The sequence below is a fragment of the Microcebus murinus genome, chromosome 24 (genome assembly GCF_040939455.1).
Source record: "Microcebus murinus isolate Inina chromosome 24, M.murinus_Inina_mat1.0, whole genome shotgun sequence".
Lineage (NCBI taxonomy): Eukaryota > Metazoa > Chordata > Mammalia > Primates > Cheirogaleidae > Microcebus > Microcebus murinus.
This window is the reverse complement of record NC_134127.1, coordinates 21198389-21270477: the sequence shown is the minus strand read 5'-3', so window position 1 is coordinate 21270477 and position 72089 is coordinate 21198389. Positions and strand designations below refer to the sequence as shown.

The following is a 72089-nucleotide window of genomic DNA, read 5'->3' as shown; positions in this document are numbered from 1 at the left end:
AAGTCTTTTTGTAACTGGATATCTGTTAGAAATCTCATGGAACAAACGCGGACTGTCTCCAGTTTCTTACATGACATATGATGATTTCATCTCTTTAAAGATTGAAGGGAGGTCGGGTTCCAGTTGGAATGAAGAAGGATGTGAACAATCTGTGCTCCTAACGCACTGGAAAGAATGGAAAGAAAAGAAAGGAAAGGAGAGGAGAGGAGAGGAGAGGAGAGGAGAGGAGAGGAGAGGAGAGGAGAGGAAAGGAAAGGAAAAGAAAAGAAAAGAAAGAAGGAAGGAAAGCAAGCGAGCGAAATAATAGAAGAAAAATCACAGTTTCCTATCAATCGAATTAAGATTTTCGGATGCAAAGAAGCCTTGATGAGCTGATGTCCAGAGAAAATGGACCCTTCATCAGTAAGTAGAGAGGTGTAGGAGTTTCCATCCTTGGGGTGGGTGCCTTGTCTGGCGGAGATTAGAACAAACAAATGTGCCAGGGATGGAGAGTCTTTGCCTGGATAAGGAGAAATACACCCAAGCCTTAAATGGTAGCAAGGGCTTGCTGGATGGGTTGGACTTTGGCAGAGCCTCAAATGCAAAATCAAATCACTTGGTCCAACAATCCCTCCCACCCGCAATGTGCGTGCGCGTGCACACACACACACACACACACACACTCTTCCACCTTGAGTTTTGCAGAGAAAGCTACAGTGGTAGAGGGGATAAAATGCAAAACAATGGTATTTTCAGAATTTTGTTTAGATTCCGAGGTGCTCCCCAAACTGTATTTTCTTTTCTTTATTTTTTTTTTGAGACAGAGTCTCACTCTTTTGCCCAGGCTAGAGTGCTGTGGTGTCAGCCTAGCTCACAGCAACCTCAAACTCTTGGGCTCAAGTGATCCTCCTGCCTCAGCCTCCCAAGTAGCTGGGATTACAGGCACGTGCCACCACGTCTGGCTAATTTTGTTGTTGTTTCTATTTTTAGTTGCTTAGCGAATTTTTTCTATTTTTATTAGAGATGGGGTCTCACTTTTGCTCAGGCTGGTCTTGAACTCTTGAGCTTAAGCAATCCTCCCACCTTGGCCTCTCAGAGTGCTAGGATTACATGCGTGAGCCACCACGCCTAGCCTGAAACTGAATTTTCTAAACCAAAATTATCTGCAACTGAAGCTCATCCCACTCCCAGGTTAAATATTAAGACCCCCAAATGATCAGCCCCTGGGCAGTGGGTGTGGCACTGGGTGTTGGGTCGGTCAGAGATTAACTTAGTTTAGTTAACTCCATGGTCTGCCTGCAGCTCAAGCGGCTGTGGGAGGAATCTGAGTGATCTGGACTCTTTTCCCAGCCTCACCAGCACACAGAGAAAAGGGCTTTCACTGGCTGCGAAATCAACAAAATGAAATATAATATTCCAGTCTCTACTCTTTTCTTTTTCTTTTTACATACAATAAAAAGTGTTGAGCCAGGCATGGTGGCCAGGCCTGAAATCTCAGCTACTGGAGAGGTGGAGGCATGGGGATCGCTTGAGCCCAGGAGTTGAAAGTTCGAATCCAGCCTGGGTAACATAGCGAGACTCCATCTCAAAAAAAAAAAAAAAAGTGCTGAGATGTGAAGAAGCAGAAAAATGTTGTTTCATAAGAGCAAAGCAGCCACTACAAGCAAATCCAGTGGTTGTAATTAGCAGACAATGACTTTAAACACTAAAATAACTTAAAAATATGTCAAGCAATTTATAGAAAGAGATAGACATACGGAGTAGAGATGGGGCACTTCAGGAGGGAAACCAAACCTTAAAAAACAGAACAAAATGGAAATTCCAGAATTGAAAAATAAAATATTGAATTTAAAAAAAATCACTACATGGGCTTAATAGCTGATTGTACCCCCTGCTGCAGGACAGATCAGGGAGCTTGGGGGAAAGTGAATGGAAATGACTCAAACTGAAGGAGAAAAAGGAAAAAAAAAAAACCACATTGAAAAGAATGAGCAGAATGTCAGTGTCTCATGGAACACTATCATGTGGGCCAACCTCCACACACCTCTCTCGAGGCCTCTGTTTTCTCACTGGCAAAATGAGTAAACTGGGGCCTGGCTCCCAAGATTGCCTGCCACCGCCCCATCACTCAGCAGCCAGAAAATGCCTGGTTTATGTTAGTTCCTTCTGGAATAAATTACCCTAAGAAGGAGACCATTTCCATAATTAGGGAGGTGGCCCACTCCTGCAGAGCTAATGGGCTGCTTGATGACCCGTGTAGCTCGAAACCAGCTACAAGCCCGGCCTGGTGCTTACTGCTTCCAAGCACTGCAGCAGTGAGAACCGCAGAAACGCCTGAGTCATGCTGGCGCCTGAGTCAGAGCTTAGGTAGGACTCCACAAAAAGAGGCTGGGATGAGACCAGGCAGCTTTCAGACCCTGACAGCAGAGAGTGCCGCCAACTCCCTCGTGGTTCTGATCCCAGAATAAATCAGATCTTCTTTCTCCTATTCATAGAAAGCCAGTCGGGGAACAGGTTTCTCTCCCATTTATGCTGCAAAACCACTAGCAGCATAAATGGGAGAGGAAGTTTGGCACCTACAGCATCCCAGAATGCTGGGATTGCAAGAGATTTTCAACCAGCTTCCTCCCGGAGAGCTGCCCAACCTCCTCAGCGCGTCCCCCTTTGGAATCATCAGCAAGGAGCATTTACTACCTCTGGCTCCTCCTTCGCCCACTGCCCAGCCTCACCAGCCTCCACTGCTCCCCACCCCACCAGCCCACCAAAGAAAAGTTACCTGTAGCAAAGAGGTGGGAGTGGGAAGAGAAAAATTGGAGATAAGCAAGTTTTGGGAAAATTTTTTTTTTTTTTTGCTTATAAAGTTTTGACGGTTCTTCTCTATAGAAAAATATAGAATCTTTATGATCAATGAAAAGAAAAATAGAACACAGCCATGTTGCACTCGCTTTATAATCTAAAGGGGGGGGGAATCTTTGGCCTCTTGTTTAAATTCTCCTTTAATCGATTTGCAAAATGCTGGCACCCTGAGGCCTTCTCTGCCCAAGCACTGTTACTCTCCTCCCTATTTCAGAAACAAGATGCTATTAGTCGTCCAAAGAGAGGGGCTGCTTTAATGTAATTGCTTTCAGAGTATGTGCTCTGTAACTATTACTGTACACTTGTGCCCTTCTCAGAAACCTGATTAGACTTTTCATCTCGAATTTTCACCCACGTTCTGGTAAATGCATATTAGATGTTAAGATTCTTGGGAACAGGACCCTCCTCTCCATCATAAAACACTGATATAAATGCACAGTCATTGCCCAAAGGAGCAGTGGAAGAATTTGATGCCCTGTTTTCTCTCTCATTATGTGGTTTTGAATAAAAAGGCAAGGTGGCAGGGAATAACCCCTTGGTGCCTGTTATACAATAGCTCAGTCATTACAAGGAAAATGAAATGGAAATCAACTGCGAAAAACAATCCTGTGTTATATGGTAAGCAGGCTCCTTGCATCCACTGCATGAAGAGCAATTTAATTAGAAACAATCTGTGAGTGATTGAAAGGTAACCAGGAAGCTGTTTACCTTTGTATGTTCTGTGCTTCCTATTCTTCCTTACGGAGCACATATTCACACACCTTTCTGCCTCATGCCTTTGGTTCATGGGCTGGGGTGCAAAGCCGGCCTCTGTGCCTGGGCTACTACTGACCTTGATTCCAGTCTAGGGTCCAGCATTTCCTTTCGGTCAAGTTCTTGGTGGTGTCATCCCAGTGGCAATTCCTGGGGTTTGGTTTATCCCACTAGCGCATTGCTTAGGGTCCATACTTCCGGGAGAACGTTAGACTTTCACTAAGTGGAGGGTGCAGGACTTTAGGACGTGCCACCGCCAAAGAGGCTGCTTTGACATATTGATTATTTCGAGCCGAAGGAACTTTGAGAAACAGCAGATGCAGGAAGGGCTCTCTGACCTCCTCTTGTCTACCTAAAAACCGACCATTAAATTTCCTGTGAAAAAGGTGCCCCCTCTCTCCCAGGAAGACAGGAAGATCAACACCACCAAAAGCTGGGAGTCAAGACTGAAATGGATCTGCCCAAACTTACCTAAATGACTGTTCTCTTCCACTAGTTCCCCGGCCCCCAAACATCTCCTAGTCACTTCCCCACTATTTACTGCCCCTGGTCCAAACCACCTCTGTCTCACCATTTCTTCACATGTTCGTCTTTCTTTGTATAAAAGTTTGTTAGATTAAATTTGGCCTGAGCCTTTCTCTGTCCCCTGAGTTCCTTCTCTCTGCTGATAGATGCCACCTAGACACTGGCAGGAAAGTTTCCAGATGGGAACAAGATTTGGGCAACAGTGGAGCCAATGAGGTTTCACGATGGAGAGGAGAAAACTGGATGGAGGACAAAAGCTGAAGTTCAGGTTCAGGCACATTCCCATGTAGGCAGATTGTCCATTCTTTTCTCCCTTGGTGCTATTTTCCCCTTGGTCACAAACTTTAATTATAGCAGACTCATAACTCAGCAATTAAGAATAATTTATGTCCCTTTCCCAAGGGAGAATTAATCACATATGCTGGGTGAGAACCCTTTATCATTTTGTTAGCTACATTAAGAAGCAGAGAGCTCCTTTTATCCAAGCTGCCCTAAATATCCCAGTGCCTGCTACACCGCCCTAGGCAGGAGATAGCTTCCACTCTGCACCAAATACATTCTGAGTTCTCACTCTCTCATTTCAAGACAAGAGAAAAACAGAAACTTAAAAGTAGCAGGAACAGACTGTGCTGCCCTTGCCTGTAATCAAATTATTCCTTTTGTCCTGGCATTAGGCAGTAGCTGGCAATAAAGAAAACCCCAGGAGCATAATATTCCTAAGATTGCATCACTGTGGAAGATTAAATTCCTAAAACATTCAAGATGTCTCAGCTTTGCCCCTTAACCAAGAGGCTCTTATTGTCATCCCCACTATTTCAAGGTGAAGTATGTTTCTGCAGTGTTAGGGAAAAATTTATGAGTAGCTCAGACTTCCTGTCTGAAGATACTTTCTTTCAGGAAGAAGCAAAGGAGAGGGAGAAAAAAAAAAAAGAATCCAACCCTGAAAATCAAAATAGACCTGTCTTGCTTTATTTTATTTAAGAAAATTTCATACCTGTGCAAAGCCCACACTGCCTGTGGAGGTTTCTAAACTAGAACAAACAGAACCCTTCTATAGAATTCCTAGTGAAGCAAAAACTTTCATAGAATCACAATTCAGTCTTTCTCTCGGAAGTGATGAGTCACTGTAACTTGAGCATCCTGATTCATTCCTGAGTGTAACCAGAACAAGGGAACAAACGACATTCATGACTCCAGCCCCATTCCTCCCCTACCCCCTTTCCAATCAATCAGTTCCCAGCTCAAAAAAACATGTCAAGTTTAGTCAAGAAACCCACAAATTCGTTTCTCTCTGCTTTGATCTAAATGTTTTTTAAAAAGGCTTAAGGTTTCACATGATAGATGATATTCTTGAAAGCTGGAATGCAGACGCAGTATCACACAGTGCTCTCAGGAACCGAAGAAATTTGGAATTGGAAAGGAAGATGGAGTTGCAGTGGGCAGAGGGAGGGAGGGGTAATGTATTAAATAAGACTTTTAGAAGGACCAGTGGCTGTGGACCACCGCAGCTCTCCTGGAGGTACCCAGAAAAGGAGTGCAAGGTGAAACCTTTTTATTTCCACACAAAGGTAAAATACTATTCATATAAACACACCAGGACACTGACGTTTCCAAAACCAGGGAACATGGTTTCCTATGGGAGATCCAGGTGCTCTCTGATTCCAGGATTTACAAGACAGTTGGGTCCAAAGAGGCAGCCACCTACCCAGTGCACTAGCAGTGCCAAAAGCCCTTCGGTCCACCCTGAGTCCCCCTCTGCTGACCTTGACACACTCCCCATGGTGTTGAAACTATCTGCATTTGAATTACTTACAGGTAATCAGGAAAAAAGAACCCAAGGCGGATGGTGTCTTGCTGTAAGACCCAGGATAAAGCTGTTGATGACTTTCTAGCCCCCACAGCCCTGGTTCTGACTTCTCAGGTTGTTAAAGACCCCCTTGTGAACTTTATGCACTCTATGGTCCTTCTTGCCAGAAAAAAATGCACAAATGTGTAGAAGTGTGTGTGTTAAGTTCAGACAGTTCATATATTTCCTGAAGTCCACCTATGAAAACTACCCATCTCCCTGCCTCTCAACTCTGAATGTCTTCTTCACCTCTCATTCTCGACTCATGTGCAAGTCTCACCTCCTCTATGGAGTCTTCCAAGGTTTCCCTCATCTGAACACCTCTAGCTTACCTGATACCATCTGCACTGCTGTTTTGTGCTAACGCAGAAAGTGGGTTTTCTTTTCACTCACATGTGTTTTGCCTTCCAGGATAATCACATGTTCATGGACAGCAGGTGTGTTGTGGCCTTCCATTTTGTATCTCCATAGCGCTGGGTAGGAAAGAGGGATTCTGCCACGCCTTATACCCCCACTAATGTTCACTTCTGCTACATGGAACATTTTCCGTTAACTTTGGAAAGCAGCCACTGATATATGTTTTCCCCCACCTCTGGACAGAGACTTCCAAAACAAGGAGAACTTGGAGAGTTGCTGGAGGATCCTCAACAGAATGGAGGTCTAACCCTTCTCGATGAAACAATCAGTAAAAGGTGAATCCCTGGAAAGTCTGCATTGCGAACTATAGTCCCATTCCGGAGGGCTCAATTCATGATGCAAACGGGGGATGTTAAAAATAATCAGAGGTTTATCCAAGGCAATTTTCCCAATTTAAGCCCCTGTAGAGATTCTCCTAATGGGGGTCATTTTGGTGTGATTCCTCTTCTTCCTCTCTTCACGCAGGCCCCAGGAGATTTAACCTACATTTCTTTCAAATTTGGAGCTGCTACCATGTTTATCTCCCTCAAAACTTCCCAAGATTATATCTAAAGTCAGATGATGCCCTCAGTTACTCGCCTCCTCATCATCCATAAGCAGTAGGCTTTGACTAGTAATATTGAAAGATAGTGTGGGCTGGGAATAAATAGCAAATAATAATACAAATAATTTTCAGGCATCTAAAAAGATTTCTTTTTTTTTTTCTGATCATAGGATGATTTTACAAGTTAGTGGTTATGAACTTTCGTATCAGACTGATACGAATTTTAATATTACCAGTTGTGTGACCAGGGGAATGCTACTTCACCTCTCAAAACCTCAGTTTCCTCATGTGTAAAATGGGAATAATTGTACCAACTTCATAGCTTTGAATTATTATAGAATGCAACCATGTATACAAAGTTCACGTTAAAATAAAATCATGTATCCTACAATATCTAGCATGTAGTAAGTGCTCAATGAATTAATAGTACATCACCAGTTTTAAAGCCTTTGCTAGGTGATATCTAGATGATTCTAGAAGCTTCTGGATGATTCTAGAAGTAGATATGAAGCTGACTTGGATTGGGACCAAAGGACTCAGCAATATCCTGCCAAGACCTGCTTCCAATTTTCTCAACTATGGACTACATCTGTAAGGCATAGTAATTTCTACCACAGTGTTAATGTATAAATTAATTTAGCTTTTAGATAGAATGTGTCTAGCCTGCTACCCAGTACATAGGAAGAACTCAATAAAAGCCAGTGCCCCTTCTGCAGCATGTTATCAGCCAGGTCCTAGGGACAACAATTAGCTCCAGGGAGGCTTCTATAGGAATGTCTAGACCTGGTTTGTCATGTGTATTCATCTATTTAGTTTCTATTTCCAGGTTTTTCACTCCTTCCTGTAGATCTTCTATCTGGTACCATTTTCCCTTAGCCCTTGTGTCTCTATTATTTCTTATAGTGGTGATCTGCTGGCAATGAATTCAAATTTCATTTGTCAGAACATGTCTTTATTTTACTTCTTTTTTTTTTTCCCAAGGAACTTTCCATGGGATACAGAATTATTACTTCACTTTATTTTTTCTTTCAGCATTGAAAAGATGTCTTTCCATAGTCTTCTGGTCACCATTTCTTATATGAAATCAGTGATTATCATTATCCTTCTTTCGATGTATGTAATATGTCTTCTTTGGCCGCTTCAAGAGTTTCTCTTCATCTTTGATTTTCAGTAATTTGGCTCTATTATGCCTACATGACTACATGGAATTGTTAAAAAATACTTAGCCTGTTTGGGTTTGCCAATCTTCTTGGATCTATAATATTTTAAATCAGTTTTGAGAACTTTATTCCATAATTTTTTACAAATTTTTTCTTACTCTCTTCTCCTTCTGAAGCTCTAATTACATATATGTGAAACTATTTGGTATCATCTCATAGTTCCTTGAGTTTATGTTTAGTTTTTTTTTTTTTTTTTTTTTGAGACAGAGTCTCACTTTTGTTGCCCTGGCTAGAGAGTGAGTGCCATGGCGTCAGCCTAGCTCACAGTAACCTCAAACTCCTGGGCTCAAGCAATCCTCCTGCCTCAGCCTCCCAAGTAGCTGGGACTACAGGCATGCGCCACCATGCCCGGCTAATTTTTTGTATATATATTTTTAGTTGGTCAATTAATTTCTTTCTCTTTTTAGTAGAGACGGGGTCTCACCCAGGATGGTTTCGAACCCCCAACCTTGAGCAATCCGCCCTCCTCGGCCTCCCAGAGTGCTAGGATTACAGGCATGAGCCACCGCGCCCGGCCTTATGTTTAGTTTTTCTAATCTTTTTTCTCTAATTTCTTCAGGTTGAATAATTTCAACTAATCTGTCTTCAAGTTCACTGATTTTTTTTTTCTTGTCATCTCCAATAAGTTGTTAAGCCTATCCATGACTTTTCCATTTCAGTTATTGTGCTTTCAGTTCTAGAGTTTTTTTTTTTTTTTTGAGACAGAGTCTCACTTTGTTGCCAGGCTAGAGTGAGTGCCGTGGCGTCAGCCTAGCTCACAGCAACCTCAAACTCCTGAGCTCAAGCAATCCTGCTGCCTCAGCCTCCCGAGTAGCTGGGACTACAGGCATGCGCCACCATGCCCGGCTAATTTTTTCTATATATATATATTAGTTGGCCAATTAATTTCTTTCTATTTACGGTAGAGACGGGGTCTCGCTCTTGCTCAGGCTGGTTTCGAACTCCTGACCTCGAGCAATCCACCCGCCTCGGCCTCCCAGAGTGCTAGGATTACAGGCGTGAGCCACCGCGCCCGGCCTCAGTTCTAGAATTTTGATTTAGTTCTTTTAATTTTCATTTCTCTGCTGAGATTTCCTATTTCTTTGTTTATTAGATAATGGTTTTCCGTTCATTTTTTGAACATATTTTCATTCAATTCTTTGAACATAGTTATCACTACAGACTTAAAAAGGTTTTCTACTCAGTCCAATATCTGAGCCACCTCGGGTTGGTTATATTGACTGCTATTTTTCTTGGCTACAGATCATATTTTCCTGCTTCCTTGTTTGTCTACCAATTTTTGATTGAATACTGGACATTTTGAATGCTGTGTTGTAGAGATTCTGAATTCTGTTATCTTCCTCTGGAGAATGTTAATTCTTATTTAGCAGGCAGTTCAATTATGGGCTGATCACCTTGAACTTGGGTAAGCTTAGTTTTGTATTGTGTTATAGGATCTGTGGAAATCCCAAAGTATTGCCCAAGACCCTCTACCTTGATCAATCTCCACATTCTGCCTCCCCTGTGACTTGTCAGGGTTTAGTTTTAGGCTTTGTTACTGCAGGTTGGAATGGGTCTTACTCTGGAGCATGTGTTGACTGTCAGGCCAATCCTGCCTACCCCCTTAATTGAAAAGAAAGTTTTATTGAAACATGGACAGGCTACTCATTTATGTATTGCCTATGGCTAGCTTTGTGCTACAATGGCTGGGCTGAGTAGTTGCAATACAGACCACATGGTCTGCACATCCAACAATATTTACTATGTTGCTCTTTATTTAAAAAAAAAGTTTGTTGATGCCTGCTATAGAGGGTAGTTCTTACTCCTAAAGCAAAGCCTTTCTGATGTCTTAGCTGAATTCTAAGAGTGTTAATAAAATGTTATTGAGACTTCCTAATTCTTTTGGGGTCAGAACTCCAAAGTCTCTGGGCATGGCTCTTTCCCCAGCCTTGCTAGTATCTGTTTCCCCATAAGCAGCTACTATCTGGTGGGCTCCAGGTGGTCTCCTCCTGCTCATTTATAGCCTAGTCCTCAGCCATGGTCTTTTGAGGGACCCCCATCTGGGGTTTTGGGTAGCCCTCTCTGCATAGCTCCTTCCTGTTGATGCCCTGCCCTGCAGATTTCAGCTGTTTCAGCTTCGCTAAACTCTGTTCTTTTGTCTCTCCAGCTCAACTACTAAGCTCTGCTTGGACCTCAGCTCTCTGTGCTATAGTTGGAAAAATCAATGTTAGATCTTCTAAATATTGGCACAGAGCTGGTTGATTTGGGGGGTTTGTAAGTTTTTCTCTCTCAGGAATAACAATCTTGAGCTGTCTGTTGTCCATTGCCTGCAAACAGTTGCTTCAAATATTTTCACCCAGTTTCATAGTTGTTTACAGCCAAAAGACTAGTCTGGTATCAGTTACTGCATCATGACTAGATGTATAAATCCCTAAGGTTCTTTTTAAAGCCTCATCACTCTTTTGGCAGATGATATCTTTCAGATGGCTCCATTTCTCATTTCTTCTGCAACTCCCAGCTCAATGTGTCTTCTCTCTCTCTTTTTTTTTTTTTAAAGAGGCCAGGTTCTCTTAGGACTGTGCTAGTAATTTTCTATTTTCTCTCCCAGGGACATCTGCAGTTCACAGTCCATTTGCAAAATGAACCAACTAACAGCCCCTGAATGCAATGACTGATGCAGCCCTTTCTGATTCTGGTATAGCTGTCTACCCACTGCCTTTTGTTCCCAGGAATGACTCAGGAAAATGTCCACACACCCTTCATGGCTATGAGGTTTTAGAATTATACTTTACAGCAGAAAAGCTTATTGACATTAATATGAGTTTACATTTCCATCTACAGAAGAGGAATATGCACATCACAGGCTCGTGCACCAAATAATCAGTCGGTTACCTGGTCAGTGCTCATCATGACAAAGGAAAAGAGGGAAAGTAAACTTTCACTTATTCAGGGACAATGTATCAGGGATATGTTAGGCATCATGCAAAGCACTTTAACATATATAATATGGTTTAATTCTTAACCTTGAAAAGACGGCATTATTAACCTTCATTTTGAATACATAAAAAATCTGAGGCTTACACTTTTAAGTCTGTCCTTGGTTTAAGCTGATTTTACTTGCATAAAAAATACGGAGGATGAGGCCGGGCGCTGTGGCTCACGCCTGTAATCCTAGCTCTTGGGAGGCCGAGGCGGGCGGATTGCTCAAGGTCAGGAGTTCAAAACCAGCCTGAGCAAGAGCGAGACCCCGTCTCTACTATAAATAGAAAGAAATTAATTGGCCAACTGATATATATATAAAAAATTAGCTGGGCATGGTGGCGCATGCCTGTAGTCCCAGCTACTCGGGAGGCTGAGGCAGAAGGATCACTCAAGCCCAGGAGTTTGAGGTTGCTGTGAGCTAGGCTGACGCCATGGCACTCACTCTAGCCTGGACAACAAAGTGAGACTCTGTCTCAAAAAAAAAAAAAAAAAAATACTGAGGATGGGGAAATAGTACATGGTGTGATCTTCCCTAGACTGAGATCATCAACCTGGCTGCATACAAGAGGAGAAGCCAGGAATGGAAATAGTAGTGTTAGTTTAAGAAGCCAATTTTTCACTCACCCTTCTTTAATCTTAATATTTATAAGAACTAACATTGATTAAGCACCTCTGTCCGCCCCTATGCTAAGCATTGCAAATTCGTCTACCTTAATCCCTCCAGCTAGCTTGTGAGGAGGGTGTTACTGCTATGCCCCATTTTCAGACCAAAACAATAACCTTTGGAGAAGGTAAGTAATTTCTAGCAGATGGTAAGCTGCAAAGTCCAAGTCTGACCCATACCATAAGATTTCAGTCTATACTTTCAACCTCTATGCTATTGTCATTTCCAATCGTGTCTAACCTAAAAAAATTTTTGATTTCATAATCTTGGAATTCTAAACAATTCCAAACAATCTTGACTTCTTTAGCCTTCATGCCTATAATTCTATTCCAAGACTGGGGTTAAAGAGACTTTGAAGTAGGCCTGGGTTCAAACCCAGGTCTTAATAGTATAAAAGTGAGGAAAATTATTCTTATTTTGCGAGAGTTGTGAGGGTTAAAGGGCAGCTCGTGCTCCCTCTTTCCCTTCCCGCACTGTTCTCGCTTTTGTCTCAAAAAAAGAAAGAAAAAAAAAAAAGAGTCTCACTCTGTTGCCAGGGCTAGAGTGCCATGGCCATGGCATCAGCCTAGCTCACAGCAACCTCAAACTCCTGGGCTCAAGCGATCCTCCTGCCTCAGCCTCCCTAGTAGCTGGGAGTACAGGCATGTGCCACCATGCCCGGCTAATTCTTTCTATATACTCTTAGTTGGCCAATTAATTCCTTTCTATTTTTAGTAGAGACACGGTCTTGCTCTTGCTTAGGCTAGTTTTGAACTCCTGACCTTGAGCCATCCACCTGCCTCCTTTAAGCATCGGGCTAACCTGGAAGGGACCATCGCATAGGATACAATGAGAACAGCACCCATCGCCCCTGGACCCCCAAAGACAGCCTGTCCTTGTACCCCGCTCTGAAAGGGCAGAGTCATCATGGTCTTCAAGGCTGGTGCACCGGCCAGTGACAGCGCCCTTAGAGACGCGACACCCAACACCCAACACCCGCCACACGCGGTCCTTCAGAGCTGGCTTCTTCCTCCCACCCCCAGCGGTCAGCCCCTGTTCTGGCTTGGTGAGCCGCCCTGAAAGAGCAGAAAGGCCACAACGTCCCTTAAAAACCAACCCACGAATGGGACCCGAGCGTGCGTGTGTGCGTGTTTAGGTGGCGGCGAACTTGGTGCGGGCCCGCAGCATTCCAGGCTGGTTACTGCAGCATTTTGCACAAAACAGCATTATTTTGCAGGAGTCGCCGGTGCCCAGCGCGCAGTGAAAGGGTGGGAGGGGAGACAAGAGGGTTGTCTGAGAAAGAGAAAAGGGAAAAAGAAAAAGGGCAGAGGTGGTGAAATCGCAGGCATAATTTTAAAACCAGAGCCCGGGAAGATGCTTCTGCCGGCAGGGGAGTACAGTCATGGGGGGGGGATGGGCAGAAGCCCTGGGAGTGTCTCAGTGTTAAGATACAAAGAGAGCCGCAAGGTCAGTACCAAGTGCACCGGACACCTGGGCCTGGCGGGGGGCCTTCCCCCTTCGGCATCACTTTTTCCCCAAGTGCCATATAAAGGGATTGCTCCCCAGTAGCGTGTCTGAGCTCCCTTTAAGTCCAGGCCGCCTTTAGAATGCAATGAAAGCTATGCACTTCCCCCCCCAAACGCACCCGTGCACGAACGCACGAGTGGGGCGCATTTTCAGGGGCTCCGGCTGCGGGAAGACCTGGGGGCGCCTGCGCTGGGCAGCTGGGCAGGGGGTGCTCGATCCGGCTCACCGGCCAATAGCATCGGGCTGGGGGGGGGTGGCAGCGGCTGGGGGAGGGGCAGGAATGACTCAGCAGCGTCCTGCGGTGGGGACGGGGGAGGGGAGATGGCACCACCCGCATCCCGAGCGTCCCCCCCCCCCAGCCCGGGTGTCTCCTAGGAACATCCCGTCCTCTCCGTGGCCTGGCATGCCTCGGGCCCTGGCTCCGGTGCGGCTTTCCGGGTCACCTGGGGCCACGCCCCTGGGCGGTGCAGGGCCAGGGTACCCCAGCTGACGCGCCCCACCCAGCAGCCGCAGTCTGCACCTCGGGAGGACCGAGAGGCAGACAGTAGAGTTGCTCCCCCTGTCCTCGGGATTGCCCCTCACCCCTCTGCAGTGCCCCCGCCCCTCGTCTCAGCTGCTTTTCCTGGAAAAGTTGCAGCAACATTGAACTTTTGCAGGAGACAATGAGCGCTGCAGCGGCAGCGGCCTCGGAGCCCGCTCAGGGAAAGAGGCTCAGCTGCCCACGGGAAAGTGTAAAACAAAGATTTTCCCACATTTAACGTCGAACAGAGCAATTACGATGACCCCCAACTCTCAGAGAATAAACTGAGCGCGACGCCCTAGCACGCCGGCCTCACCAGTAGGGGCGCTGCCGGAGCCGCCCGTTCCGGACCCGGGAGGGGACTTGGCCGCCATCACCGTCTGCTCTGCGGAAGAATGGGGCTGCCGGCCCCGCCCAGAACTTTCTCTGCACACCTGCCCCAGCTCAGGGAAGAGGGCACCGGAAAAGCTTTTCCCAAAGAAAGGCCGTGGAGACTTTGTCTCTCTTTGTCTCCCATTTAGTTGTGAGGCTGCAAGTCTTATCAATTAGCCAGATATTTTTTAAATGTTATATGTTAATAAAGGTCACTTGCTTCCTTCTAAATTACGCCACTTTCTAACCCTGCTTGCTTAAATATTTATTGCCAGGGCCCTCTGAGAATTTGTGGAAAATGTCTATTAACTCCCTTCCTATGCAGATCCACATTACCACTAATTCTGCTTTGTTCTTCATTTGTCGTAGGGTGGGGTCCCAGGTCTCATGGCTCCCCCGGGCTTGTCTTCTACTGCTTCATATGGCCTCCTTCATCCTATGCCCGCCGGGAAGGGGTCATTCATTCATTCTTTCTTTCTTACCTGCACCAGGCATTCCCTTTGTGACTCATACCTTTAGGGACCCTTTTAGAATAGAAATTTGGATATCTTTTCTGTCACTAAGTTGGGTACTCTCTGGTCCTATTATTCTTTTCATTCCCTTCGGCCTTGAATTGGTTAATGGCAGCCTCTTCTTTCCTGTGTCCCCACGAAAAGGTTGCCTAATGACACAGCAGAACTATAAACTAAATGGGTGTCAGTGATAATGCAGAATCTCAGTGCTTGGGAGACTCTTTATGAGACAAAACTTCAGCCCCTGGCGAGCCCTGCTGATGAGATAATGTCTCTGGCGGGGAAGAGGAGCTTGAGCTGTACCCTGTTAATGGCCAGACCAACCCCAGGTCTCCTTGTGGAGTCTTCCTGGGGCAACTGTGAGGCAGGTTGGCGTCTGCCTTCTCTTGCTGCAGTTCTGATCAACAGATGTGCTATTTGAGGACGGCAAGCTCAAGTTGCAAATCTGACCCCACCAGAATATATACAGTGCGGGTGTCACAGGCAGGCATGTATGTCACTTGCCAATGCCAAATGGCCATGACAGAGGCACTGCAGAAAGGACTCAGTGCTTCTGTTGTGTCTCCCATTAGCCTGAAATATGCCTGAAGTCCCCACCCTTGGAGGACTGCTTCAATTGCCTCATTTCCCAAACAGGAAACTGAGACTCAGAGAAGTTAAGGGGCTTGTTCTACTGTAGGACCCAAGACTCCTGGTTCTCTGTGATATATCTTTGCTACTAATCTTTCCCAATTATGGCCCAGGATGCTTTTTTATTTCACACACACACACACACAGACACACACACACCTTTGGGAATATCAATGCACTGATATGCATTCATATCTCAATGTGCATTCTCTTAGTATTACAGGTTAGTAAGTTCATCAACCAGAAATGCCTTGAGGGAAGGGAACACTTGCATGGAGAGAAGTGGGTGGTGAAAAGATTGCTGCAGGGGAGTCTCTTGTGATCCAGCTGGCCCGTGGGGGCAGTGGGGGTTAGCAGGCAGGCGGAAAGGCAGGAAGGCAAGAGGACATGGGAGACAGCATCCCACCTGACGTGCAGTCTGGCAGGAAGACAGACACAAGGCAGGCTTCATGGCAGGTCTGTGTGCCCCTGGATGATGCTGCACACACGCTGAGATGTATTGTTTATGAGGCTTCAACCACTTCATCTTCCCTCTCGCCACTGCTGCTGCTGCTGCTTCGTGGAGTGGGGGAGTGGGAAATCATTAAGCAGCAGGAAGCTTCGCACTCAGGAAAACACCGCTAGCTCTCAATTCAAACTGTCCTGGTGCCTGACATTTTAATCCATCTAAAAGCTCTCTTCATAAACGAGCCGGCTGCAGACAGTCACTGGTCAGCATTAAGGAGGTGAGCTGAGCTAAGAGGCCTTGCCAGAACAAACGTCCCTGTGTCGTGGAGATTTGGAAAGGGGGAAGAAGGGGTGTGTGCAGGGCAGCTGCAGTGGGCTGGCCAGGAAAATGGCATTTGGGTTTTGAGTTCTGAATTTTAATGCTGACTTTTTCCGCAGCCATTTGCCTAGTCCTCAGTGTGCTCCTATATATTGTTTCAAGGAGTCGGAGTTTTATAGGCAACAATACTAAGCTTCTGCCAGCTACCCAGCTTCATGGAATCCAAAAGGGACTAGGAGAGGCTTGTGCATAATTTAAGAAATATAGGCATCCTGCTTAGTCTTCCTTTCTTTTTAGATAATAGCATAAAGACACCATGCCAATAATTCACAGGTACTTAGCCCATAGTCATTGTTCCTCCAGTCCTCTTGGGTCTTTTAATGCCACCTCTTTGGCTAAAAGAATACATTTATCCCTGAAAGATGTCTTAAATTTTATCATAATTATGTGCTTCATAATGCATAGTTTATATGATGGTATGGGGGAAACCATAGAAACCAAGTTCAATGTATAATACAGCCATTAAGGTTGTTCAGATTTGGTTTTGGCTGTTGCTGTGGTTAAACAGAAAGGCCATTTGATGATTTTGTGTTTTTAAACATGGAATGAGAGTCTCAATATACTCAATCATGAACGTTTCCAGAAAGAATCTTATGGAATACAATTGTGTCACACCAGGAATGGCACAAAGAGGAAGAAGAGGGAATATTCAAATAACAAAATCCTTTTTCTATATACTTTCATCTTAATAAAAATGCCCATTTCAAAAAAACAAAAGATTTTAATGAAGGAATGTAATTAAGGAGTTTGGCTATCCTAACCATTAATTAAGAGGAAAAATAAAGGGCACTCAATTAAGGTTGAAATAGGTTTTCTCTTCCCTGTTAATTTTTATACAGCAAATTGCCAATTTGGTTCTAATGCATTAGGAAAAATGACACCTTCTAGTCAGAGCAGTTCAAAGCAATCTTGTGCAGTCCTCAAACTTTTTTATTTTTGAGATTCCCTGGCCCCTCCAATCTGCCCTCCTCCTGGCCCTATTCCCTCATAATCTCTTGCTGTCACCCAGCCAAATCTTTCCTTAGGAGAAAATCTGATATTCATCACGTATGCTTTATCGAGAACATGCCTTGAAATATACACTCCACCAGGAGCAGTGACATTTTGGGATGTATCTGAGTTTGAAATGAAAAAGTTTGGATTCTAGAACATAAAGTATTCTGAATTATAAGAGGAAAGGGAGAAGGTATTTGGGAAGTAGATTGTGAATTTCTTCTGGAACACCTTGGACATAATCCTTCTGAGGATCAGTTTGTGGAATGCCAGGCAAGTTAGAGAGGGCTGTTCTCATCTGATGACAGGTTATTAAATGGCTCGTGCACTCCTGCAGCCTGTACAGCTGCATTTGTGTGGCTAAGAGCATGAGAACTAGACTCGGAACACCACCACTTACTAGTTGTTTGATGTGAGCAAGACTCACCCCCTCATCTGTGATGGTATTCCTAGCAGCACCTCCTCGCACAGGCTGGTGGGAGGATGAAAAGAGCTCCTGTGTGCTCAGCACAAGGTCTGGTGCAGGGTTAGCCTCCAATAAATTCTTAGTCCCTATTCCTTTTCCATGGCAAGTGAATGCAAACTTAGGAAGAAGGAGACCAGGCTTCGTATTTATATTCTGTTTTTTTTTTTTTTTTTCTCCCTGGACTTTATTTCTGTAAGAATTTTTTCTTCAAAAGTGTTAAAATCATTTGGCAAGTATATATCACTCCAGTCTCCCCAGTTCTTGTGCCAGTTACTGGCAATCAATTAGTCTCTAGGGAAGGACCTTAAAATGTGCTAAAGAAACAAAGAGCCTTAATGTCTCCAGGCTGGAATTTGAAGCTTTGTAGTTGTCATTACTTCTATTCACCCTCCATTAAATTCAAATCCAACACACATTTATTAAGCACCTACTTATTAAGGCTCTGCAGTAGGAATATTATCTCATTTAACAATCCCGGGCCGGGCGAGGTGGCTCACGCCTGTAATCCTAGCACTTTGGGAAGCCGAGGCGGGAGGATTGCTCGAGGTCAGGAGTTCAAAACCAGCCTGAGCAAGAGTGAGACCCCGTCTCTACTATAAATAGAAAAAAATTAATTAGCCAACTAAAAATATATACAAAAAAATTAATTAGCCGGGCATGGTGGCGCATGCCTGTAGTCCCAGCTACTCGGGAGGCTGAGGCAGGAGGATCGCTTGAGCCCAGGAGTTTGAGGTTGCTGTGAGGTAGGTTGACACCATGGCACTCACTCTACCTGGGCAACAAAGCAAGACTCTGTCTGAAAAAAAAAAACACAAACAATCCCGGAAGTAACGTAAAGTAGGGATTATTGTTGGGGCTTTATGAATGAGGAAACAAAAATTTAAAGAGGTGACACTTGTCAAGATCACACAGTAGTGTGCTAGTAAAAACACTATTTAAACGTCTACACATACTTGAAAGTTCAATCTGGATATTTGGGGAGGGATTTCCTTGGAAAACTGGTTCTAAGTTTGGAATAATTGAGATTTCCTTAATTTCTTAGTTTAAAAAAAAAATAAAAATGATTTCTCCTTCTATCAGATCTTCAACCAAGCACACAAAGGAAGAGGTGGCTGAATCCTGCATCTTATTAAATTGTCCCCAGATGGTTTGATGCAATTTACATATCTGCTGACTGTCGGAAGTTACCAGTAAGGAGGAATCTAGGCGTGTGCACATGCGCACACACGCAGGGCTGGTGTGAGAATGAGTCCACTGAGCTGCAGACATCAGGGAGAGGGAGACGAAACGGAGTCATAGCTCATTTGAAACCAACTTGTGGATGTTAAAGAACAAAGCACAATACAAAAGAACACACTGGATTCAGGCTGTGTGTGCATGCGTGCATGTGTGTGAGAGACAGAGCATGCACATGCATGGAAAAAAAATAAAATTGCGAAAGGAAAATACTTGCCCATTTAAAAGTTCTCTGTCTTAAATATGATGATGAAACATTTGACTGGAAGTTGATAAGACATAAACCAAAAATCCAAAAGAGAAGAAGAGAAATGACATATAAGCCCAATTTCCAAGAAAAAAGTACAATGGCCGAGAAATCTAAGAAAAGAAGCAATTGTTTAACTCACTGATAATCAGACAACTACAAGTTAAAGCAGTGACAGCAGGTACTTTGCCTATCATATCATAAATATTTAAATAATGATTATGCTCAACCTTAGTGAGGATTTGGAGAATTGGGAGTTTTGTATTCTGCTGGAGTGAATGTGAGTTTAAAATTTGTTCACAGACACTGAACAAAATAAGGTCTAGGGATATATCCTAAGGAAGTAGCACAATGTGGGACAAAGATTTATGTACAGAGATATTTATTGCCATACTGTTTATATTAGTAAGAGACCTGAAATCTATTTGCATGTCCAACACGATGAGATAAATGAAATACATTATGATTCAAGCATATGGGAGGATATTAAGCAGCCTTTCAAATGAGTGGTGGGATATGTAATGACTTAAAAATATGCTTTTAAAATATACAACATTAAATTAAAAAGCAGGATACACTAGTGCATCACGCAGGGGTGGGGAACCTGCAGGCTTCTGCTTTCAAGAATGTTCTCTTGTTTAAGCACCAAAGGAGGCAAGAAAAGCTTCATCTTTCTCTGCCGCACCCCTTTTAATAAAAGGATTTGATCTGTAAAATTTGGATTCGGTCAAAAGGCCGCACTAAAGGACCTAGGAGGTCACATGTGGCCTGCAAGGGGCAGGTTCCCCACCCCCGAAGCACCCAGCCCCCACTGATTATAAATTTAAAAGAATGCAGAGAAATTCATCATGATCACTCACTTGGTTTTTATTAGGCATTTGTATTCGTGTGACACCGACTCCAGGGCCTTAGTTCTGTGTCAGAGGGAGCTGGCTGCCTGGTCTTTTGTTGGTTTTGTGCCTCAGTGTGGCATTCTGCATTCCAGACTTTTTTTAATATTGGATTTTCTAGATGAGATGCCTAATGAAGTCTTCATTTAGCAGGCTTGTCTATTTCCTGCATCCTGAGTCTCTTCTGATAGGAAGTGAATGGCAATTTCAGCTACAGCACACATCCCTGTTTGCCTGCAGCCAGGAAGTCTTAACTATGAAGAAACTGTGGTTTCTTGCTTTCAGGTCCCTGTGCTCTGTGTATACAGTGCCCCGTTGACTGTGGATTTAAAGAAAGGCTTGTGATCTCATAGAATGTCAGAAAATGCGACAAAGAACAGGCGACGGAACATCATCTACACAAAGCATACCCATGTAAAAGATAAAAGCTTGGGTTACATCCTTTGCTGACAACCACCCTGTGTATTTTCAGCCTAGAAAAATTCTATCTTTGATGGAAAAATGTGAATGTCATATCTGGTCCCCTCCTTCTTCTCTCACTCTCAGTTTTGATACCATTTGGATGGATGGAAACAGCAGGGGCTCAAATATAATTACTTTATAAATAATTAATAAGGTACTATTATTATTACTTTAAAAAAAATTCCCATTTTGGAATGAGTCCCTTGATAGTAGCTGAAGCTTAATTTAGCCAAATAACTGTTCTGCCTTAGCTAATGGGGCCCATTATTTTTAGGCTCCGAAGATTATTTCCAGATGTACCAAGACAATGGTAATCTATCACTTTTTCTGGGGGCCACTTTCTTGGCATGCCAGTGACCTATTTAGGTTTATTGGCACTTTCCATGGGAGGAGTGGTACAATTAGTTTAGGGTTAGCCAAGAATCCATAGGAGAGCCTGTGTAATTCAGTTCAATGCTATCTGTTCTTTGTAGTGTTCAAGTGCTAAATGAACCCCTTTTAAATACTTTTGATGAAGTGAAGTAAAAACATCACACATAGATAGATAGAATAGACTCAGCTATGTAAATGTCTCCAGTTGATTATAATGTGCATTTATTTAAAGAAAACCTACCAAAATGAACTATGATTATTTCTGAATGGAGAATAAAAACTGTAATATTTATTTTCTTCCATATTCATTTTCATATTTTCTACAATAGGCATGTATAAATGTTATAATCTAAAAAGTTATTTTTTAAAACATGTCTTTTTGAGGCTTTTGTTCTGATCTTGCAAAATGCATTATGAGAAATTTTCACGGTGTCCAGAGGGATTTCGATTTGAGGACCTGGCCCCTAGCAGATCATCAAAAGTAATTGACTGAAAATGCAATCCTTGGAGCTTTATTACCTTCATCCTGGCATCTGTGGCTCACAGCCGGGAAACTGACACTTGGGTAATTAGGGAGCACCTAATATTTTGATCCCGGGCACTCTACAAGACTAGTTCCAATGTGAGCAAGAAGCCTGCATTACATAAGTCCAGCCAGAAGATGCAAAGTTTACTTGAGTCCCAACAAATGACTTAGATGTTCGACATGGATTTATCCATCAGATAAATTGCCCAAAGTCTCAGGCTACTGAGTGGTAGAATCCGCATTTAAACCCAGGTGTTATGTTCTTAACCCCCATGCCAGACCGGGCAGGTCACCGGATTCTGGCAGATGAGATATGAAGAGAAGTCTTTTGGGGAACAGGTGGGATAATTTGTCATCCCCCTGAAAGAGAGCTGTAGGGGGAGGGAGCCCTACTACTATTTTCTTAGGATGCTACTGCTTCTACTTTCGTGCTTCCAACAGAAGGATGACGCCAGCACCAAGGATGGCAGAGCAGAGAGATGGGATGATCTTGGTATCTTTAAGACATGGTTGAGCTGCTAAAATCAATAACAGAAAGAAGAAAGATTCCACATAAACCACTTCCAGAGATCGTACCATCTGTGTGATTCCTGTTGTGGGAAATAATTCCTTTATTGTTTGTCAGGTTTGGTTTGAAGATTGAAAACATAAACAAACAAAAGCATCGGCACAGCCCCAAACAGGACCAATCATATTTATTCTCTTACAAATAGGGGAGGTCAAAGTCCACACGATCCATATAAATAAATATTGAAAGACCTTGCCCTCTGTGCGTTTTTAGTTCCCACATGATCCCGGGAGCCTCTTGTTCTCCTACCTCTTCCTCTTGGTCTTTAAATCCTCCCTTCTCCCCCCATGCACAGCCCTGAGAAGTGTCATTTGTCATGCTCGGTTCTGGTTTTGTCTTTTCATCCTCCAGATCAAAGTGAGGAAGAAAGCTAAGCAGGCAGTGCCTGAGTATCATGCTTTGGTAGGTGGTGCAGAAACTCTGTGAATCCTCAAACATTCATACTTTTGGTCTCACTGTGCATCAAACGTTTCTTGAGCATCTACTAGATGCCAGGGACTATGCCTGGATGTCTGCATCTGTGGTTAACATGTAATCATGATCCCTGTCCTCATGAAGCACACAGTCACTGGGAGACATTGACAATAAAAAAAGGAAATGGACCAAGTTTATAACTACAGATTTCACTACCTTTATGCAGAAAAGAGGATAAGACGAGAGCTAGTAAAAGGCATGAAGGGGAGTTTGCCATTGATGGAGTGGCCATAGAAATCTCTGAGCAAGCGGAATTTAAACCAAGAACTGCTCAGGTGGGCAAAGTGGTACCAAATGCGTGGAAATGGAGCTGTCTCCCAGGTCTTTGGCGTGAGTAAGAATGGGTGGTACGCCAGGCACTGAGATGGGGAGACCAGGAGGGGGAAGAGGTCTAGGGTGAGAGATGGAGACTGAAACGATTAAATTGTAGATGTTCTCACCCCCTGCCACACACACACACAAATGGCAACCGTGTGGTGACGAATGTGTTAATGAGTTTGACTGATGTCGTCATTTCACAATGTGTATGTATAGCAAATCATCATATTGTACTCTTTGAATATATATGACTTTTATTTGTCAATTATACCTCAGTAAAGTTGGTGGGGGGGTAGAAACCACAGACCAATATCTCTTATGAATATAGATTCAAAGAATCTATTGCATTAGATGCATCTATGCATGAGATGCACAGATTAGATGCATCTAATCTATTGCATCTAAGAAGACCCCCAAAGCAATCACAGGCATCAATAAAAATAAATAAATGGGACCTGATCAAATTTAAAAGCTTCTGCACGGCCAAAGAAACTGTCACTAGAGTGAACAGACAACCTACAGAATTGGAGAAAATATTTGCATGCTATACATCTGATAATGGGCTGATAACTAGAATTTATATAGAACTCAGGAAAAACCGGAAGAAAAAAAATCAAACAACCCCATTAAAAAGTAGGCGAAAGACATGAACAGAAACTTTTCAAAAGAAGATAGACTAATGGCCATCAAACATATGAAAAAATGCTCAACATCTCCAAACATCAGGAAAATCCAAATTAAAATCACAATGAGATATCATTTAACTTCAGTGAGAATAGCCTTTCTTAATTCAAAAAGTCCCAAAACAACAAATGTTGGCGTGGATGTGGAGAGATAGGAACACTCCTACACTGCTGGTGAGACTGCAAACTAGTACAACCTCTATGGGAAGTAACATGGAGATACCTTAAAGAGCTAAAAGTAGAACTACTACTTGATCCAGCAATCCCATTATTGGGTATTTACCCAAAGGAAAAAAAAATATCCTTTTTTTCTATAAAAAAGACATCTGCACTAGAATATTTACAGCAGCACAATTGCACAATTACACAGATGTGGAAACAACCCAAGTGCCCATCAATATATGAGTGGATCAATAAAATGGGGTATATGTACACCATGGAGTACTATTCATCCATAAAAAATGGTGAACTACCTCTTATATTATCCTGGATGGAGCTGGAGCCCATTCTTCTACATGAAGTATCACAAGAATAGAAAAACAAACACCACGTGTACTCACCATCAAATCGGTACTAATTGATCAACACTAATGTGCACATGTGGGAAGTAACATTCATAGGGTGTCAGGCAGGTGGAGGGGGGAGGAAGGGGATGGATAAGTCCACACCTAACAGATGCAGTGCCCACTATCTTGGGGATGGGCACACTTGTCGGGTGGTGCAAAGGCAATTTAGGTAACCAAACCGTTATACTCTGAAATAAAAAAAATTTAAAATAAAACCTTTGGTAAAATACTGACAAATTGAACCCAGCAACAGATAAAAAGGACTATATACCATAAGTAAGTGGGATTTAATCACAGAATATAAAGTTGTTTTAACATACAAAAATAAATCAGTGCAAAACATCATGTTAATAGGATAAAGAACAAAAATCACATGGTTATCTCCATAGACAGAGGACGAATAATTTTGAGCAGGGCGTTCAAATGGCTCCCTCCCTCCCTGCATTTAAGTTTCTACTCAAATACATTTTTCTTGGAGAGGTCTTCCCTGCAAACTTTGTCTCTAGTCCCTCTCTCTATAGATGCTCTACTCTGCTTCAGTTTTCTTTTTAGTAGTTGACACTACCTATCATTATTATAGATTTCTATGTTTATTTCCTTATGGTCTGTCTCCTCGAACTCCAGAAAGCCAGCCCGACAAGAGATTGGACTCTATACAGCAGTAAGAGCTGAACTTGAGGTACAGTGGGTGAACTGTGTCCATGACTAGCATAAATAAAACTCCTAGGCCGGGCGCTGTGGCTCACGCCTGTAATCCTAGCTTTTGGGAGGCCGAGGCAGGCGGATTGCTCAAGGTCAGGAGTTCAAAACCAGCCTGAGCAAGAGCGAGACCCCATCTCTACTATAAAATAGAAAGAAATTAATTGGCCAACTGATATATATATAAAAAATTAGCCGGGCATGGTGGCGCATGCCTGTAGTCCCAGCTACCCGGGAGGCTGAGGCAGAAGGATCACTCAAGCCCAGGAGTTTGAGGTTGCTGTGAGCTAGGCTGATGCCACGGCACTCACTCTAGCCTGGGCAACAAAGCGAGACTCTGTCTCAAAAAAAAAAAAAAACTCCTGGAGCCACAGAAAGTAGCTTCAGTGCAGAACGACAGCACATCTTTCAGCTGCTGACCTCAGCATATAACATACTGAATATGGCTGAGGCAGGGGAGGGAGGAGGAGTGTGACAATAATACTGTCCTTGTCCTCCTTATGCACAGAAAACTGTCCTGTGCTGCCAGTTTGGAGATAGGACCATTTGCGTAAGACTCTTGCTACGTGGAGCTGATATTGCAGGGTCCATGATGTGTTCTGTGGGGTTTGGGAATCTGAATTGTACCTGAGGCCATATAGTTTCACGATCATAATGAGGTTTGTCATTGATTGGGCTCTTACAATGTGTGACATACCGCACTGGGCACGGTTGCCCTCCCAGCCGCCCTCTGAGTGAGGCATTATGGTTAGCCCCATCTATGGACCTGGAAACAAAGGGTTATGGCAATTAGGTGACCTACCCTGGCCCAGACCACAACAAGGGTACATGGAAGAGGACACCTTTGAGTCAGCCTGGCTGTCCCAATGTCCAGGTTCTGTCTCATCAGTATTCTGCACACCCTGCTACGAAAAGCCCTGGACTGAGGGAGGGGGTTTGGCGTCTCCCAGCTTGGCAGGAGAGTGGAAAAGTGCATTAGCAGAGAAACCTGTCAAAATTCTGCTTCCAAAACAAATGCTTCAGTGATTCAATATTTTATTTTATTCCAATACCTGCAATTTTGGAAATTGTATTTAACTCCAACTGATCGTTCACACCATAATTAGTTCCAATGATGGCTTTAATGGTGGAAGCCACTCAAGGAGAGAAATACACCAAGAGTCTTGTTAATTCTTTTTTGTTTGGAGATTCTAGAACCTTTTTTTGAGCAAGGTCTGTTGATTAGTGTACTAAAAGTATCAGAGGCATATGATTAATCTCGTGTCTTTCTGAGAACCAGGGGCCTTCTAGATGGGCCGTAAAAAAAGCTCACACCTTTACTATATGAGGGCTTCCTGATCAGATGTCTGCTTAATTTCTGCTCCCGACCCTGGCATCTCTCGAAACTCTCCCTAATGCATCCTAATTCTAAAACTCACCCTGCTTTCACCTCTGTGCCTTTGCACATGCAGTTTCTTCCATCTGAAATGCCTTTCCTTATCGTCCTGACCACCTGATATGCCTTTCTCAAGACTCAGGTTGTTCCTGGCTTCCAGAGCGAGGGAGAGCTGCAGCAGTGTGGCGGCTGAGCAGGCTGACTTTGATATCAGCCAGACCTCGCTGAAAGTCCTGCCTGTGCAACCTGAGCAAGCACCCTAACCTCAGTAAGCCTCCATTTTCCCATCTGTTAAATGGGGATGTGAGGAGAACCTTCAATACAGGGCAGCTGTTGGGATTAAATGATGCACAAGAATCTTAACCATAATTAGCAGCAGACAGCTAAGCACTTGGTGAACATCGGCTCCGATCTTTGCAGGGGAAAAATGCCTTCCCTGCCACTCCCTTCCCCACCCTGAAGCCAGCATAGCTGTTCCCTGTTTACGATCCCATTGCTCCCGTGCCATCTCTAGCATAGCACTCGTCACACTGACTCGTTAGTGTCAGTTTGTACCTCTCCTTCTTTAGACTGTAAACTCTTCAAGGACAAGGATTCTGAATTTGATTTCTTCATTTCAAATGCCTGGTACAGTAGCTAATCTACAGTAGGCATTTAATAAATAAAGGACTGAATATTGCCTTTGGCTTAACATGGTCTCAATCGAGCTTCACATGAGATCGGCGCAGCAGAAACAACAGTTTATAGCTGAGGACAGAGCGAATGACCTTCCATGGCACACCAGTGACAGAGTTTGGGCTTCTCTGCAGGTGCCCTGACTCTTTGTCCAGTGCTCCTAATGGGAAGACCGAGAAGCACACAGAGGAAGAGCATGGGCCTCGCAAGTAGCTAGACCTGACTTCAAAGTCACCACCTGTGACTTGAACCAAATAAATGTCCAAAAACATTTATTTCCTGATTCTTAAATGCAGTTAAGGTAACCGAAGTTCCTATTTCACAGGATAGCCCAGCACCAGGCTTGTGGAGCGCGCGCACTACCCGGTACCCATCATTAGGAAGGTGAGACGGGTCGCTCACTACAGTAAAAATGCCGAAATCTCAAGAACACATCGTGATCCAAAAAAATCAATCCAATTGGGCAAGACGAGCCCACTAGGAGAGGGTGTCCTGTCCCCCAAACCTGCAACACGGGGCATGTTGCTGTGAAGAAAGAAAAGAACAGTCCAGGTCACGGTCTCTGTCCTTCCTTCCCAGCTATCAACAATGAGTTCCCTAGAGTAGGAGGTGCTCTCCCTCTGCCTGTGGCTTCTTCGCACTGCCCCAGCCATCTAACCCGTGCCAGCCATGGACAGTTTCCCCAATAGATCTCAAGTTCAGCTATTACTGCCACCTTTGGACTTGGAGAGGAAGTCGAGGATGTAGGAGAGTGAGACATCACTCTTTCAGCAATGAAGAGGACGGAGCACTCTGTTTTGCTTTCATATTGTGGCCAAGGCTTCAAAATGGACACATGCCTTGTAAGAGGCTCCAACAATTAAAGCTCCAAGACCTCTGAACTTAAAAGGATGTTTTGCTCATTGATTTAACATTGGCTCAACTACTAGTAAGTACCAGGCTTGGTGGGAAGTTCAGAAGTGAAAAAGAAGAACTAAAAAACCCCCAAGCAAATAAAAGAAAAATGAGAGCTACATAGAAACTATCATAAGATACCATAGAAGGTTGTGGAAAGTCAGGACTATTCTGAGCAGGGCTGATGGCATTGGCAGATCTGGGCTCAATGGAGAGTCCTTCAGCTGCAGTGGATGGGGTGAGCTGAGGCTGAGGGGACACTGGGGCAGACAGACCTTCAGCTGAACCATCTGCCCAGAGTCAGAGGACCATGGGTGCCTGTTCTTTCTTAAGTGATTTGTTCTCAGTCATGGAACCACACTCATGACTTCTCTCATTGGCTCTCCTGTCAGCCCATCCTGAATCCTGGTGCTAATTTTAACATCAAAATCTAAATAAAGAAAGTTATTAGAGAAGTGAGGAAAAGTCATATATAGGAGATGGCTCAGTCACAGCTATTCTGCCCTTGAGTAACTGAAGCACGAATTGTCAAGCCAGGGAAAAACACAGCCTGGTGCAATGCAAAGCGCCATTTGTTTACAATGCCTCCTGTTTCTTCTTCAATGCACAGGCTGAACAAAGCACAGGCAATGAAGCCTGAAGAGGTCTTGCTACACCATAACCCTCAACATTCCCCAGCTCTATTGACTATGGACTTTCACATTCTTATTCCTGTTAGGTTGAGAAGAGCAACAAGCCAACCTCCTCAACCCCAGGTCAGAGACAACATCGGGACAGGAGCCTAGAATGGAACTTATGTAGTAGATGCTCTTAGCATCTGTTCTGGGAAGGATGGACAGAGGTATACAACTGGATACAATGATACTTTCTTCATAGGAAACCAGCTCAGGCTGGCCAGCTGGAGCCTGAGGTTTGCACTAGTGTCTTGTAAGCCAAGAACAGTTGTCACATCACCATCCCATTTCTATTCAGATTGGCTTGGGGTCATGTGCTAGTCTATCTTTGACAGTGTATGACCATATATGTGGCCAAGAGAGAGTGGGGTCTGGAAATTGGGTTAGGGTGGCTGAGCAAAGAGAAGCATTCTAAAAAGTCCAGAGCGAGAAGGCAGGCAGGGATTGCTGGGAACATGTTGGCATGACCAGGGTCCTCTGGACGGCCTCAGAGTTATCTATTGTCTTATGCCTAAATTAACCCTTCCTTAGCCCCTGTGGAACAATTTCACGTACCAGATTAGTAATGGTTCTGAGATGTAAATTATAAAGAGCACCCTGCATAGATGCTCCTAATGAGTTTTATGGATTCAAGAGAAATAGATTCATTTGCTAAGGCAGTCTGATTCTAAAAACAATATATAAATTAGCTCCCCAATTGGGAGCTAATATTTACGTTAAATATTATTCAAAGCAGTAGCAATTCTGCGGCAGGCTAGTGGCATCAATAAAAGGTAAAAACGAAATGCAAACTCTTTTTCCTACACCGATATAAAATTCCTCTAAGCTTTGGTATAGTAACTTTCACCCTGGAGAACTTTGAAAAATAGGCTGGGTAATCATTTGCTTTCATCACATAAATGAAGTGGCACTAGATAACCTTGCTTATCTTTTCCCCAGTGATGTCTCCTACCTGTCAGTTAAATACCTGGAATTCTACCACTCACAATTTAGTCTTTTGGGATAACTCTTCAGGAATCCTGATTTTTGAAAGCAAATACTTCTCTCTGAAAGAGGTTCATAGATTCCTAACATTTGCAGGCCTGAAATTATCCTGCAGTGTCATGATTTCACCAGTAGATGGTGATATTGTTGTTTTGATAGATTGGAAACACCTGATTTTGTCCTTCAGCTGCCAATGGTAAAGGTACCTTTTAAGGTGTAGAAAACGTCTTCCTAAAAAGATCCCACTAACCAGTTATTAACTAGAACTAACTCGTTCTTAATGAGTATTGTATTATATAAACAAATAGAAACTGCATAAAAATCAATCCAACAGATTCAAGCCGACGCATTTCTGTTTAGTGCTTCCTACGCTGTAGTCAGTGGTTCATTCCCAATCCTGTATATAAAGTCACTTGATCTGTGGGTTTAACAGAATCTGGGCCTGTGATTCCAAAATCCTGCTGAGTCTCACAGATTTTCCCAGACGCTAAGATCTTCTGACTTTATCAGCATGGGGTTTGCAATTAGATAATTGGTACTTAAGTTATTTGAATTAAATTGTTCTTGCTTGGTTCATTAATAAGCCTGCCTTTTGATTTTTTTCCTGCTTCCTTTCAGCAACCGAGTTGAAATTTAAAAAAATAAGTCAACTGTAAAATGGATCTGACGCTTGACTCTGCTAGCCTGACTGTTTAGTCCATAAGGATAATGCCCGAGCAATTTACAGCCATTTAGCTCAAGAAAAACATAGCAAGCTGAAGGGAAGCTGGGGAAATTTTAGCAATCCAGTTTGGAAGAAGAGAACATCAAGGAATCATAAATTTCAGTTCCTTTTAGAAGGTGATAGACAAGTTGATAGCTTGGGAACGAGCCCTGATTTCTTATAACTAAAACAAAAATAAAATGATGGTTAATACCCAAAATAAACAACAATATACTCTTACCAACAAAGGAATCAAAGCATAAAGTCATTTCTATTTAATGAGTCTTTCCGGACTCAAGATCAAGACTTTGAAAATGAAAAAAAAAGCAAGATCAAGACTTTGAAAATGAAAAAAAAAAAAGCAACAGAGGAAGTGCCAAATATTCATTGCCTATCTATTGTTATTCAGGTAATGTAATAGATAGTTTACTTACTTGATAGTTTTTTATACTTGATTCTCCCAGCATGTCTGTGAGATAAGCATACTTGATTCTGTTCATAGATAAGGAAATTAAAACTCAGAAAAATTATTTGTCTAAGCCCCTCCAGTTAGGGATAAGAATTCAAGGCTTTTGACTTAAAATCCAGGGTTCCTTCTGCACACCACAACTAACACCTGAGACTTTTCATTGAGGCCATAATTGGGAACACAAAACCACTTGCAGCTGTTTGAGTGATGGATGTTTGGCAGGACAACAGTAAATTTAGGTTTTGGTAACTCTAACTTATTAAGTCTTAGCCACCAAATAATAGAAATATCTTCAAATTTTTCAAAAGGAATAAAGAAAACTTGATCAATCCCAAGTGAAGGCAGAGAAGTAAAAAAAAGCATAGCAAAATCAGGGTAAACAGAAAGCTGACTAGGCTTAATTTAGCAATTAAAAGCCAAACATTGTCAGACTGGATAAAAAGAAAAATCCAGCCATTGTTGTTTACAAGAAATTACTAAAAGATAAAGATTATAAATACATAATTTTAAAATGCAACCATTTATCAGAAAGATGTAACAATTTGATGTCTGCATGCACTTATTAACAAAAGTTGAAAAACTGTAAAAAGAAGCTGACACTCCCAAGCTCTAACATCTGTCTCTTATTGATTTGATTTAAAAACCCAATTACCAAGTTTAGTCTAAAGGACATACACAGAATACCATACTCACCAAAGAGAGGATATACAATCTTTTTAGTATTATTATTATTATTTAATTTTTAGTTCAGCATATTACGGGGGTACAAATGCTTAGGTTATATATATTGCTTTTGCCCCACCTGAGTCAGAGCTTCAAGCATGTCCATCCCCCAGACAGTGCACACTGCACCCATTAGGTGTGAATATACCCATCCCTTCCTCCCCCCCATCTGCCCGACACCCGATGAATGTTACTACTATTATGTGCACTTAAGTGTTGGTCAGTTAAGTCAGTTAATACCAATTTAATGGTGAGCACATACAGTGCTTGTTTTTCCATTCTTGTGACACTTCACTTAGTAGAATGGCCTCCAGCTTTATCCAGAATAACATAAGAGGCGCTAGATCATTTCAAGAACCTATGAAATAATTATAAAATTGACCAAATACCGGGCCATAAAGCAATTTCTAACAAAACTACACACACACACACACAAAATCATACAGACCACATTCTCTGACTACTATGTAAATAAGCTAGAATTCAATGACCAAAAGGCAAATGAAAAAATCCAGATGTTCAGAAATGTAAAGATATACCTCTGGATAATCTTTGGGTCAAAGAATAAATTAAAATGACACTTAGAATGTATTTGAACTGAATAATAATGAAGATCCTACAAAAGTCACCTCGAATAATGTAGGTTAAGGGGTACTTAAAAGGAAATTTATAGCAATAATGTCTTATATTAGAAAAGATAAAATATGGAAAATTAACAAGCTAAAAATTCACTTCAAGAAGATAAAAGAAGGCTGGGCGCGGTGGTTCACGCCTGTAATCCTACCACTCTGGGAGGCTGAAGCGGGCAGATTGGTCAAGGACAGGAGTTCAAAACCAGCCTGAGCAAGAGCCAGACCACGTCTCTACTATAAATAGAAAGAAATTAATTGGCCAACTAATATATATAGAAAAAGTTAGCCAGGCATGGTGGCGCATGCCTGTAGTCCCAGCTACTCGGGAGGCTGAGGCAGCAGGATTGCTTGAGCCCAGGAGTTTGAGGTTGCTGTGAGCTAGGCTGACGCTATGGCACTCACTCTAGCCAGGGCAACAAAGCGAGGGCCTGTCTCAAAAAAGAAGAGAGAGAGAGAGAGAGAGAGAGAGAGAGAGAGAGAGAGAGAGAGAGAGAGAGAGAGAGAGAGAGAGAAGATAAAAGAAGAACCAAAGTAAAACTTCCCAAAATAGAGGAAATGAAATAATAAAAATTAGAAATTAATGAAGTAGAACACTCAAGGAAAGTAATAGAAAATATCATAAAGTGAAAATTCAGTTCGTTGGAAAGAGTAAAATGATAGATAAACCTTTGGTAGGATTAATCCAGGAAAAAAAAGGAGTCAAGCATATAGAAAGACGCTCAACTTCACTAACCATTAAAGAAATGCAAATTAAAACCACAATGAGAGATCACCTTACACCTATTAGTATAGTCGTTACCAAAAAACCCCAGAAAATAACAAGTGTTGGTGAGGATGTGGGGAAATTGGAACCCTTGTGCACTGTTGGTGGGAATGCAAAATGGCGCAGCCTCTATGGAAAACAGTGCGGAGGTTCCTCAAAGGATTAAAAATGCAATTATCATATGATCCAGCAATCCCACTTCTGGGTGTATAGCCAAAAGACTTGAAAGCAGGATCTCTAAGAGATATTTACATACCTATTTTCATTGCAGCATTATTCATAATGGCCAAGAGTTGGAAGCAACCTAAATGTCCACCAATGGATGAGTGGATAAGCAAAATGTGCTATACACATATGGTGGAACATTACTCAGCCTTTAAAAAGAAGAAATTTGTCACATGCCACACCATGGATGAAGCCTAAGAACATTATGCTGAGAAAAATAAGCCAGTCACCAAAAAACAAATATTGTATAATTTCACTTATATGAGGCATTTAAAGTTCTCAGACTCCTGGAGACAGAAAGTAGAATGGTAGCTGTCAGGAGATGGGGGAAGAGGACAGCAGATTGTTCAGTGGATATATAATTTCAGTTTTGCAAGACGAAAAAGTTCTAGAGATCTGTTGTACAACAATTTAATATACTTAATACTACTGTACACTTAAAAATAGTTAAGATAGTAAATTTTATGTTATGTATTTTTTAACCACAATTAAAATTTTTTATAAAAAGAAGACACCGATGAGTAATGAAAAAAAGGAGATAACTACAAATAAAACAAAAACATGAAAACAATAAAGGAAGATCACCAACACCAATAATTTTATGATAACAGAATTGAAAACGTATGATGTATAATCTCTTTGTAAAAATATAGATTCTAATATTTACTGCATAATAGAGAAACAGAAAGGTTCTGTAACCATAAAGATATTTTTTTCAGTAGTTCAGATTTATACAAAATAAAACACCCTATCTGGATGATTTTAGAGGCAAGTTTAATTAAACATTCAAAAAACAGGTGGTATGTTATACAAATCCTTCCAAAAAAACAACATGAGGGAAACCTACCAAGTTCAGTTAATGAGGTGAGTAGAACCTTGATTCCCAAGATTAAGCAAGGACTTCAGGGAAAAAAGTAGAGGTTAACTTCACTTTATGAGTATATATGCAAAAATTTTAAATAAATATAGACAAACTGGATCCAAGAACAAATGAATGTATATTAATATCTATGTCTGTCATCTATCTATTTATCTATGTATCTATCTATCCATCTACCTATCTATCTAATCACAGGGTATAATGATGATTTAACATTAGAAAACCTATTAATGTAATTCATCACATTTATAGAATAAAGGAAAAATATATAATTATTACATTAGATAATTCAGTACTAACTCATGATAAAAATTCTTAGCAAACTAGGAATAGAAGATAATTTTCTTAACCTAATAAAGCAGTAGTCCCTAACCTTTTTGGCAGCAGGGACCAGTTTCACGGAAGACGATTTTTCCATGCATGGGGTGGGGGGTGGGGGGCTGGAGGCAGGGCTCCCGGTGATGATGCCAGTGATGGGGAGTGGCTGGAAATACAGATGAAGCTTCACTCCTTTGCTGACCTCCTGCTATGCGGCCCAGTTGGGGACCACAGTAAGAAAGGATATTCCCCCAAACTCACAGCAAACATATCTCATGCAGAAATATTAAAAGCATTTTCTCTGAAGTCAGTAAAACAATAAAAAGCCATACTATAGTGTTTCCCAAAAAATAAGATCTACCCATAAAATAAGCCCTAGCAGGATTTCGAAGCATTTGTGCTATATAAGCTCTACCACGAAAATAAGACCTAGTGATGGGTGTGGCTACGTAGCGCATCTGCACAACCCATGCATTTCATCACGGAGCGGTAAAAAACATGAGCAGCCCTTTTCATCTGCCCCATCGCGACAGCTACCATCCCAGAGGTGACTGGAAAGGTGCGGGCAGCCCCACCAACAAGGTCGGCTCCCCCTGTCAGGTGCCGGCCATCCTGTGCGTGCTGCAAGCTGAGGCTTTGAGGGGAAAATAACACATCCCCTGAAAATAAGCCCTCGGGTGTCTTCTTGAGGAAAAATAAATATAAGACCCTGTCTTATTTTCAGGGAAACATGGTATCACCAATTCCGTTTAACAGAGAGTAGAATTGTAAATAAGATGTCAAAAAGAATTTTAAGGTTTAAGGATTTTAAAGGAAGCAACACAATTGTATCTATTCAGGAGGGCTATGTCTACATTATTATTATATATATATCCATATTATTTATAGATATGAATTTCAAAAACTTGCAAGGGAATGAGTAATACTGAATTTAGTTTGCTGGTTACTGCTGGGAAGGCCAGGCCAGGAAAGGGATTTAAGAAAGCTACCTAAGGGTCTTCGTACCTAGAAGTTTTTTGGTCTAAGATCCAAAGCAAATATGACAAAATTTTAAGATTTGACAGTGAGCAAGAGATATATAATGTTTATCATAATATTCTTTATACTTTTCAGGAAGATGTAATAAAAAATATTTTGCCGGCCGGGCGCTGTGGCTCACGCCTGTAATCCTAGCACTCTGGGAGGCCGAGGCGGGCGGATTGCTCAAGGTCAGGAGTTCAAAACCAGCCTGAGCAAGAGCGAGACCCCGTCTCTACTATAAATAGAAAGAAATTAATTGGCCAACTGATATATATAAAAAAAATTAGCCGGGCATGGTGGCGCATGCCTGTAGTCCCAGCTACTCGGGAGGCTGAGGCAGGAGGATCGCCTGAGCCCAGGAGTTTGAGGTTGCTGTGAGCTAGGCTGACGCCACGGCACTCACTCTAGCCTGGACAACAAAGTGAGACTCTGTCTCAAAAAAAAAAAAAAAAAAAAAAAAAAATTTTGCCAAGAGCTGATCCTATCTGCCTAGAAATTTTTCAATAAAAATTTGTTATTCATTTTTAAAAAGGTACATTATTTGTGATCCTGAAAGAACACAGACTGTGAACAGCGTGACTTTAAAATATAAACACAAAATATGACCTATGAAATATATATATAGATATGTGTATATATACATATGCACATACACATACATATATATATGAATTACTATTTTAAGTCCTTGATACTTAGTATTTTTGGTTATTAATTCATGGTCACTAGTCATTGGGCTGGTGAAAATGTGGGTAGCTGATTTAAATGTTTTGGATGCAAAATTTTTTCTACATGTGAGTTGCAATAGTATATTATATTATACATGTATCAGCATATCACATGTACCCCCTAAATACATATAACTGTTATATATCAATATAAAAATAATGCTGCTATGAACATTTATATAAAAGTCTTTGTGTAGACATATATTTCACTTCTTTTGGGTAGGTACCTAGGAGTGGAATTGCTGGATCATATGGAAACTCTATGAATAACATTTTGAGAAAATGCCAAACTGTTTTCCAAGGTAGCTGCACGATTTTGCATTCCCACCAGCAATATTTGAAGGTTTCAATTTCTCCACATCCTTCTCAACACTTGTTATTGCCTGTTTTTAAAATTATATTCACTCTACAGGGTGTAAAGTGGGATCTCTGTGGCTTTGATTTGTGTCTTTGCCACATCTTCTTTGGGGAAATGTCCATTCAAATATTTTGCCCAAATCAGTATTCTTTCTTTTCTTTCTCTTTCTCTCTCTCTCTCTCTCTTTCTTTTTGCTCACACACACCCTAGAAGAATGTTGGAAATTTGACTCTTCTTTTGATTTTAAATTCATGGCTAAAATTTTTCATCATAAGTTTAGACAGTTGCAAAGGATACAATTCCCAGTGTATTTTAAATATAGGCATTTTGAAATAAAATTGTGAAATTACTCTTTTCATTATATTGAATGGAAGCTAAATACAATGCCAACATTTTACCTATCATAATCCAATTAAAATTTAAAAAATTTTAGTAACCAATTATTAAAAAAAACAACCTTTTCTTTTCTTCAAAATACACACACATATATAACATAAAATTACTAAAAAGTCTAGTTTACCTAAGTTTATAAGTATACAAGTATATACATTATAAATATATAAGAATAGAAGTTTATGTTGTTTTATATTGTTTAAGGATTATTATTCAATATTTGAAATCATTCCAAATTTTAAACCATAAAGCACATATTGACCTATTAGAAAAGGTATTTTAAATCTCTCAGCCAATTAATTAAGTACTTTTAAAATTTTGTTAAAAGCAAAGAATGGGAAAGCACATAGCTAGCATAAGGATTTATCTCTGGATGATTAAAGTAACTTAACTCCATTTCTGGGAAATACACCAAAAGAGGCTTCACTGAGTCTTATCAAATGACAATTAATTATACCTTATTATTTTTTCACTTAAAGGTATTTTATTTAACCCATTATAAAGGACTGGAATAAGACTATTTTTAATTTCAATGCATCCTTACCAATACAATGCTAAAAATGAAATTATCTTCTTACATGATTTAAGTCCATTTTTGTCAAAAGCTTGCCGTTGCAGATTCAGCTCATTCACTTTACGGTGGAAGTGGGAAAGGAGACAGCGCACAAGTCAGAAAGCAGATTGATTTTGTAAAAAACCACATGTGGCAACTGGGGGTCTGGAAACAGATTCCCTTTGCGATGTCCATGCCTGTGAGCTGGCTGGAAAGTCCTCCAACCCCCACCTCTCCTGGAGCGTGTGGCCCCGTTTGAACACAGTTGTACTTGACTAGTGGCAGAGCTAGAACTAGGATCAGACACCTCAACCTCAACTCCACTGCCATTTCCACTCTTTATGTTGTACCCCAAAACTATACAGACTTTCAAAATTGTCACATTCATACAATTCAGTTGTCAGGAGACAATGATGCTGCATGTGGCTGACTTAGGTGGCACCTTTTCCTTTTTGAAGTAGCAGCCGGCTCCACTCATCTATGATGTGCCACCAGAGTGACACCCTAAAGATTGTTGGCACGTCCCCTTTCTAAACCCCAGGCTCATAGTCTACCAGTCCCTGGGCATTGAGTACAAATTCTTGGGTTCCTTTCTTCAAAGGGAAATCAGCAAGACACAAATTTCAGGAAGAAATAAAGAACTAAAGCCTTCAAAAAAGAGGCTGGGTCTGGGACAGGAGAGAGATTCTTTAATTCCTCATGCTTGGGTTTCAGTCCCATGGTAGATGAGAAATATAAGTGGACCTCAATACATGCTCTGTTTCCACACTTAGTCCCAAAGCCAGAGTAAAAGAAGCATAGGCTTTTCTCCCCTTTCTTGCATCATCAACTCTTGAAAAGAAAAAAAATTAAAAGAGGGAAAATGAATTTTACTGTGTTATGTGACTAGGAACCAGTTCAACTGATAAATATTGACAGTTCAGTTTTTTAATACTCAGCTCTGCCCTGTGCAAAAAAACGAATTTAATGCAAACTAAATGCATGTTCTCCAAAGACTTCAATTAATAACTTTCTTTCTTCCCTCAAAAACCTCATTCTGGTGGAGCCCAGTGGCTCACACCTCTGGGAGGCCAAAGTAGGAGGATCCCTTGAGGTCAGGAGTTCAAGACCAGCCTGAGCAAGAGTGAGACCCCCGTCTCCACTAAAAATAGAAAAATTAGTCGGGTATGGTGGAGCATACCTGTAGTCCCAGCTACTTGGGAGGCTGAGGCAAGAGGATCGCTTGAGCCCGGGAGTTTGAGGCTGCAGTGAGCTAGGATGACACCACTGCATTCTAGCTGGGGCAATAGAGTGAGACCTTGTTTCAAAAAACAAAACAAAAACCACAAAAAAGCCAAAAAACAAAAAGAAAAACCTCATTCTGCTGGCTCTTGCTCATATTCTGTCTTTTTGACTCATCTCTGAACTAAGACATTAGCAAGTCTCAGTTTTTGGACTAATGCTATGCTTTTAAGCTCTCACTCAAGATCACTGTAAGATGTGAGTGCTCCTTGGCCCTAGCTTATTTGGTACTTTTAACCTTTTTAGTCCTTTTGAATCAGACACTCTCAAGTTGGCAAAGCACTGGAGAGGCCATCTAGGGCCAAGGCCAGCTCAGGGTGGAGTGATTCCTTTCTGAAATGCTGCTGCCTCGTGCCTTGGAGTGCTCTCCCCCACTTTTGGACAGCTCTGAATTTTATATGGATCTGAGCCTTCTCTCACTACAGCTTCTACCCGTCTGTACATGTAACAGTGTTAGAACAGAGCTGTGAGCCTTACTTAAGTAATCTTTCTAAATTTCATTTTGGGAAGCAATTTGAAAGATAATTTTAATTTGGGTAACTTCTAACGTAAGTATTCATCAATGTAATGGGCAAAAAACTTTTTTGGCATGAAGGGAAAATAAAACCACTTTGCAAATTGAAATATCTGAGACCTGTTCAAAAGCACATCTGTTATCCTAATGCGATTTAGCACTGCAGTTGATTGGATTTGGAGGGTAAAGTGACACTGAAAGGTGCAGGGGACCTTTTATAGTGCAGTTTTTTTCTCTTTGAGTTAATGTAATAATAAAAGGAATTGCTAGTTTAGCAGTAAGGCATCAAATCTGTATCTGGAGAGAGACGCTCTAATCCAATTCGGTTCTTGTAAATCATTTTAGTGATGGATGTCTATTTTTGGAGACTGCAATTAAAGCAGAGTGTTGACTTATTTGGTTTGTGTCTGTAGTGCTCTCCTTAAATGACTATTATATGGATTAGTGATGCGATGCTGATTATTGCAGCTTTTTTTGCATCAGAATATGCATCTCTGTAGGAAAAAAAAAGAGCTAGAGATCTTATTTGCATACAACCTCTCAAGAACATTCTTGCACTTTGGTCACAGCAGGAAGTGTGAGAATTCAGCCAGACCTTGACCCAGCTATGTGATCTTGACTAATATTCTTAAATTCTCTGAACCTCATTTTCCTCATTGTAAGGTGAAAATAATACTTACCTCCTTAGAGTTCTGAGATGATCTAATGACATATTATAATATCGCTGAGTTCTTTAGGCACCCTGTTAGTCTAAACCTTAGTTATTATGTTTTTAAAATGAGGATGATTTTAATACCCAACTCATTAGGATTTTGCAATGATTCAATGAAAGGATCCAAGTAAATGATGGTGCATGGTGTTTGATACAAATCAATTATTAGTATTATTGCACATAATTATGCTTAATAAATGCAAATTCTCCTTTCCCTTATCCCCTTAAGTTATAAGGATTATAATTTCACTTCCATCAATCCTCCTCAAGTCAGATAACCTAGTTTGTGGGCTGTTTTACTATTTCGCCTCTCCTTTTCCTATTTCCTACTCCCTTTGGCCTTTTCCTGGTTGGTCCAGCTCCTTCCTGGAGTGTGAGCTTGGACAAAGGCCTGTCAATAGACAGAATTTCTTTGGCCAAAAGTCAAGTGGGGAAAGATACCCCAAAATAAAGCTTTAGAGTTCTCCCCTGATGTAAACACATCCTGGACATCCCAGGGTTAACTGGTTGTAATTAACATGGATTATATTTTAGTCAATCATAAAATGAAAGGCCTTTGCTTTAGGCATAATACACTCGAAGTCTCTGGGGAACATTCTGCTTCCAGCCTTGCCACTTTTCTGGCTTCTTCTCTGATCATCCACTTCATCCCAAGAATGTTTATTCTCTTTTTCCTTTCTTACCCTAAGCTTACTGCTCAAGGTCCTCAATATTTTTTCTTCAAAACTATTGCCAACCTCATATTCAATCTTGGGTATAAAGTTTGGGTATGTCAGCTTTTGCCTTTACCTCTTCCACTGATACCAGCATTTTAACAGTGCTAGAAGGTAAAAAGATGATGCTCTAATCAGAATAGTTATGCATCAGGTATCTGATCAGAAAATGAGTGGCAAGTGGGGCTTCCCTACATTTCTGGAATTGCACCATGAAGGGGTCTGAAAAAGGATAGTCTCCATACACATACTTATAAAACTGTAAGAATTAGAGGAAAAATTCATAGTAGATTTGATGATGGGAAACCTGGAGCAGAGCCCAGGCTCCATTGCTTACAGGAGATAGGGCTACCCTTACCTTCCAGCCTGCTCAGCATCCTTATTTATCCAATAAGCTGGAAACACCTGCAGGATCTGTGTCTTCCTTGCAGGACTGCTACAGGGAACCAGTGATATCACTGGGGAATACTTAGGAAACTTCAACTCCCTATTTAAATATCACTATTATCATCTCTGTTATGCAAGGAGGCCTAAGGAGTCACCTGGAAAAGAAATTTAAGTGTAATGACAAATAGAAAGTGAAAAAATAAAGTTTATTTCTGGGCACCAAAGCCTCTGTCTCCCTAGAATCCCTGCTCTGCTCGGAAGTGCTGTCCAGTAGCTGCAGTGTGGGATACAATAAGAAGGGCTAATATACTCTGCAGAAGGGATGACCAAAGCAGACCAAGGTTGAGATCTGACAGAGATAAAGAAGCAGGGGAGGACTTTACTGGAAAACATTTAAATTACTTTCCAATCCCAAGAGTCTATGACACATCACTTATAAAGCACATTTCTTACAGTGATAAGTTAAAAATATTGGCACATTCATTCATTATCAAACATGACCTAAAGTTGGAAGGTTTTAAAACTTTCACTAGGTTTGAACAATGGACCAAGAATATGTACATTAAAGATTAGATTTAAAGAAAATTGATGAAAGGTATATTTTAGGTTTTTTTAAAAAAGCCACAGTATAGTTTTCAGTGTTTTTTAAAAAGTCAATACAAATTCAATATGAGGCAGATAGCTAAAAAATTTTAATGCACTGTGAGCATAGAGATACAATATCTATGCATATTTAGAACAAAGAGTAAGAACATCTACTTCATACAGCAGCTGTGAGCATTAAATGCGATACCTGCAAACCATCTGGCATAGTAACCAGCCTTAAAAATCAAGTCTACTATCACGTCTCCCTTTTCAAAAATCATAATTACTGTGTGTACCATTCTTCTCTTCTTGGTGACATCTCCTAGCATTCTACCTTTTATTATTTACCTTTTGCATAGTTCGTTGAAATTTCAATGCACATGGGTTTTGCCTGCTTAGCTGTTTTTTAGATGATTTGTTATATGTATTAAATTTTCATATTTTTATGATATTTGATAATATATAAATGTGTATATATATTTGGTTTAGTTTTTTCTTATGACTTATAATTTACATTTACTGAGATGCACAAATCCTGGTACATCCTCTGAACCTTGACAAATGCATTCATTTGCACAATCCAAACTTCTCAAGACACATAATGATACTATCAAGCCAGAAAGTTCCCTTGTGCCTCCTCCCAGTCATTCCCTACCCCACACTGTTTAGATTTGTTTTCCACAATAGATGAATTCCCCTGTTCTAGAATTTTATGTAAATGGAATTGTACAGTATGCATCCTTTACCTAAGACTTCTTCCACTCAGTATCAGCATATGTCATTTTTGAGATTCATCCACGTTGTGTGTATCAGTAGCTGGTTCCTCTTTATTGTGCTCAGATATTTTTCATGCTCTTTGAAGACTGAGACTGGGCTGTAACTCCCTGCAACCCACACTCCCCCCATGGCACTTGTACAGAAATCTGCACGTTGTAAGCGTTCCGACAACATTTGGTGACTCGATGGATGAATGAACATTTGAGTTATTTCATCAATCAATAAGCCATTTAGACACAATCAAGTTTCGCTTTTCTAATCCGGACAGTCTCTTGCATGTTCAACTTACCAAACAACAGCGTACACATCCTGGTTCCGGAAGCCTGCCTGCTTTACTGTAGGAATCCAGGGATCCGCCCACGTGTGATCCTACAGCATTTGCTGCACTGGTGCAGCGGTGAAGTGCTGGTGAGAAAGGGAACTGCTGCCTTGGATGGAGTCCAGCACGGCTGCCAAAGAGCCAAGCCTGGGGCTTTGTCTCTTGCAGACGGAAATGCTTATCCTTTATCTTTGCAAACATGAAACCTCATATTCCTCCCATTGATTTATTAAACCAACGTAGAGGTCAGCAATGAAATCCAGGTGCCGCATGGAATATTTTGTGGCTGGTTATTACCCAAGTTGCAAAAGCAGCATGTATTGCTTTGCAGTCAGGAAAGCACAACTGAACAGACAGGGTTAGCATTGCTGGCTCTGACCGATATCCCTGTGGCCTGCCTGGAATGGCTGTCCCCAGCACACCCTCTTACCTCCGAGTCTGGTGACTGTCATTAAGGGCCAGGCACGGTAGAGCAGGCCTCCGGGGAGAAAATTCATCCCCTCGGCTAGTTCCATCGAGCAAGCATTTAGGAGTTTGAACCTATCACCATCTTTCTGCTTGGACAGCAGTAAGTTTTCCTGTCATTTCTAATACTGCACGTGCCTTGAATATAAACGTGCTTCCCATCTTTAATCTATTCAAATGACATTCTTGTTCCTGTTGCAATCTAAATTTTATATAGCTGCAAAGCACACTTTATGGTGCATCACTTCGAAATGCAGTGCTGTGAAATTAGGCATAGTTCATATTAAAATGGGAAAAGTTTTTCCCTTAAACGTATTTCCCTAGAGAAGGGGGGCATGTACTATGACTCCAGTGGTGAGCATAACATGCAAAGAAATAAACTGGTTACAAGAAATAGAAAGGAAAGATATTTGCGGCTTTATTTATGTTTCTTTTGAAAAAGTTAAAGACTTGTGAAAAGCATGATCAACTCCAATAATGAGGTGTTGGGTGTCAGTATTTTTCTTTTATTCCTTGAAGCAATTTTTAAGGTTACTTTTTCAAAGAAACCCCATTTGCAAGGGCAGAAAACTGAAGATATTTTAATTAGAGAAAAGTGGAAGTTATGGTGTGGTTAAAGAGTTTCCATCAGCTAAGCTGCATTTTTACTTATTAATTCCCGAAAAAGTGTTTTGTAAATGGATGTAAACTAAACAGTTGTGTCTAAAAAGTTACAGCACCAGTTATGTGCCATGGTCCACTGGTAGCACCCATTTGATTTTACAATGGGATATTTGAGAAACCTACAACAACCATGTAGTTTGTTGCAAACACTAGCTATCTAAAAAAGGAACACACTCATTAACAGTTTATACTCATGGTGCAGATCAGTTCGTACTGGTGTCCCCCAAGCAGGAGAGGTTTATTACATATACACTGTGGCATTCAATGATCAAATTCTGCAGAGACATAGGGAAGTGGCAAAGGACAATGGCTGCAGGATGTGCAATGAGTAGAGCATCCTCGGTCTGGAAGCAGATAGAGCTTAGGTTAGAAGTAGCTGTGTGACTTGGAAAATTACTTAATATCTCTGGGCCTCGGCTGTTTGCTTGGACTAGTAATGGCCATCTCTAGGGAAATTTGTCATTATTAAACAACTGAGAGCAAGTGCCTGTCCCATGTAGGTGTCCTGCATGTGTTTATTGCCTTGCATCAACATACGGATGCCAACTTTTATGACACTAATGTATCTACCTGGTGGTGAGATGGATGGAGTCCCATCTGCTGTGTTGGTCTAGGACTACTGCCACAGCTTATTGGTGGCAGGAGACTGTGGCTCTCCTGGCCCCTGGAAGGAGGCTTTTCATGGGCCCTGCCTTGGAAGAACTTCAGCTTAAAGCTGAGCTCTTCAAAACAAATGCCAGCACAGAACTTCCCGCTGTGCCAAAGGGTTTTAAAATAATGAAATGAAAAGTCGCCAGCCATCAGGTCCCATAAGGCTAAAGCTTTTGGACTCTGTTGGCACTGAAGAAGTAAAACATTTTCAGTGGTTCTAAAAGAGTTATACCTTAGGTGTTTTATGGTAATATATTTACTCTTTAACTAAATTACCTCAGTCTTTTAGAGGAACACAGAGGTATTAGGAATAACCAGAGTGGCAGGAATTCTATTACAGAGGTTCATCAGCATACCTCTATATTTGTTTTTTTTGAGACAGAGTCTCACTTTGTTGCCCAGGCTAGAGTGAGTGCCGTGGCATCAGCCTGGCTCACAGCAACCTCAAACTCCTGGGCTCAAGCGATCCTCCTGCCTCAGCCTCCCGAGTAGCTGGGACTACAGGCATGCGCCACCATGCCCGGCTAATTTTTTGTATATATATTTTTAGTTGGTCAATTAATTTCTTTCTATTTTTGGTAGAGACGGGGTCTCGCTCAGGCTGGTTTCAAACTCCTGACCTTGAGCAATCCGCCCGCCTCCGCCTCCCAAAGTGCTAGGATTACAGGCGTGAGCCACCGCGCCAGGCCTATATTTGTTTTTTAATACTTATTTTTTTAATCTCCAAGGAGTGTGTTTTGTTGGCAGCCTTTAACCAATTTCATGTTTGTGCAGAAGAGGCTTAAAAGGAAATAAATGCACAAGTGTATAACAAGACTCAAAAGCTTCCTTCTAAAGAGACAATGATACTACTTCAAACAACACTAATGCAGAAACATACATGGGGAGGGGAAAGGAAAAGTCAGGATTTGTTTTTTGTTTGTTTGTTTGTTTTCTAAACAGATGTTTCTGAAGTTGCTCACTTTACCTTTGCTTTGACACCCAGAGCAAATGACACATAGGCTTTCAGAGCAAAATGCTGGGAGGAGGATTTAAAAAGGAGGATGACTGGACAGAATATTAAAGAAGAAGCAGGCAGCTAGCAGAGGAAGGCTGACGGTGGAGGTAACCAAAACCAAACTCAGACCCAGGCTGGGCTCAGGTGCCCTAAAGTAAGGCTGTCGTGCAGCATGAGGTGGCCATGCCAGGAGCTTTTCACAAACACCACAGAGCTGCGGTGATAAACAAGGTTGTCCCGCCCCTCCCCCACTCCACCCACCAGGTTCAGCACAGAAAGGGGCCCTCTGCCCTCCCAGTCCGCACCCTTCCCTCCCTCGTGCCTCCTTTTTCTGCTATCCAAAGGACAGCCCCACGTGCCTCACTGGTTTCTCGTCCAGGCTCCTGGCACCCCTCTCCTTTCTGGGCAGCCTCCTCTGCAGTCAAAGGCTTCAGTGAGGAGCTATGGAAAGAAAAAGAAAAGAAAAGAAACGCTGATGGCCTTAAGATCTCTTGAAGGTGACCTGAAACTCCCAGGGAAGGGGGCTGGCACAGAGGAAATGAATTCGTGAATACCCGAGAGTGGGGTGTACGCAGACTCACACACTGAGTGGGAAACGATGTGGTCGATGTGCAGCAGGTTAACAAAACCATCTGTTCTGCCACTTTCCATCACGTATGGGTACCTGGGAGGAGATAAACATATGGCTTATTCAGGATTCTCGCTCCCCACCCCCCCCACCCCCCCAGAAGCCTTTCTCCCACTCTTGCATCTGACAGACGAGAAAACCAAGAATGTGCAGGCTGTAAAAATTCACCCCAGTAAGTACCCTACCACATCCGCCAGGGCCAGACTATATTCAGGACAGCCTAATGACCTTCGGCTTGAAAATCCTAGAACGTCTGGGCACGGACGGACCTCTGAGATCACTAGGTCTTGATAGATTTAAACTACCAACATCAATATTTCTGAATCGGCCTTATTTGAGACAATAGAGATTGTTTAGAAATCCGATGAAAGTTCTCTGCTGCAGTCCTGCTCTCTACCATGAAGGGGCGGGGGGCAGGGATCATAATCCCGGGGTTTTAGGGTCTGAAAGGACCTCGGAGGAGGAGCCTCACCCACTCTCTTCTCGGGAGAGGCGGCGGCACCTCCGGAGGCGACCGTGGTGGCTCCACGCGCTCCGCCCTCTGAGGATCGCACGGGAAGCCGCTCGGCTCCTCTGTTTGAAAACTGTTCACATGTTTTCCCCTTACTTTGCCTCTTGACAAAAAATCAGTAAGTTGATATAGAAATAAAACAAAAACTGAATGCTTGCTTAGAAAATTCTTAGGTATTTTAACTTCCATCTCTGCAATCCCTCCACGAAACCGGAGGATGCTCGGTGAACCGCAGGGCTGTGCCAGTGCGCGCACAGTCTCGGGTGTCCCGGTGCTTCCTAAAGGGAGCCCATGGATTCCTGACTGCATCTGTTATCTACTTGTTATGGTGAATGGGGGGGGGGGGGGAAGAATCGCTCCTGAACTAGAAGTCGAAGCGAGTTCTCCCCGAGACCACACCCGGCGCCCGGGGCTGCCGCAGCGGCTTGGCTTCCCCGAAAGTCAGCCACCTGCACGGCCTGTCCGAATCATCAGGTTGAGTGCTATACAGGTGTAAAAAGAGGGAAGGGGGCTGTTTAATATGCTGGCGTTGGTGGTGTCAGGCAGGAATCCGGCTTGGTGGGCTCCAAGGTCCCCGCAGCTGCGGAGCGCGCGGCCGCCTTAGCCAGTCGGTCTCTGTTCTCCTCCCACGCCCTGCAACGCGCTGAAAGCATTTGAGGTTCCATTCCCAGAAAAGAAACAAAGAGAAAAGCTGGGAACACAGACAAGCTGATTAAGTGCTCTAAAGGTTTAGAAATGCTAAACACACACCTGCAGTGCCGCAGCGTGTGTGTGTGTGTGTGTGTGTGTGTGTGTGTGTGTGTGTGTGGCTGGGGTGGAGGGTGTGCACGCACATCCCCTGTGTGTTGAGAAGCAGCACATTAAAGAAAAAGAAAAGGAGATAAAGAAAGTGCCAGAAAAGGCTGCAAAGTAATGTGAAACTCTTCTCCACCTATGCGGCATACACGCAAGTTAACCTATTATTTCCATGTCAAATGCCCTCGCTGCACCGTCACCACAGACACCAAAAGGGATGAATCAAGGCAGTCCCTGGTGGGGAAGGGGAGAGTTGGGGGACAGGGTGCCTGCGAGGCACCAGAACATAGAAAACTAGGGTGTCAGTAGGGAGAGAGGATCTGTTATTGGGGACACTTAAGGTAAGTGACACAAGGTCTAGGTATAAGCAAGGATGGGAGTGCGTGGGTGGGTGGGTACAGAAACTGAGAACTGAGGGAGGGGTGTGGGGTCTCAGAGAAAAATCGAGGGCCTCAGAATAAAAGCAGGAAGGGCGGGCGCCGCAGCTCCCCAGCCGCCTGTCGCTCGCCCCCGCCTTCCCTTTTGCGCAGAATCCTGGCCGGGCTGCGGCAGCGCGCTGCCCCCACTGGCCGGCGCGCCGTGATCGATCGCACACTGCGTCAGAATCCTCGCGGCGTATAAATAGGGGTGGCAGGACCGCGCCGAGCCGCACACAGCCATCCATCCTCCCCTTCCCCTCTCTCCCCCGTCCTTCTCTCTCCAGGCCCCCAGCGCCGCCGCGGCCGGGGAGGCACCGGCCGCCACCATGAGTTCCTTCAGCTACGAGCCGTACTACTCGACCTCCTACAAGCGGCGCTACGTGGAGACGCCCCGGGTGCACATCTCCAGCGTGCGCAGCGGCTACAGCACCGCGCGCTCCGCTTACTCCAGCTACTCGGCGCCCGTGTCCTCCTCGCTGTCCGTGCGCCGCAGCTACTCGTCCAGCTCGGGCTCTTTGATGCCCAGCCTGGAGAACCTCGACCTGAGCCAGGTAGCCGCCATCAGCAACGACCTCAAGTCGATCCGCACGCAGGAGAAGGCGCAGCTCCAGGACCTCAACGACCGCTTCGCCAGCTTCATCGAGCGCGTGCACGAGCTGGAGCAGCAGAACAAGGTCCTGGAGGCCGAGCTGCTGGTGCTGCGCCAGAAGCACTCCGAGCCGTCCCGCTTCCGGGCGCTGTACGAGCAGGAGATCCGCGACCTGCGCCTGGCGGCGGAAGACGCCACCAACGAGAAGCAGGCGCTGCAGGGCGAGCGCGAGGGGCTGGAGGAGACGCTGCGCAACCTGCAGGCGCGCTATGAGGAGGAGGTGCTGAGCCGCGAGGACGCCGAGGGCCGGCTGATGGAGGCGCGCAAAGGCGCAGACGAGGCTGCGCTGGCCCGCGCCGAGCTGGAGAAGCGCATCGACAGCCTGATGGACGAAATCGCCTTCCTGAAGAAGGTGCACGAAGAGGAGATCGCCGAGCTGCAGGCGCAGATCCAGTACGCGCAGATCTCCGTGGAGATGGACGTGTCCACCAAGCCCGACCTCTCTGCCGCGCTCAAGGACATCCGCGCGCAGTACGAGAAGCTGGCCGCCAAGAACATGCAGAATGCCGAAGAGTGGTTCAAGAGCCGCTTCACCGTGCTGACCGAGAGCGCCGCCAAGAACACCGACGCCGTGCGCGCCGCCAAGGACGAGGTGTCCGAGAGCCGCCGCCTGCTCAAGGCCAAGACCCTGGAGATCGAAGCATGCCGGGGCATGAACGAAGCGCTGGAGAAGCAGCTGCAGGAGCTGGAGGACAAGCAGAATGCCGACATCAGTGCTATGCAGGTGGGGTGCCATCCGAAACACACGGGGCGGGAGGGGGGGGTGCCAATAGGGGGTGGGGAAGTGAGGGTGCGCCCAGAAAGTGGAGACCAGGGTTGAGGCAGGTGCATGCAGCCATTAGGGGTAGGACTTGGCTCCCTAAAGTCTGCGTGGTAGGGGTGGGGCACTTGGAGGGCGAGGGTGGGGCACTCGGACTGCAGTCTGGGTTTGCACTGCTAAGTGCTGTTGAATCTGCCTTGCGCATGGAAGCTGCCCAGCCCTGCCTGGGGGCTGGGTGGGGGAGGGGAAGAAGAGAGAGTTGGGCGTTGCCTCTGGCCTGCAGTGACATCCACTCTTTATTGACTTTCATTAACCACAAATTACTTTGCAGCACCTATTGGATTGTCTGGTTAATAAATACTATAGCGAAACACTCTCAATCAGTTCTCAAAGATTACTGTGACCGGCATGCTTTATGATTAGTTTTACCAACTACTCCCTCCCCTTAGCAGGTAGACAGGAATACAGTCAAAATTGTTTTACATAGTTAAGTTCAAGGTAAACTTTCTATTTAGAGGATCTCCATCTTCTGGGGAGTAGAAAAAATAATTTAGATACAACGGAAATATTTTAGAGAATATAATTTTTACAATTCAGCTATTTTCTTCTCCCATAAAGGAAAGAATTAATCAGTGAGGGAGAAACAAAATTTTTCTATCAATTTAGTTTTTTAATTTTTATGATGATTATCAGACTGTATTAAGTAAAGAAATAGAAAAAAAAAAGAATTTTCTTTCATCAGTTTTTTTTTTTTTTTCATCTCAAGCTTCATGAAGCTGGCCATTTTTAACCAAGAAAGGGTTTTCAAAAGAACAGGCAATTGTTTTAGGAGAGATTTTATGAAAGGTATACACTTTGATTTTAATTGACAGTAGGCCTTTGCAACTGTACTACAGTAAAATGATAGCATTTCTTTCTTTCTTTTTCTTTTTTTTTTTTTTTGGTCTTCCAACAGGACACAATCAACAAATTAGAAAATGAATTGAGAACCACAAAGAGTGAAATGGCACGGTACCTAAAGGAATACCAAGACCTCCTGAACGTGAAGATGGCTTTGGACATTGAGATTGCAGCTTACAGGTGAAAACAGGGGCAAAGGTAGCTGCCATTAAGTCTTAGGAAGAAAATCAGATTCCATTTAAAAGTATGTTGGAACAGAAACCGTCATAGTTATTTGAAATAATGAAGCATTAGTTTTTTTGGCTTCTCCCAAAAAGAAGGTACTTAGACAAATACCTAAGCATGTAACACTGTAATAATGAGTCTTGTTCTTAGCTTCCCATTATATTTTAAATCTATTAGGCCTGTTCATTATTATTTTTTTTTCTGGTCACAGTCACAAAATCCCGTCACTAACTTTTGATAATTCCCAGTCCTGTTCCTGGGGGCATTAGGGGGAATGGGTGAGCGGTGGGCTCAGAGCAAGTCATTAAACACACTTCCTGCTCCTGTTTTCTAATCCCACCCTCCACCATCTCCACTGCCCTCCCCAGGAAACTTCTGGAAGGCGAGGAGACCCGGCTGAGTTTCACCAGCGTGGGAAGCCTCACCAGTGGCTACTCCCAGAGCTCCCAGGTCTTTGGCCGATCTGCCTACGGCGGTTTACAGGCCAGCTCCTACTTGATGTCTGCCCGCTCCTTCCCGGCCTACTACACCAGCCACGTCCAGGAGGAGCAGATCGAGGTGGAGGAGACCATTGAGGCTGCCAAAGCAGAGGAAGCCAAGGACGAACCCCCGTCTGAAGGAGAAGCAGAAGAGGAGGAGAAGGACAAGGAGGAGGCTGGAGAAGAAGAGGGAGCCGAAGAGGAAGAAGGAGGTATGATCAAAAACAAACCCCTGCAACTTCAAGTGCACACTGGGTGTCGCTATTTAAGAAGTGGGTAAGATAAATGAAGTCTTGCTTATGCTAGGGAGGCTTTATTCATGTATGATTTTAGAATCTTAAATAAATAATACATATGTTTATGTAGCAAACCTTTATAGTAGGCACCTGAGTGATTGCTCAAAAATTTCATTTTTTAATGCATTCATTGATCACAGCAGTTGGTATCCTACAAAGATGAATATTAAACACGTAAGAAATACCGAGGTTAGGTCTTGGAGAGGAGCAGAGCTTCCAGCACCTAGACTTAGACATGCATACTCTCATTCAGTTTAAATATGCATTCAGTGGCAAAGGATTCGTGACAAGCATTGTCTGCGAAAGGTGCTTTTGGGGAGTGGCGTTGAGAGGTGGCTGGTGAGCATCCCAACAGTTGTGTTTTCCCATAAAACCTTTGCAGAAATGTTTTGACTGCACTTACCCTGCATCTGGATCTTGTCGATTTTCTTTATATGTTAAAGCTGCCCAGGAAGAATCTGAAGATGCGAAGGAAGAAGAAGAAGGAGGTGAAGGTGAAGAAGGAGAAGAGACCAAAGAAGCTGAGGAGGATGAGAAAAAAGTTGAAGGTGCTGGGGAGGAACAGGCAACTAAGAAGAAAGATTGAGCCCCCACCCTGCTCCCCTTTTCTTTAATGATGCCAGGAATAATTCTCCCAAAATCAGGTCAACCCCCATCACCAACCAACCAGTTGAGTTCCAGATCCTCTGTGAATTAAAAAGTCAATCTATGTATAATTCTGAGATGACTTAGGTTGGACATTCAACGTTGTGCTATGACTTTTCTCTTTATGCAGAGTATCTGTTTGCTTGCGGAGTGGCTTTCTGGCTTGCTGCCAGCCTGTGCATGGTCCACGCTTATGAGTTCAGGATCTATGGCAATGTGAATCATTCAGATGTTTACAAATAACACACACACACACACACACACACACACACCACGAATCAATGAATTCACTAATGTTAAACTTCATGGAGAAATAGTCCTTTGAGCCTTCGGTGGTTAAACATTAAAAGACCTCAAGTGATGTGCAATAAATAGTAAATAAAGTTACACTGACTGACATCTTTCTTGCTGTGGTTGTTGACTTAATTAAAATACCCTAAAGAGGGCACAAGTCTAAACTATATACAAGTGATCTGTTGACCTCTAATTTTTTTAAAAGGCAAGATTTTAACAATTACTTCCCCCCCCCTTAATTGGAAATTCTGAGGGATACAGTGAGGTCATGACTATTCATGAAATCTTTCCCTTCAAAAATGTTATGGATCATAAACATGAGTAGATGAGAAAGTCTATAAGTAACAAGATATTTTGCCCCATAAAATATATAATATTAGGTTGCAGGACAGCTTTATAGGAAGCAAGTCTGAAAATATCTGACAGATACACCCTTTATAGTAAATAAGTTGATTCAAACTAGTATGTAATGATAATACAATATGAATAGGATATAAATCTCACACCTCTCTAAAACCACATTTTAAAATATAGTCTAAATATCATGGGCAAAGGTTGAAACCTGAGCACATGATAGAATCAGGAAGAAGAAATTTTTTTGCCAATGTATAACTTTGGGAGGAGAGAGTCGAGACTATCAAAAGTTGTTTGTCACTCCCCTGCAAACATGTTGCCTGTGATCCTGAGCTCATGATTCAGTGCGTTGTTCGCTTAATTCTGTTGTCTCAAGTAAATAGCATTTAATGCCACACATTTTAAACCTTTTTACAAAACTACAGACACAGGTAATGAAATTATTATCAGTCACTTAAGGGGGGAGATAATATACTTGTATGTTATATTGGCATTGCTCTGCATGTCTTTATTGGGAAATATTTGGATTTCAGTGATAGCTTAACTGGTTGGACATTGCATCAAATACACACCCCATCTGTCCTCCCTGTCCACGTGAAGTTACGGATGCTCTCGAAATTGCATTTGATGGGGAATATAGATGACATTATTGACTATCTGCTGCTACTCTGCTTCTGTTCTTAAACAATTGTCTTGTCAGCTGACTTTGTTCAATATTTGATTTGTAGATGATATATTTAAGTTATGAATTTAACCTGAAACCAAAGTGGTCTCCATTTAAAGTTATTTGTTCCCTTTGCACCACCTATTTCTAGTTAAATATATGTTACCGTGCAAATAGGTAAAATATTTCTTTATCTGCCATGAAGATATGGATTTGAACTATGAAGGCTCTGAGCATATCGGCTTCTGTAAAGATTAAGAGTCTCAGAACCAGGCTTTTCACATTTATGCTAATTGGATGTGAGATGATACACATGGTGAATTTCAGGCAGATGCAAACTTCATCTACAAAGTAACTTCAGTTAAATGGGAACAGCTGGTTGGTTTGAGAATTTCTTGGTTAAGTAAGAACACTGTACCATACTCTATCCTGTGTGCCATAATAAAATACTGAAAAACCTAAATTAAATGAGTTTGGAGTTTGTAAAAAAATTTCCCCAAATTCTGTACTGTTGCCCACCCCCCTTTTCTCTCTGCCCCCCCAAAAAAAACCCAGTCCTTTTTCAGTTATTCCCCCTTCCAGTCAATGACCCTACTCCCCAATCATCTGATTCTATAAAGCAGACACCTTGCATGTCATCTTCCTCCCATTTCTTCTCCTCACACCTTCTGGTCTCATCTGTCACCATATCCTAGCGGTTCCTACCTCCATGTCTCGAATCCATCCACACCTCCGTGTGCACTGCCACCGGTGCCTACGCTTGGTCTTCTTCAATCAGCACGGCAGGCTAATCTTTGAAAAGCAAGTGGGCTAGATTGCCGTGGCATCTAGCTTACAGCAACCTCAAACTCCTGGGCTTAAGCAGTCCTCCTGCGTCAGCCTCCAGAGTAGCTGGGACTACAGACATGCGCCACCATGCCCGGCTAATTTTTTCTATATATTTTTAGTTGTCCAGCTAATTTCTTTCTATTTTTACTAGAGATGGGGTTCTCACTCTTGCTCAGGCTGGTCTTGAACTCCTGACCTTGAGCAATCCTCCTGCCTCGGCCTCCCAGAGTGCTAGGATTACAGGCGTGAGCCACCACGCCCGGCCCCTATTTCTTTTAAATATAAAAACCAAACTCTCTCATGTGATCTTTCAAGGCCTGCATAGACCTGAACCCTGCCTACTTCTCTGGCTTCATCCTCTGTGTATCCACCTGCCCCTCACTTCCGGTGCTCCAGCCAACCTGGTCTTCCGGTTCTCCCACCTGCTGCAGGGTCTGGCTGATTACCCTGACAACTCCTGTCTGGAGCACTCATCTTTTCTTTCCTTCTCTCAACCTTGCCCAGCCAGTTCCTATTTACCCTTCAGATTTAGGCTTAAGTGTCATTCCCTAAGGGAACCCTTTGCTGACCTCTTCTGGTGGGTCAAGTTCTTCTATTAAATATGCTCATAAGACTTTGTAGACTTTTTCATACTTGTCACTAGACATTATCTATTTGTGTGATAATTGGATCACAGGTTGCCTCTCCCACTACAGTAGGGTCCTCAGAAGCATGAGAATCGGGTCTCTGTTGCCCACTATTTTATCCTCAGTGTCTAGCATAGTTCCTGCCATAGTAGAGGCACGGTGCATATTTATTGAATGAATAACTTCTCCATAGATTAAAGTGCCTTCAGGATGCCTAGAAAGTCAAGAGTATTCAATAATCAGTTCCAATCTTGTTGTGGAAAGAACAGAGAAGTAAGAATGGAGTGTCCATCCTGCATTCTAGAGTTACTCTGCTGTGGGTCTCAGAGCTGGTCTGAATGGCAGGGCTGGGCTTCAGACCTCACAGTCTAGCTTCGTAGTCCACACTCTTGACTCATCCCCTCCCTGCCTTTGCAGTCCATCTTCTGAGGCATGCCTCTGGCATCAAGTATGTTCTCATCAGTGTATTTTGTGACAGTGGTCAGAGAGTTTTCACATAATAATCAGAACTCTTAAAAGGCAGTCCTGTATCATTCAAAAGCCACACACACCATTGTAATTACTTAGGATGCTCAAACTTTTCATTCATTCCTTTGACGATTTATGTCCATATCTTAATCCCTTTGCTTAAATTATAAGCTTTTGGAAGGCAGGAAACAGGTCTTATAAACAGAGATGAATTTGAAATTTATCTTCAAGGATCATCAACTTTCAAGATGCTGGTTCTCACAGTGTTATTCCTCTACCTGGTCGGTATTTTCTCGTTCTGTTGATATTTTACTGATCCTCAACTGTTTCTTCTCATTTTCCTCCTCCTCCTCTTAAAAAAATCTTCTTCTTTCTCTATCTCCTGCTTCTTGCTTGTCTTCTTGTAAGTTATTTCAAATAATTTTGGGAGGGGGGAGATAAAGATTGACTGAATAAAAGGTGTCTTCCTTTCCTTCCACAATACTCTATAAAGTGCCTTGGATTTAGTGGGCATAGTAATAAACGTTTCTGGAATGGCAAAGGTTTAATATCTGCGAGAACGTTTCATAAACATGAGAAGGATTGAGAATTTCTTCTTTCTCCCTTGAGGACAGAGTGTGAGTTTTCAGAAATGATTCCAGTTCAGCGGCGATTCATTTGAAAGGGGCTCCCAGTGGAGAATCCAGGAGGTTTTTCTGTTAGGTGTGCAGTGAATTATACAAGCTCTTGGCAGGGACCATTTTCAGTGTAAGGTCCTCTAGAAAATTCTCAGTGAAGAGTCTTAAATAAGAACTATAAAGCCAAAAGGTAAAGCAACTTGGGAATAAAAATACCTTCAGCAGCCTCAGAAAGTAACTATTGGTAGTTTTTGCCAGACTTTTTATTCTGCTTCAACATAGATAATCATTTGTACATGGAGGGTTTTAAAATAATGTAACCATGACATTAACAACAAATTTAAAAGGAAAAAATATCTCATTTTCTCCATTTAAACCCAGTTATCTTCATTTATATGTTCTTTTCTTAGGTCTTGCTTTTATTTATGTATATTTTGACGTACAGCACCCATTCATTCCACAAAATTAGTCATATACTACATGACAGACACTGTTCAAAGTGCAAGAAATAGAGCAGAGAATTTCCAGTGTTCAGGGACTTACCAGTGGGGTGTGTGTGTGTGTGTGTGTGTGTGTGTGTGTGTGTGTGTTTGAAAAGACAGTGAGCAAGTAAATGTTAATAAGTAGGTGATCTATAATCTGAGCCAGACATGTAACAATCTGGAGTACGAGGGTTCCATGTGGAGGGAACAGCAAAAACAACAGCTTAGCTTCTTTGAACCCAGGAAAATGAGTTAAGCTCATCACTGAGGATTATGAATGAGACAGAGAGTAAGATAGAGGGCTGAGAAAGGCAGGCAAAGGCCAGATTATTTATTCCTTGTGCAATTAGAAACTTTTGCGGAGGTTAAGCAGGAGAAGGTGATGTTATCTTATTTATGTTTTATTAACATAAAGACCACTCTGGCTCTTGTGAAATAGATGTCAGGGAAGCAAGAGTCAAAGTAGGGACTAAGTAAAAGATTGTTTTAGTCCAGATAACAAAAACTGGAATGGTGACTTAGAATAGGCAGTGGCAATAGTGATGGCAGGACATGGTGTGATTCCTGATATTGTTTTAGCTATTGTCTTACTGACAGAATGAATGCATGGAGAAGGAAAGTTGTAAACAGTATCTTATTTTTGATAACTAGATAATATTTCATTCATCACACGAATATGCAGTTTTTATTAGTCATCTGTTGCCACATAACAAATCACTCCAAAGTTAAATGGCTCTAAACGCCTCGATTATTCATTATTTCTTAGTTTCTGCAGATCAGGGATTTGGGAGTGGCTCAGCTGAGATGTTCTGGCTCTTGCTTTTTCATAGGGTTGCCTTCAGATGTTGGCTGAGGTTACTGGTATCTGGAGGCTTGACTAGGGCTGCAGGATACGTTAAAAGGTGGCTCATCCACTTGGCTGGCAATTTCCTCTCCACGTGGGCTTTTCATGGAGCTGCTTGAGCATCCTTACAACATGGCAGCCAGCCTTCTCCAGAGCAAGGCCTCCAAGAAATCAAGGCAGAAGTTACAATGTCTTTTATGACCTAACCTTGAAAGTCACATATCATGACTACCACTGTATTCTATTTGTCAGTGAGACCAGTTTGCCTCATTAGTATGGAAGAAATCTACACAAGGGCACATACCAGGGGAAAATACCAAGAGGTAGACATCGCTGGAGGCTACCACAGATAGTTGAGCATGTGGTTCTTTTATGAACATCAGGCATCCGTTTCAAAGATTCTGAAACAATTCTGGTTTCAAATATTCTTCTACTCTGTTTTTATCAATATGCTCATTATTATCTGATCATGTGTCCAGACTTAAGTTTAAAAAAAAAAACACGTAATGAAAGTTATAGACAGCTTGACAATGAATATCTTCATCAAATGTATACCTTAATGTTTGCCCTTCTATTGAAGTATTTTTTTAATAATTCCCTTGTCACCATACCCATCCCAGTTGACACAGCATATATATATATATATATATGAAATGTAGGTTTGCACATGATTTTTAAATAGGAGACTTCTAATAAATAAAAATGTAGGTTGATTACAAGTAGTCTAAATATAAAGGAGTTTATGAAAAATCAACCTGAGATACTGCAGATGCAGCTCAGATTTCTTATAGCTATTAAAGGCACTTTCATTTGTGTATTGATGGTTCCATTAATCCCTTTGCTCTTAGCTCAATGTCATTCTCTCAATTTACAACCATGCCACATCCTTATAATGTCATGTGGAGTATAGGCCATTTCCTGATATGACCATTAGAAAAAAAGGACAGATAGCAACTAGCAGGATGCTTTGATGCAGCAAAATTCAAGCTCTCTTTTTACTTCGTATCTACCCGCCTAGTAGAGGCAGAAACCCTGCATTAAAAACCGGGAGAGGAAGGAATGATCTGCTTATTCTGACTTGTTAGTTTGTTTCTTTGTTCACTGGAGAACTCCATCTTTTCACTCCAGGGGTTAAAACACACGCACAGCAGAAAACCCCTGGCTCCCTCTCTCCTCCCCTCCCTCCTAGACACACAAAAGAGAATAAGTGTGAAAGACAATCTCACCTCCAAGCCACGAATCATTCACACAGTTTAAGGCAGAAAAATTGGCGTCAGACATGTGAAACCAGAGGGTGATTTTGAGGCGAGAATAAAACGCACCCCCTTCCACAATGGGTTTGTCGACGGACCCCACCAGCCCGCGGCAGGCTGCCAGGAGGGCCCCAGGGCTCTGATCACGGAGCACTCCCTTAACAGGACAGTGGTGGCTGTGTAAGCGACTTCGGAGCGCGAACCGGGTCCCCAAAGGGCCACTTTCGCGACTTAGTAAGGGGCGCCTGGAAAAGGACGGTCCCCCCACCCCCGCCCCGACACACGCTCGGCACAGCCTGCAGGACCTCCCGGTCCCCGCGGAGAGGTGGAAATTGGAAATGGCAAGTGTGACTTCTGAGAAACCAGCTGCAGTGTCCAGACTTCGGGGAATGGAGGCCAATTTCAGCTTCCACGGCGTCGGCGCAATTTTCCTGGGGTGGGGCACAGCCCGGAAACAAACGGCCCCTCGGCGGGCAGAGCGATCAGCCTGCCCGAGTGTGTGTGTGTGTGTGTGTGTGTGTGTGAGTGCGCGCGTGTGCACGTGTTATTTAAACACCGCATCCTTAGCTTGTTATTATGTGGAGAGAGAGGCCAGACAGGCACCTTGCTGCTCGGTGGTCAAGCCCTGCAGCTCTCTCCAGCCCGCTTAGGAAACGACGCTTCGCTCAAGCTCAGGGATAATTTCAGCAAAATGCGTAGAGCAATACTTCCTTCCAGCCCCGGGCAGCACCCTTCCCGTCTATTCAGGGCCCTTCCCGTCTCCCCAGGGCGGACCCACAGCAGCGGGACGCCGCCCTGGCCACGAGGTGGAAAAGGGGGGTCGGCGGGACCCGAACACCCACTTCTTCCCTCCCCGGTCTCCCGACAGTCGGCTCTGCGGCCCCTCCCGGAGGAGCCGGGCTGTGTCCCCAGGCAGGACTGAGCGCATCGGAAGGTGTTTCTGGAAAAGTGTATCATTTCAATATCTTTTTAAAACAATAATTTAAACAAGCCTCCCTAACCTGGGAGAATCTAATGAGCTAACCGAAGACGAAAGGCTTCGAAAAGTCAAAATGCCCAGATGTGACTTTTTTCTTTTTCTAGTGCAGCGGTCCCGCTTCCAGCCCCCCGCCCCCTGGGCTCCAGCACCCCCACCTTAGCCTGGAGCCGCCCCGCCCTCCCGTCGCTGCTGTCACAGCTGAGCTCTTTGTCTCCTTCCACCCTTCTTGGACAGACCCAAAGCTCGCTCGCGAGGTGGGGGCGGGGACTGCGGAGGGACCACCCAGTACCCTGAGCGACCACCCGGGATGCAGCCCCAGTCCCCTGCGGAGAGCCGTCCCTCCCCGCCCCCACTCGGGTGCAAAACGCGGCAGCTGCAGGTTCAACTTAATCCTTAAGACCTCCCATCCCCCCCCCCCCACGCCACAAATGACAAAAGTTCCAAGACTTTTGAAATACTTTAGGGCAGGAGAGAGACACCAATTTTCAGAAAGCCCAAACATTTGGGGACGGAGCGGAGCGGGGAGGTGGGAGGCGCAGGGAATTCTCAATTTGCTAGATCTTTCTCCGGGTGTGTCAGCCAGGTCTGCGGGGGACAAAGCGCTCACTGCGGTCCGCGGCCAGAGCGCCCGGCTGCCGCCTGGCACAGGAAGAGCCTTCTGGGAAACTTCCGGGAGCCAAGGGACGTCTCATCCAGAGCTGGGGCGGCTCTGGGACCCCAGACCCCAACAGGGGATTGGGGAGGGGGCATCGCCAGTCATTCTAGCAGTGACCCTCTTGCGAGGTCTGGCGCGGGGGCCCCAGCAGCTCTGAGGCACAGAACTCGCGTGGGGGTGGGGATAGGACAAAACCCACATGAAATTTTACTTTTCTGGGCAGGGCAAAGTTTTCCCCACCCGCTGCTACAAAATCCCATTCTGTCAAGGTGCCTTGCCATATAGTTTCCACAGGACAGGCGTCGCTAACTTCAAGTAACTTTCCCACGTATAATAGTCTCTGTCCCTCCCCCCAGGCTGGGGCGGTTATAGTTAGAAAACATGCAGTAGGGATGTCCCTGGATTCTATGTCTGTCCCAGGGAGAGGTTTAGCTATCCCCTGGGGCCAAGCACAGTCAGCAGTCCTTGTGCCCAGGAGGCCCAAGCCTGAGAAGATGGTAATATGGGAAGAGAGCTCAGGGCTGGAGAGCCAACCTGCTGGGCAGCTTTTGTCAGCTTTAACATGAAAGCTTTCTCCGGAGCTGAATGCCCAGTTTGGGGGCCAATGCATTGGAAGCCATATCTGCTAGTAAAGATTCTAGGAAATGTATACCATCTATTCATCCATACGTCCATCCATCTCTCCATCCATCCATTCATTCAACAGACACTTTCTGAGTACCTATGATGAGCCAGATACCGTCCTTAGGCCTTGGGGGTGCAGCATTTACAATATGAATTTCCTGTTTTCATAGTGGCAGGTAATTTTTTTTTTTAAAAAAGTATGTTCTCCTCCCGGTGATATGGGCTGTAATGAAAAATGAAGTAGGGGAACAGGACGGAGTTGGCAGGAAGGTGCAATTGTATGCTGGTTGGTCAGGGAAGGGTTCTCAGTAAAGGTGACATTCGGACAGAGACCTGGAACGAGGGAGGAGGAAGGCCATGCGGTGCAGACAGTGGGTAAAGCCCAGTCCAGGGGCCCCAGGAGGGGACACACTCAGTGTATTAGAATAAGAATAAAGGGGCCAGTGTGGCCAGAACAAAGTAGATGAGGTGGGGAGGGTGGGAGATGAGGTCAGAGAGGTAGGGGGTAGGTAGGATCTCCATGAATGCAAAGTATCATAGAATTAGAGAATTCCAAAATTATAGAAGCTACTTAAATAAGTTTTTATTTTACATATGAGGACACAGTTTCAGAGGAGTAAAGTGATGTGCCAAATATGATGTAACTAATATTGCAGAGGTGGAACTAGATTCCAACACTTGGTATATTTTCTCTGCACTAGACAGTACTGCCTCCTGAGAAATGATATTATTATTCTTGCTCTTTTTTGGTGGCCAGGATCATAGTGGACTGTGTAGTGAAAAATAGTCTTGTTGACTTATAATAACATAGATACAACAATTGACTGTTCCATTTAACATGGAATTTTCTCTCCCTCTTACTTTCTTTTTCTTTTTTTCTTTTCTTTCTTGGATTTTTGGCTTTATTACTGATAATTTGGTATCTACTATATGAAATAGTTCCATCAAGGGCACTTATTGACCTGCAAATAAGTATATAAATCAGAAAAACTCTGAGTGTTGTGATCCTCGTCTGTCCGTCTTTGCTCTTCTGATCAAAAACGAATTGTTCAACTAAAAGAAATGCGCAGTTGGAGAAACCACTTGAAATTTTCTTCTTCTTAATGGATGCTTGCTTTTGAAATAGTCAAGCTGCATTTAACCGACTAGTTTTCAATTCAGTTAAATGGTTGCATAAATCAGACTTCACATGTTGGTATTCATTAGGGGGGAAGCCAGGCATTCGAGCATGGATAGTGATGAAGATGAGTTGGGGGTCCATGCACTGGGTGGTCTTGGGAAGGATTCAGCTGTCCCTCCAGTGACATAGAGCCTGGAGCTCTGCCTGTTATAAAAGTTCCCTTTGTTACCCAGTAATCAATGGGCTCGCTTCACCATGCACATAGAAGCCAATACCAGGGCACCAGCTTTTGAGTAAAGGAAAGCTTTATTGCAAGTTGCATGACAAGGAGACAGGAGGAAATGTTCAAGCCTGTCTCCCTGAACTGGGGGCTAGGTCAGGTTTTATCAGCATAGGGTGACGAGGTGTGATCTGATTGGATCTTGCAGTGAGGTGATGTCAGGGCTCCATCTGATTGGATCCCAGACTCTGCCATGCAGTGTTCACTTCTTAATTCAGTCCCACTCCTCAGTCCAAGCACTAAGCTTCTGCCCATGGTTGCATGCTAGCTTGGCTCATCTGGGCATGCTCAGTTTATATGACCTTCAACCTGGTGGTCCATGGCAACTGAAGAACAACTCACAACTTCGATATATAAAAGGTGAGCCAGATTGGTCTGGTATGGTTACACCTTCCCTCAAGATACAAGTGTGGGACATGTCATTGAAGCATGGAGCTAAAGCACCATGCAATAAAGTCAGCCATTTCTTCCTTGAGCAATTCAATTATTGATCCTAAAGAATAAAAGCAGATTTTTTCTGGCCAGGATAAACCTGATTATGAAGCATTGAAATAGAAAATTACTTTGAGAGACTTCAATAATCACACGGAGATTGCAAGCAGCCCGGCACGTCATCATCTCCAATGCCGCATTACACGGTGAAAGCCAACAGATTCATTCTACATCTATGTGATCATGCTTGTTTTCTCCTCTGTCCCCATCCTACTATCCATATGGGCACCAATTCCCCATCTGTCCATTCCTTTTGTTCCTCAGTTCAAATTTTAATTTCAATGATAATAAAAATTATCACCATCACCAGGTTTTTGGTTGATGGTGTGTTTTGTTTTTCAAAGCACTTTTATCCTTTCTCATAATGCTGGGAAGCAGGAAGAAGGTGTCCCACACATTTTACAGGTGAAATAAGAATCCCAGGTTGTATGGCAATTGGCTTCCCTTGAGATGCCATCTCCACTTTAACGTCTGATGGGCAATCAGTTTCCCATGACAAAGTTTCCCATGTTCCATTTCCCTTCCTCTTCCCTAAACCTGTCTGCTTCTAAAGTCTTCCCACTCATTTGCATATCAATTGATAGAAACTCCATTTATTCATTTTCCCAGATCAAACACCCTGGAGTCACCTTTGATTTCTCTTCTCTTTTACTCTCTATATTCTCTGTCAGCAAATCTCATGGGCTTCACTTCCAAGATATTTCTCAGTGGCCTAGCACTTCTCATTGTCCCCAATGCTACCATTTTGGTCCTACGCACCAACATTTCTTACCTAGATGATTGCTATAGTTTTGTACCTAGCCCTTTTGTCCTCAACATGTCCTGTCCCGCAATCTATACTCAACGAAGCAGCCAGAGTGATTCCTTCAAAATTTACCTGTCACTCCTTTGCTCAAAACCCTCCAAAGCCTTGTACTTGCTTTGGCCTACAAAGCTCTCCTTTATGAGGTCCCACCTGTCTGGCCCCTGCCTCCCTCTTGTTGGTTCTGTTCCTACCAGCCTGGCCTCCTTGTTATTCCACAAACACATCAAACAAGTTTTTGCCTTACAGCCGTTGTACCTGTTCTTTCTGCCTGGAATGGATTCTCTCATACATATCCATATATCTTTCAGAAATATCTGCACATATATCATATATTTATTATGATATTAAAGTTAAGGCCTTCCTTAACTTTCTTATATAAAATATTAACCCTTTTAGCCCCATCCAGCACTTCCTAATCTCTTTACTTAGTTTTTTTCCAAAGCAATTATCATCCTCTGAATCCTTTATATTTTCCTTTTGTTTTTTCTCTATTTCCTTCTACAGAAATATAAACTCCATAAAGGCAGGGGGACTTAGCTTGTTCACTGCTATATTCCCAGGGCCTGGAGATATACCTGTCTCACAAAATATTTGTTCTTGCCAATACTTGTTGAATGGATAAGTTAATGAATTCAGAACTGTTCAAAGATGGAATGGGCTGCCTTTGTTGGCTGTAGATCATGTCACCAGAGGTTTTCCAATATTGGCAAAATGTTATAAAATGGACTTAATGATCCCAAGAGTTGAACTATGCTGGATATCGTTTAAGCATACCAGTATTGCGTAGGGTCAAGAGAACTAATTTGAGTTTTTTTTGTGGTACGTACTTGGTGTTCCTTGCCAGAATCTTAAAATGTATCCCAAAATAGCATGCCAAGCCCTGAAGTGTTGGCTTGGCAGCGAATTATATATATATTTTTCTTTTCTGATAACATACAGAGTTATAGAACATTAACATGGGCAAGGGACACATCTTTAGTGTTATTAACTACTTGCACTCTTGACAACTCTTTCTTTTCTTTCCAGCAAGATCTTGTTCGCTTCTTTCCACCAATCTGAGGATACAGATACTTTGGTTGACTTCATTTACTTTTCCTTCTTTGGCCTTGTTTTTTGTATCTTTTGATGGAGATATTAAGATCCATGCATTAATATCTTCTTGAGAGAATCCTGCAAGCAAATCCCTGACAAAATTGGCCAAAGCCCTTTACTAATGGCCAATGGGCAAACAATAACTTTAGAAACGTTGGTGGCATATTTCTTGGGTGGCTGATAAAGAACAGAGATGGGCATCAGCTCTCCAAATGTCATGGGCACACAATTTCCTTCTAATTATAAAGCTCATTCTAATGTTGATAAAGGGAACTCAGTGGGTGGGCATGGAGATTATTAAGTGTCATAGTCAATAATACCCCAAAAAGGAAATTTAACCTCAAACTATGATAGCAGCAGATGACAGTGGATGGGGTGTGGAAGTGATATGCCCAAATTTCTCCAAATTTCTAACATGTTACATTCAAGGCACGCTTTATTAAAACTGTCCAAACCTGGACATGGCAATTAATAATAATATATATGGCCATATTAGCTATTACTTTTTAAACAAACAATAATAATATGGCAGTAAGAATTTACCATATACTAGACACCTACTATCTGTCAGATGCTGTTATTCTGTGAGTCTTACATTTGTAATTTTATCTAGGCTGCTCAGAAATCCAGTTCAGAAGCAACTGGCAAGCTTGATTAGGAAGCTTCCTCTTTTTCTTTCAGATATTCATATATTATATACTTACATAGATATAAGTTAATAATTTTTAACTTTTTAAATTAGTTCATGGTATTTCAAGTGCCAATTCCTCCTTAGCTAAAATATTCTTTCTGGATATGAATTAATTCTTAACATGAATTGAGTAAGATATAAAAGCCCATTTCAGGATTCAATATGCACTTGAATTTTTCAAGTTCAAATGGGAGGTATAGGGGTCTTGTGCCCTGCACTGGGGCCTGGACTCTAGGGCAAAGAAAGCTCTTTGTTTTTGCTGTCCTTCTCTGAGTTTTCAACCAATCTGTGGTTTTCCAGAAGAAATGATGAACACTCAAAATGAAGGATATTCAGAAGTGCTAATGGGCACCGGTTATTTTATCCTCCTCACCTCTCTGAAAGCCAAAAACCAATTAGACAAGGTGGTTCTTTTCTTTTCTTTTTTTTTTTTTTTTGAGACAGTCTCACTTTGTTGCCCAGGCTAGAGTGAGTGCCATGGCATCAGCCTACCTCACAGCAACCTCGAACTCCTGGGCTCAAGCAATCCTACTGCCTCAGCCTCCCCAGTAGCTGGGACTACAGGCATGCGCCACCATGCCCAGCTAATTTTTTCTATGTATATTAGTTGGCCAATTAATTTCTTTCTATTTATAGTAGAGACAGGGTCTTGCTCTCGGTCAGGTTGGTTTTGAACTCCTGACCTTGAGCAATCCACCCACCTCGGCCTCCTGAGTGCTAGGATTACAGGTGTGAGTCACCACACCTGGCCTGCAGTAATGTTTTTTACCCAAATTCTCTATATAGGTAATGAATACGTATGTACACTGGTGAAGAAATACACGAGTACATTTATATTTATATTGTATACTTATTGTGTAAACTTATAATTGCAATCTGTATTGAAATTATTATATATACTGTACCAATTAATTTATCTCCAAATTAAACAAATTCTGTATTTAAAGCTTTGATCCAGTTTAAAATTCAGTATGTTCAACAAATTTTTTTTGAGACACTGTCTCACTCTGTCTCCCCAGCTAGAGTACAGTGACATCATCATAGCTCACTACAACCTCAGACTCCTGGGCTCAAGTGATTCTCTTGCCTCAGCCTTCCAAGTAGCTGAGAATATAGACACACACCACCACGCCTGGCTAATTTTTCTAATTTTTTTTTTTTTTTTTTGGTAGACACAGGGTCTTGCTCTTACTCAGGCTGGTCTTGAACTCCTGACCTCAAGAGATCCTCCTGCCTTAGGCTCCCAGAGTATCAGGATTACAGGTGTGAGCCACTGCGCTTGGCCTAACAAATGTTTTTGATCAGCTACTATGTGCCTATTATAGTACTAAGTACTTTCATAGATACCGTCTCATTTAATCACCTGAGCAGCCCTAATTTACAAATAAGTAGAAGCTTAGCGGGGTAATATAATGGACCCAAGACACACAATATTGCTATTTATGAACCGGGATTTGAACACCAATCTAATACTTTTGCCAAGCTCTAAAGGTAGATGTGCCCTAAAAATAGACAAATTTTATATAGATCTAATAAAATAATTCACTTAAAAATAGCTCCTGTTTCCCTCTGGGTAAATTATATAAACCAGCAGGAAGAAATAACTTGTTCCAAACTGGAACAACCAACCTATTTGTTGTGGAAACGAATATACTAATGTTTTAATACTGTCTCTGCACTGACTGGCAATAGAAGGAAATGTACTAGAAATAACACTTCCTTTTTCTATTGAATATGAAAGTTACTATGAGAAAAGTATTTGCCACATTTTTGTACGTTGCAAGCTGCTGTGACAGAAAGAATCATGACTTATTTTGTATTTGAGTATTTATTCCTCTTATGATACAAACACAGTGCCATAGAGAAGTGATAAAATGTAAAGAGATAGGTAAGCATATTAAATAAGAGATTCATGGCATGGTTCTGTTTCCTTTCTGTCAATCTGAAAAGAAAGAAAGGGCCACAGCTAAACATCCTTATAAATTCAGATGGCCACTTGGATGGATTTGAGGGTTGTATAGTATAGGGGTTAAGAGTGCATGCCCTGGAGTAGCACTGTCTGAGATAAATCCCAGACTGTGTGACCCTGAGCAAGTTCTCTTTTAAAAAATTCTGTTTCCTTATGTTTGAAAATCAGGAACGAATTCTCTTTGGCACTCCTCGTGCCAAATGAAATGAAATGAAATAGTATCTCTAAGGCAATCTGCTGGCAATGTTGAAATTTTTATTGTTCAATGGCTTGATGTCACTGTATCCAGAAACTGACTGTAGTCAGAGAAAACGTACTCTAATTTCCTAAATACTTGGAGGTTTGTGCTTAGTTTAAACGTAGCCTCTCCCTGTCACTGAACATATTGGGAAACACGAATTTGAAATTGCTTTCTCTTTAAATAATAGTGTAATGGTTGGCATTGACAACGGAGTAATTTTTCTAAGAGAAGATTTCTATTGTAGCTCCAGGCCCTAGTCTTCAATCCACCTTTGTTGAATTAATGAATCAGCCAGGCACTTTGATTTATTTAGAAATGTTTGCATGGCTTATCAACGGTATGTTTTTCTATTATTTTTGAAAAGGGCAAAATAGTGATTTTTGTCTTATTGAAGGGGTTAAATCTCCAGTGCTGGCCTTGTAGAGTTTTGCTGACTGATGCTGCCACTTTCAAGCAGTATATGCTACCAAAAGAAAAAGACTTCTTAGCCCCAGGGACCAGTGCTGGTAAGCGAGATGATTTTAGGTGCAAATGAGTATTTTTATAGTAATAGTTATATATTTGGCAGGTACTTTAAAAATTCATGTAGATGATACCACATAGGTCCAGCCTCTATTCCCACCTCTGTGACAGCGCCCAGAGTTTTCTCTGGAGAGTTGCTGCCCATTGTTGGAGTCAGTCTCCATGGGACTGTCAATCAAGACGGTGCCCATGGTGTGAGGGAAACACATGATGCTCTGTTCCTGAAATTCCAATGAAGTGACACAAAGTTTTGTGTTCAATCAGCACCATGGTGACTGCGTGATAATTCCTGTGACCTCTGTCCCTGGGGTTGTCCCAGCTTGTCTTTCTCAACACCTGCTTCTTCTGCTGATCTTTCCATGTCTAGAGGCACCCTATATCCTTCCAGTACACTCTTTTTAATTTTTTAATTCTATATTGCTAGGGTCAGTTTTTTTTGCTGGTTATATTTAAATAATCCTGTTTCACTAAGAAATGTCATGCATATTACTGCTTCAGAAAAATTAGTGTCTTAACATAAAATATGAGTTGGTTTAAAGAATAAAATGTAAATAATTGTACGGATGATATGCAGATATAGCAGAAATTGTGAGGATTGGCAAATGGCTAATTGCCATTAACAATGAGCTTCTGCCGGGGTAGGGGAAGGGTAAAAACTTACCTAATAGGTACAATAAACATTATTCGGGTGATGGGCACACTTATAACCCTGATGTAGCATTATAAAAGCTATCCATGTAACAAAATCATTTGTACTCCTTTAATATTTTCAAATTAAAAAAACAAAAAATAAAACAAAACAACAAAATGATGAACTTCCTTAATATGTTCAGGCATTAAAATTGGAGTATCTTGAAAAATCATTAAAATGAGTAAAGGATTATATTATTGAACTGATTCTATTGATAAAAAAACGGACTTGGAAAATATAATATGCTAATTATTATATTAATAGTCTTCAAGGTCTAAAGCAAATATATTTTGAAAACAGAATAGTATTATTACTTCGTTGGTCAAGATCAGGCCGTTTTATTTAAAAACACTTACTGCCTATGTCAGAGAATCTCATTTTTCTCTTCCCAAGTTGGGTATTTTCTTTATTTTTGACATTATTTTCTCCAATTAGTAAAGTACTGAAAGTACAAATCTCCATCAACCAACGAGAATCACTGATGCAGACAAGTGTGTATGTGTGTGTTTGTGAATTGGATCATGCATCTGAGATTGGATATTTCCTGATATAGGAGTGTCAGTGATTTCAGCCCTGTCTCTTCTGGATGCATTGTTGCAAATGTCCTGAGTTCCTTTGTCCCTGTCCCAACTCCAAGGCCCAAGTTATGATTCTGTTATTGGCTCTCTCACCTGGAGGTTCCCTAGGTTCTAGTTTGGGATCTTGGGATCAAAACATCAAAGACCTCTATCCCACCAAATTTCCTCTTTGGTCTGATATTTTCATTTTTATTTCAAATTATGTTTTTAAAATTTGGGGATGAAGGTTGAGCTAAGTAAAGATTTTGAAACCCAAGCATATCCTCAGCAATTAAGTTTTCTAAGTAATCATTCTCAGGGGGAGTTTGTGATAAGAAGTGAAGGTGACTTAAAATCCCCCCAAATAATCTATTCTAGGGAAGAAAGCTTCCAGTAGTGAGGCCTGGTGGGGTGGGCTCACACCTGTAATCTTAGCACTTTGGGAGGCCAAGGTGAAAGGGTCGCTTGAACCCAGGAATTCAAGACCAGTCTGAACAATAGCAAGACCCCTCTACAAAAACAAAGATACTAGGCAGGTATGGTGGTGCACACCTGTAGTCTTAGCTGTTCAGGAGGCTGAGGAAGGAGGATCACTTCAATCCAGGAGTTTGAGGTTGCAGTGAGCTGTGATGAGGCCACTGCACTCCAGTCTGGGCAACAGAACGAGACTCTGTCTCAAAAAACAAAAAAGCAAAAAAACCAAACCAAACCAAACCAAAAGCCCCCAAACAACAACAAAAAAACTTCCAGTAGTGGAAATTTCACTTTGAAATGACATATGCCAAGCAATTGACTATGTTTCCAATATGACCTTTATTGAGCAAGTACTGCTGTGACGTTTAACATCGATCAACATAAGGTTGCAAACTGTGCATGTCAACAGAGGTTCTCCCATGAACAAAACTCCACTTTAAATGCACCAGTGAGGTAAACATAATTATTCATATATAGCTTTCTTAAGGCTAAGAGAGTTCTGTGTTTCATTTATTATTTTTGGCTCAGTTGGTACTTTGCATAATACATCTCAAGACATCCCCCCAAGTGCCCCCCTTCCAACAGCTTAGGAAATTGGCAAATTCCCCAGGTACTTACAATATCATGCATTTGAATCCCGCAAAGACTGAAGAGGGAGCACCCTGAGCTTGCATGCAGTCCCCTCATATTGCACAAAGTAAAATACAATGTCTGGAGCCCCCATGGGAGAACCCGTTCTGTTTTGAAGCTGCCAATCACATGCATTTTGAAATTTGTCATATGGCTTAACCTTTTGCAATGGACTCGAAATCTTAGTCACCCTGGGTGACTTCCTTTACTATGGCGTGTGAAGTGACTTTTTCTACCTTTTTAGTAGACACTAATTTCTCCTCAAAGGTCTCTTCATGCTCTTCGACCTTTTGAGTGACGGTGACAGATTTAGTGATGTATTTGGTAGCACCATCTCCCCCCTCACCGGTGATTTTTTCTACTGTTTTGGTCACCACCACTTTCTCCTCGCTTCTGTCACCCCCTTTCTTATCATCTGCCGGACTCAGGTCTAACCCATTGGTGATGACGCCTTTTTCCTCTTCTCTGCCACTGCCTTTTTCCTTGGTTTCCTGCTCTTCCTCCTCTTTTCCTTCTACCTCCCCATTGACAGCTATGTCTTCCTTCTTGGATTCCTTCAAACCTTGGTCACTCCCTTCCTCCTCACTCCCTCCCTCCTCCTCTGCTTTCTCCTTCCCCTTCTCCTGCGGCTTCTCCTCTTCCTTGATTTCTTTCTCCACGTGTACCTTTATTGACTTGGTGACAGTGACCACCTCTTCCACGGCCTCCTTCACCGGGGACTCAGCTTTCTTCTTGGCTGGGACATCCTTCGGCTTCTCTTCCTTTTTCTCCACCTTCTCTTCCTTGGGAGATTCCTTGGTTGCTTCTTTCTCTTTCTGTTCAGCTTTGCCCACTGCAGCTTGGGGCTTGGGCTTCACCTCTTCCACTGGCGATTTTGGCACAGGGGACTTGGCTTTGTCTGGCTTTCCCACTTTGGCTTCCGCCACGAGCTCCTCCTTGGTTGCCACTTCCTCACGCTTTTCCTCAATCTTCTTTTCCTCCTTGGCTTCCACTTCCTCTCCTTCCCCTTCAGCCTCAGTTTCTCCTTCTTCTTCCTGCTCCCCTTCCTCTTTTTCACTGGAGCCTTCCTTCTCGGAGCCCCCCTCTTCAGCTTGGTCTGACTTAGCGCCCTCATCTTCCTCCTCTTCTTCTTCCTCTTGGCCTTCTTCTTCCTCCTTTTCCCCTTCCTCCTCTCCTTTAATTTCAGGGGCAGCGGCTTTCACTGGCGATTTCTTGGCAGCAACAACTTCTTCTTCAGCTTCTTCTTCCTCCTCCTTTTCTCCTGCCTCTTCTTCCTTCTCTTCTTCTTTTGCAGAAACAGCCAATTCCTCAGCAATGGCGGTCAGGGCATCTTCCATTTCTGACTTCTCATCCTCCACCTTCGTTTCCTCTATGATCTCCTCCACAAATTTGTGTTGGACCTTCAGCTTGGGGGCCTCGACCTTGGTTTTCTGAATCTTACTGGATATTGTGACTGAGGGCTGTCGGTGCGTGTACAGCGGCCCAGTGATGCTTCCTGCAAATGTACTGAACCTGGTCTCTTCACCCTCCAGGAGTTTCCTAAAAGGTGAGAATCAAAGGGAAGTCATAATTACAATCTCATTGGGTCTTCTGAGTTCCATTACATTATGGATAATGCAGTAGCCACCTTTGGACAAATAGAATGACACAAGTGAAAGATTCCATCATTCCAGTGTAATACCTGCTAATATTTCACTGCTATATTGTGTCATATTCATTGACAGATTCCCCTGGACTGCCATACAGTTGTCCCCTGCTGTAACTAACTATGCCCAATGGTCCCCTAACCACACCCAGCCACTAAGTCTCAGCCCTGCAGCAGAGATCCATTTGTTGCAACATGGAGAAGTTCCCTAGAGGTCAAAAAACCAAAACAAAACAGCTAAATAAACAGACACCAAAAAAACCCAAACATCAAAACCAAACAACTTAGTGACCTTTTTGAGCATTTGGACTTTCAGGATACGCATTAATTTCTTTCTTAGCAAATATAATGTTCAAAAAAAATTCATAAAACTATTAAGCATATTTCAGAACTTAGGCTCTATCAGATTTTAGCTAGGTACTAACATGGGTGTATCAAGTTATAAATTGGTCTGTAATTTTAATCATAAAGTGTCTATATTGGTAGTAGAAAAACTGTTCAACCAAAGGATTTTGTCCTTTGAACGTAGTCAACAGCAAGGGCACATCAGTTGGTAGATTTATAATCTATTTCTTTGTCTATAAAGAGATCATACATGTATACATCTATATGTCTAGATTTATATATATCTATACTTACATATCTGTAATCTATACATATGAAGAAAAATACACATGACATATATCTAGACATATAATCTATACAACTATATAATAAAATATAATATACCTAAATTATCCACATATATAAAAATAAATATATCTATATTCTAATATGTCAATTGGTATCTATTCTCAGCCAGATGATAGCAATAGTAAGCTTT

The 72089-nt window shown here is 42.6% G+C and overlaps 2 protein-coding genes across 2 annotated transcripts in view; one reads left to right on the top strand and one right to left on the bottom strand.

The window, feature by feature from the left end:
* The first annotated feature begins 47578 nt into the window (after positions 1-47578).
* Positions 47579-51639, top strand: NEFL (neurofilament light chain). The gene is made up of 4 exons (XM_012782122.2): positions 47579-48788; positions 49780-49904; positions 50318-50640; positions 51168-51639. Exons 1-4 carry the CDS (start codon positions 47742-47744, stop codon positions 51308-51310), a joined length of 1638 nt encoding a protein of 545 aa, XP_012637576.2. The 5' UTR covers positions 47579-47741; the 3' UTR covers positions 51311-51639.
* A 17653-nt stretch (positions 51640-69292) lies between these two features.
* Positions 69293-72089, bottom strand: part of NEFM (neurofilament medium chain) — a 5138-nt gene continuing 2341 nt past the window's right edge. Inside the window, exon 3 of the mRNA XM_012782109.3 lies at positions 69293-71160. Coding sequence (XP_012637563.3) covers positions 69804-71160 — 1357 coding nt within the window. The 3' untranslated portion in view covers positions 69293-69803. The remainder of the gene's footprint in view (positions 71161-72089) is intronic.

What these genes read in the sequence shown, in the direction of transcription:
- NEFL (XM_012782122.2), top strand. Translation starts at nt 47,742, where the DNA reads ATGAGTTCCTTCAGCTACGAGCCGTACTACTCGACCTCCTACAAGCGG. An exon ending in ATTGAGATTGCAGCTTACAG is followed by an intron (nt 49,905 to 50,317) that starts GTGAAAACAGGG and finishes TGCCCTCCCCAG; the next exon opens with GAAACTTCTGGAAGGCGAGG. An exon ending in AGCCGAAGAGGAAGAAGGAG is followed by an intron (nt 50,641 to 51,167) that starts GTATGATCAAAA and finishes TATATGTTAAAG; the next exon opens with CTGCCCAGGAAGAATCTGAA.